Genomic DNA, 72089 nt, shown 5'->3' with positions numbered 1-72089 from the left:
TAAAACATACCTTCAACCCAAGTTGCTTTTCTAAAATTTGGCAAGCCCTTTTATGATCTAGTTCCCAGAAGGCTCTGTGCGCAGTGTTACACATAATGAGAGCTTTTCCTCCAGTTAGGAGAATCTCATCTTCTGTAGGGTGAGAAATAGATGTTCCAAAATGCTTTCCCATAGTAGAGTTGATGTTAACATACTTTGTTAGCTCATGGTTCTTTAAGAAGCCCAAGAGAGGTCGAATACCAACAAACGTTTCCTTCAGAAGGTCTGAGTATCTGTAATACAAAGGTCTGATAAGAATTCAAAATTAATATGTTAACAGTTTAGCAGCCCTTGGGTCTGCGCATGAAATAGGGCACATTGACAGCAAAAAGTCACTACTTTTTTAGAGACTTTTCTATTAGACCTATTAGAGAGGTCTAATTAGACCTATTAGAGAGGTCTAATAGGTACTTTTTTTTAGGTTCGATCAGGTAATAATTGTCTTTATTAAGAGTGAGACAGAAATCTAAGATACTTACATATTAGAGCCTGAGTGTAGAGGCACCACAGACATAATGAGGAAATCTGGTCCTGGAGGAGATGCATACTGAATCCGGTCTGCCATTGGATGTGTAACTACGATCAACTATGAAAAAGAAAAATTTATACGATATTTTTTACTTTTACTACATTTTTATTTTAGTTAATGAGATTCTGTTCATGATCATGAGTCAAGAATATGTAGATAGAAAAACCTTTAGTTTGCTGTGGTTAGCTGGAGTGTCCAGATCATAAAGTGTTCTCTGTATAACTTGTAGAGCAACCTTCTCACCATCAAAGTAGAGAAGAGGAAAAGAAGGTTGGGTTGATGGAATTTGCAGATCTCTTGAGGAATACTCATTTATCGCATATTTGATGACCTTCCGCATATTCTCATTGTCCATTGTGAAATTTTTTGAATTTGTTAGAGGTGACAGTTTGTCAGTTCCATGGTACAAGAATATATTAAATCTATCATGGTACTCAACACCCTCACTGCATAGAACACGCTCCATGTACTCTGCTGCATCATAATGATGCCGTGAAGCAAGAGATAGACAGCTTGTTCTCTTCTTGTTACGCTTACTAAGGAGTTCTCTTCTCTCATATAGTGGAAATTTGAGAATGAATTCAGCAAGTAAGGGAGTTGCAAATCTCGCTGTCAAATAAGTAAAAATAGTGTTGTTGAATATATCTGGTGTAATTACATCCTTCAGCTCCAAGTCTTCTAAATAGTCTCTAAGCACTTCGTACCACTGCTCGACATGTGGTGATATGCAAGCCAGGTGAAATATAGTCTGCTGGTTATTGTTTTTTATCAGCAAAACCTTTTTCATGTCGCAAGGCTGAAGCTCATCTATCAGCTTCTCTAAAGTATACTGTAGCAATCTTTCAGGATGAGGAACATCTTTTAACTGTTCTACCATAGACATCAGCGCTGTATTACCTTTATTGTCAGTCATGTTGATGTAAGTTAGTTTATCCTCTGCTGTGTCAATAAGCAAGCAAGCTATCTCCCCTGTTTGAGCACGGTGTAGTGCTGTTTGACCATATCTGTCGGTGAGTTTAACATATGCAAATTTATCATCTGCTGTGTCAATAAGCAAGCGAGCTATCTCCACTGTTTTGGCACAGTGTAGTGCAGTTTGATGGTCGCTGTCAGTGAGTTTAACATATGCAAATTTATCCTCTGCTGTGTCAATAAGCAAGCAAGCTATCTCCACTGTTTGAGCACGGTGTAGTGCTGTTTGACCATATCTGTCGGTGAGTTTAACATATGCAAATTTATCATCTGCTGTGTCAATAAGCAAGCGAGCTATCTCCACTGTTTGAGCACGGTGTAGTGCTGTTTGATGGTCGCTGTCAATGATTTTAACATATGCAGATTTATCTTCTGCTGTGTCAATAAGCAAGCGAGCTATCTCCACTGTTTTGGCACAGTGTAGTGCAGTTTGATGGTCGCTGTCAGTGAGTTTAACATATGCAAATTTATCCTCTGCTGTGTCAATAAGCAAGCAAGCTATCTCCCCTGTTTGAGCACGGTGTAGTGCTGTTTGACCATATCTGTCGGTGAGTTTAACATATGCAAATTTATCATCTGCTGTGTCAATAAGCAAGCGAGCTATCTCCACTGTTTTGGCACAGTGTAGTGCAGTTTGATGGTCGCTGTCAGTGAGTTTAACATATGCAAATTTATCCTCTGCTGTGTCAATAAGCAAGCAAGCTATCTCCACTGTTTGAGCACGGTGTAGTGCTGTTTGACCAAATCTGTCGGTGAGTTTAACATATGCAAATTTATCATCTGCTGTGTCAATAAGCAAGCGAGCTATCTCCACTGTTTGAGCACGGTGTAGTGCTGTTTGATGGTCGCTGTCAATGATTTTAACATATGCAGATTTATCTTCTGCTGTGTCAATAAGCAAGCGAGCTCTCTCCTCTGTTTGAGCACAATGTAATGGTGTTCGACCAAGTTTGTCAGTGAGGTTAACATATGCAGATTTATCCTTTGCTGTGTCAATAAGCAAGTGAGCTATTTCCACTGTTTGAGCACAGTACAATGGTGTTCGACCAAGTTTGTCAGTGAGGTTAACATATGCAAATTTATTCTCCACTATGTCAATAAGCAAGCGAGCTATTTCCACTGTTTGAGCACAGTGTAATGGTGATCGACCATCGCTGTCAGTGAGGTTAATATATGCAGATTTATTCTCTGCGGTGTCAATAAGCAAGCGAGCTATTTCCACCGTTTGAGCACAATGTAAAGCTGTTTGACGGTTGCTGTTAGTGAGGTTAACATATGCAGATTTATCCTCTGCTGTATCAATAAGCATGCGGGCTATCTCCACTGTTTGAGCACAGTGCAGAGCGGTTTGACCATCGCTGTCAGTGAGGTTAACATATGCAGATTTATCCTCTGCTGTGTCAATAAGCAAGCGAGCCATCTCCACTGTTTGGGCAAAGTGTAATGGTGTTTGACCAAGTTTGTCAGTGAGGTTAACATATGCAAATTTATTCTCCACTATGTCAATAAGCAAGCGAGCTATTTCCACTGTTTGAGCACAGTGTAATGGTGATCGACCATCGCTGTCAGTGAGGTTAATATATGCAGATTTATCCTCTGCGGTGTCAATAAGCAAGTGAGCTATTTCCACTGTTTGAGCACAATGTAAAGCTGTTTGACGGTTGCTGTTAGTGAGGTTAACATATGCAGATTTATCCTCTGCTGTATCAATAAGCATGCAGGCTATCTCCACTGTTTGAGCACAGTGCAGAGCGGTTTGACCATCGCTGTCAGTGAGGTTAACATATGCAGATTTATCCTCTGCTGTGTCAATAAGCAAGCGAGCCATCTCCACTGTTTGGGCAAAGTGTAATGGTGTTTGACCAAGTTTTTCAGTGAGGTTAACATATGCAAATTTATTTTCCACTATGTCAATAAGCAAGCGAGCTATTTCCACAGTTTGAGCACAGTGTAATGGTGATCGACCATCGCTGTCAGTGAGGTTAATATATACAGATTTATCCTCTGCGGTGTCAATAAGCAAGCGAGCTATTTCCACTGTTTGAGCACAATGTAAAGCTGTTTGACGGTTGCTGTTAGTGAGGTTAACATATGCAGATTTATCCTCTGCTGTATCAATAAGCATGCGGGCTATCTCCACTGTTTGAGCACAGTGCAGAGCGGTTTGACCATCGCTGTCAGTGAGGTTAACATATGCAGATTTATACTCTGCTGTGTCAATAAGCAAGCGAGCCATCTCCACTGTTTGGGCAAAGTGTAATGGTGTTTGACCAAGTTTGTCAGTGAGGTTAACATATGCAGATTTATCCTCTGCTATGTCAATAAGCAAGTGAGCTATTTCTACTGTTTCAGCATGGTTTTGCTGTCAGTGAGGTGACAGTCAGTGAGGTTTGCTGTCAGTGAGGTCAGTCAGTGAGGTCATATGCAGATTTATTCTCTGCTAGGTCAATAAGCAATTAGGCTGCCTTTCCTTATTTGGTACAATGAAGTTGTGGTCTATGATGGAAGTCTGTGTTGCAAATGAATTTAGAGTTATCTTCTACTGACTCGATATGCAAGTGAAGAGCCTCAAGTTCGGTGCAATTAAACTCTCGGGTTTCATCGCAGTCATTTCCAGAAGCATAATCTGAGTTGGAGTCTCTAGAATGCTAGGCAAATTTGCCGTCTAGATTGCACGAGACAATGTTTTTGTGCACCTTTTCGAATCTGGTATTGGCTGCAAAATATTCATGGAGTGATCAATATTTGGTCAAAATAGTTTCCGCCATACAAATACAGCTTTTACCATTATTTAAAACATTGAGTGGCTGAATGAGAGTACTTCAAATTGACCAGAAACAGCTTATAACATAGCATATAAACAGTAGCATATTAAAAGCTGTCTTTTAGGAAACAGCTAACATCATGAAGAAGGTATCTTACCTTTCTTAGTTTAAGAAACTTAAATCAGGAGGCAATTGTACAAATACAGACAGGTCTTTGTTTTCCCTCTATAATTGCATGATCACCATAGATATGGTATATATATATAGTACATATAAATGATCAGATTATACAGTAGACATTCACAATAGCTTTCATATAAGAGAGGAAACTAGTAGACGATATTAATATTACGCGTATGTAGTTGTGTGTACATGTGTGTTTAGATACATTGTAAGTGAAAGCTGACTGGCTAAATATGAGAATTAGCATGATTCTTCATCTTGATAGCTGACACCGCAATGTTAGTAGTTTCAGCGATTAAGTAAAGCATAATGGTCCAACAGAATAACACAACCCATTTAACACTATATGAAACAAGCATATACGTGTATATTTATATGCTTGTTAGTGCTAACCAAGAAATCACCAACTTTTTAGTTTTGGAATCTTAAATCACCAAACCATTTAATACATTGTTGTGTCATTACTCACACATTAAAATATGGATAAATTCTGAACTTGTAGCCTACGCCATTATCTGCAGCAAAATTTTCCAGTTCAAAAATAATATGCTCAATCTATAGGATTCGAATTTGCTCAAAACTTTGTACAAAAAGTAGTAAAAACAATTTGTGGAACAGAAGCTACAATGGATAACCAGTTGCTAGAGCACCGAATAGCAACTGAATAGCAACAGCAATAATAGCTAGTGCTATTATTATGTTGTTATTATGTTATTATATTGTTAGTGTTTGTTATTTTGCAACAGGCAGTTGCTAGAGCACCTGTCTGTTGCAAAACAAGAATTGATTGAGAAGAGAAAGAGCATAAGAGAAGTTGTAGGAAATGAGAAAGCAACTATCCAATGTTAGGCATATAGACGGGAGAAAATGAATTGAGAAGATAAGAACGAGCTTACCAATAAATAGTTTCATGAATTTTAATGACACATTTTATTGATCAGCAGTTATTGCAATGGGAAAGTTGAAAAATGTGCAAATGAAAAAACCGAACAGAATAAAGAGCCAGCATGGAGAGCAATGTTAAAGAAGGAAATAGAAGAACTACAATAAGATATCAGCCTAAAAGAAGCAAAGAGCAGAAATTATAATGGCTGAATGAAGAAGAAGATGAAAAGGAAATATGACATGAATAAGAAAGGACGCCAAGTTATTGAAGAACTAAAGTAGAGGCTAACAGAAATATCTCTTAAAGAGAGGATGTGAAAATGTGCTAGTGAAACACTTTAGTTGGAAAGCACCAGGCTCTGAAACTGTGCAGAGAGTTTAGAGCAGAAAACCTGAGCAAACTGCATGAAATGATGGTGAAATATTTGAATAAGAGGCTGGAGACAGTGCGAACACCTGAATGGATGACATTTGGTAGAACGGTGTAAATACAAAACAATAAGAAAAAGGGAAATGCCCCAGAAAACTATAGACCTATTACCTGCCTGCCTTATAGTATTGAGAGAAATCTTATAGAAAGACTCACTGTCACGTCTACTTTTTGTTGTTTGCCTGATTCCACTGTCTGCACTACTCGGAGAGTCTAAGCAGGGGCATAGCCGAGTAGCAGATTTCAATATAATAAGATCAGTAACTTGGCTTTCATGAACGATCTGAAATTATTTGGCAAAACAAAGAATGATCTAGAACCGCTAGTGCGGACAGTAAGGATATACATGGAAGACATCAGGATGTGGCTTGGAGTTGTGAAGTGTGCTACAGTAGTGATGAAAGGAGGGAAACGATAAGAGGATGGTATATGATTGCATGACGGAAAGATGGTGAAATACCTAGGAGGAAATGGATACAAATACTTGGGAATCCTACAAAGAGATGACATCAGTATGAAAGAAATGAAGGTAAAAGTAACAAAGGAATATAGAAGAAACAAAGCTGATACTAGAATTGAAACTAAATGGAGCCACTATAATCAAAGCCATCAACACATGTGCAGTGGCTATGTTCAGATACACTGGAGAGATACCAAGTTAAACACAGGGAGAAATAACAAATATAGATGAGAAGATGAAAAGATGATGACTATGAATGGAGGATTACATCCCAGAGCGAGTGTCAGATTACTGTACTTAGTGAGGAGTGAGGGTGGGAGACTGAAATCAGTAGAGGTGACCATACGAATTGACGAGCATGGATTGTCAGATTACATCAAAGATGTATACAAGGGATACAACAGGCGGTTGAAGGCACTAATAAAGGGCAACAGCAAAAAGTAGTATAGCGATGAGATCAAAAAGCAGAACAAGAAAGATTGGTCTGGAAAGGCTTTGGATGGACAATACCAGAGCTGATAAAGAATTAAGTAAGAGAGAATTGTTTTAAGTGGATGAAAAATAGATTTATAACAAAAGAACTGAGGGACTGATAATTGCATCACAGGACCTATGACCTGCAGCGCAACCTATGAGATGGCAGAAAGTCATTATAGAAAACTAAGAAGGAACACTAAAATGCGGAATGTGTAACGAGAGAAACGGAACTATATTTCACATACTGAGTTTGTGTGAAAAACTCGCTCAGTCTGAATATAAAAAGCATGATAAGGTTGCGCAGGTTGTAAACTGGAACTTATGTTTAAGTATGAACTACTACATGTAATAAACTGGTACGACCATGTAGCAGAAAAACCTGGCTAAAGTGCTATGGGATTATACAAACAGACCATAGAGTACAGACAAAGAGACCAGACATATTGGTGTCAGATAAAGGACTAGATCATGTGTAGGTGGTAACTATTGCGGCGCCTAGTGACGTGATAGTGAAAGAGAAAGCAAATATAGATAAATACCAGGAACCAGCTAAAAAGGTAACGAAACTGTGGAAGATGTCAGTGAATGTGCTTCCTATTGAGATTTGAGCATTTTGGGCGGTGGGAAATCTAAGAGAAGAATTAAGAAACTTGGACAAGAGAAGAAAGGAGACAGACAGATCAGTTTTCTGCTATGCCGGAATCTGTGAGGATATTACAAAAAGTACTGAACATCTGAAGGAAAGGGTACCTTACCCAATACCAGTATACTACCAGACAAAGAACTGAGACTTTTTCTTCATAGAATAATAATAATAGTAATAATAATAGGGAAGTGTCCTTTAGGTACCAGCTAACATCATCAGGAAGATACTATCTTAGTTCAGGAGACTTGGACAGATAACAGCTCAACTACCAGCACAAGTTGAAATTCTCTATGATAAGAATAATAGTAATAATAACGATAAAGATGAAGTTGTGGTTTTAATGATGCCCAGTCGTAGTAATATAGCAAGGAAGCAAGAGACAGATGATGGAGAAAAGATGAGAGAGAGGCTTAAAAGTAAAGATCACAAATATCTGTGCGAGTTGGAATGGGACATAATGAGTGAAAAATAGAGGAACACATCAGAAAGAAAAGCATTAGAAGATGAAAACTGCTGCTAGAATCACAACTAAATGGCTGAAACGCAATAACAAATCATGATGCATTGACGGTTGCAAATCAACAATACTCTTTAACAATATTGTACTTGACTACAAACAAACTTCAAGTACCTACAAATAGTTGATTGGAAAATGAGAAAACTAGTGACTAGTAACAGATAAAGCATGCAAGAGCAAATGTGGGTAGATGTTACATAGAAATAAGAGAAGGTATGAAATAAGCAAAAATATCTATATGAACTGAAAAATATGTATTGTCAGACTGTTTACACTGTCAAGAAAAATCTATAGCATGTTTATGAGAGAGAGAGAAAGAGAGAAAAGCTCTAGTAAGTTCCTGAGAAAGAGGAAGTGAGAGAAACAGAGAGAGAGTGAGGAGGAGAGAGAGAAAGAGAAAGAAAAGGAAAGAAGGAGGGAGAGAGAGAGGGAGAAAGAGGGAGGGAGAGGGAGAGAGAGGGAGAAAGAGAAAGGGAGAGAGAGGGAGAGAGAGAGGGAGAGAGAGAAAGAGAGGGAGAGAAAGAGAGGGGGAGAGAAAGAGAAGGAGAGAGAAAGAGAGGGAGAGAAAGAGAAGGAGAGTGGGAGAGAGAAAAACATAAATGATACGTGATTGTGATACATTTGAAGATTATGTTCTTAGCAAGTTTGACGTTCAATAATAACATTTGATTCAAAGCTTTTGGAAGTGGCTTTAGAAGTGTTAACTATATTTACTAGTACAGTGGACCCCCGACATACAACATTAATTCGTTCCTGCGTTAGCATCGTACAACGAAAATATCGTATAGATGGGTGTAGAAATAGTAATTGCCTAACGCAGATTCCTAATGAAAAACATCAAAATGTTATATACATATTTTACCTAATAAAAATAAGTAACAAAGTAGTAAACTAACCCTAGTAACTATAGTTACAGTAATTTTAGTGTATTTAGGATTTATGATCAGCAATAAAATTTTTGTTGCAATAAAATCATTTTCTTACTCTTTCATTTAACATCGCTATCAATCCTAGGACGCATGGTTAACAAATTAAAGTTTTAGATGTGTTTGTATATGTATAACGAAATAAATTTATAGTAAATATTATATAAAATGATAAAATTCACAATAAGTTTTCACTTTCGTTTACTTTTCATTAATTTTCATTTCACTCCCACAGTATTAAGCATTTACATAACATGAAGAATGTTGAACTGAGAGCACGAGCATCATATCTCCTTCAGGAGTTGTGGGACGGATTTCGGTGAATAGTACATCAGTATCTTTGTGATTCTGACGGATTCAGTTCACCGAATGCCAAATTTGAGTTTCGAGAGACATTTTTGTTGATGTCGTAATTGCCAAAAAATGCCATAATGAGGCGACGAAAAACATCATGTTCAACATTGTAAGGCAAAAAAAAGTAAAACAAGGACACCGTAACCTGGGGTACACTGTACTTATAAGTGTGAGCAAGGCTTTGCCTCACTTCTGTGCATGAAATACAGATATTGCACACGACTGGATGCTGATGACCTCAAAAGACCATGCAAAACAGGTGCAGCCTCCTATTAGACTGGCTGAAATGAAGTTGAGCTATACATGTACATGTATATCTAGAGAGAAAATCATAAAACACTACAAGCTGCTATCTATGAAAGTTATATCACAAAGTCATCAATACATAGTTTTATAAATAACAAGTTCGTACCGAGTTTTCATTTGTTTACTTGTTTATAATATATTAAATAAAACCAGAACATATAAAATATATTTAAATAAAACCAAACATATCCTTGATTATAATCAGTTTTGTAAGGGGGTTAGATGGTTTCTTCAGCGACTCCTGAATCGTACTCAAACACAAAAGTTAGGAGACCCCTGATCTAGCTGAACTCTCCATACTGCTAGTAACTATCTGTTATACTATAAAAAGCTACTGGTAAAGATGTATGAGTTACCTTTAAAGCTTCAGCTGGTAATAATATATCTAGAAATAGGTAGTCAGGGAGTGTCAAACCTCCAATCTTGCTCCTTATCCAATGTGTTAGTGTGCCGTAGCAGCTCATAAACACTGTAGCTGTGTAACACTAGACCTGAATCAAGGATCTGGTGAATACCTTCTTGTGTCTGCTTTAAAAAGATAAAAATATCATATGACCAACAATAAGTTACTCAATACCCCTTTTATTCTACTTTTGAATAGAAAGGCATTCCAATGCGCTCATGATGGATGACAAGATGACGTGACATGATGGGTGACCCAAAAAAGGTGCTACACACAACTTTCGACTATCAACAATCAAGAAGTATTTTTACTTGAAGATCTTGTCAGCTTAAACTTACCCTATATCCCCGCATATAAGCTGATTGTAGAGCGCAAAAAATGCTTTACCAAACTAACGAGTCTGGCTTATACTCACGTATCTCTGATTGAAAGCAAAGGAAATGACATTGCGCTAACCTAATTTTAACAACTCCAACTTCAACCTTTATTAACTCAACTTTATTAATAAAAGTAAAACACAACTATAACTATTACCACTATAATTAACTCTTTCCCTACCGAATACATTTTTTATGGGGACAATTAAATATTCGGTTAAACCAAATATTTGACATCAGCGCATACAAGTTTTCATAACATTTGATAAAATAAATTAGCATATAATTTTACATCATCCGATGCCATAAAAAGGTCATAAAAAGTGCCCAATATGTTCCAGAATGAGCGCAGACACTTTTTGCCCCTTTCGTACTACCAGGTTGACAAGTTAAGCATGTTCCGAGTCAGACGAGTTACCACTATTACTATAGCTTACGATACGTAAGTTGTACCATTATTATTGTTAAAAATAAATACTCGCTGTCGCTACTACTACTACCCAATAAATAATCATCAGATGTCGCTAGATCTACAGTTTGTAAAACCTGTTATCCATCTGATCATCGAGAAAAAAACATACATGTAGCTATAAAAATGTCCTTTTGCAAAGCGAAACTAAGTTCAGCATGAGATGCAAACACCTATTCCTTTGGCTCAACGCAAACGCATGGTTGTTTATTGTTGTCAATAGTATGCGGCTACAGTCATCTACTTGTAAAAGTTGAAAGAGCTTGAAGCCAAAATCAATAATATTGTGATTAACAATTTTTGTCAATAATATTATGATTTTAAAATACTGTTAGTGCAAATCTTGTCATAAAAAGATAAGAAAAGCGACTTACGGATTTAGTTCGCTGATAATCTCACTCCTGACACTATAGAAACGGCTGTCCCTTGAATAGCTGCTAGTTGAAGAATATGACCCTAGAGCCATCAGAGTTCGTTTGTTCCCGCTAATTGGCCTTCTTTTCCTTCAGTGTGCTGATAATAGGTCGCTTATAATCTGTCAACAAATAGCATTGACAAGCCAACTAGCCAGCATAAAGCGATGATCATTGGCGAACCAACTGAAAGACCCCATTTGCAACTTTTCAAGAGCTTCCAAACCAGGTTGATAGAGTAGATAACTCCACAATCCTAGTTGAACTTGAAGGTCTGTATACATAACTTTAATCGATAATGTTTTTTGCAGGATGTTAGTCAGTTTACCAGCTATAAAGGTCAAGGTCAAATACCTATGTCAAGCTGTGAGCGCCTAGACACTTTTGATTGCTAAAAGAGGAGATGGACATGCTAAAAAGCTTTTGTAAAATATCTAGAAAGTTAATTTAGTTTTTAAAACATTACCTACAATTATATGAAAAGTGTCAACGTCATTAAAAACTTGATCTCGACTTAGAGGTGGTAAGTGGAGATTTACTAGTAAATATCAGTACTGCTTATAATAGCTTAACACCAGTCACTAGTGCCTGAAGCAGTAATAATCAATTTAGTTAACACAAGCAAATGCCCACAAACTAGACATAGTTTAAATAGAATAAGATGACAAAGCAAGTTCAACATTGAGGTTGTGTGCAGGTTTGGATTACAGTAGTTATACATTCCATAATTTCTACCAAACCACTCATAACAGTATTCAATATAACGCAATCATAAAAGGCATAAACACATTTGCATCAACAAAACTTTTCAGATTATTGCATCAGTGGTTAATGTTGCACCAGCACCAGCAAGTTCAGTTCATTGCTTGGTAGGTTGCTCCTTAAGAGCAGGTTGTCTCCCTCGTCCAGAGACCGAATAGAAGCACATAAACATGTAATGGTATTTGCCGAAGTCGCGTTAAAGTTTTAGTTGTTTTCCCTCCGCCAAGATGTTGAAGGCTATCAACTAATAGACACAGGGGAGAAAGTTCGCTAATAATCTTTTATTTTGCTAATAACAAAATAACAAAAAGCCTCTATTTGCAAGCATATTATCAAATAAAATGAAAACTGTAAAAGTATCCTGAATACAAGATAGTAGTGAACAATTCATGTTTAGTTTGAGATGAAAAATTAAAAGAAAATTTACATGAGAAGACGACTTCAAATAAGCTATGCGGGATATCTTATACAAAAATAAATTGATTGATACTATATACAAGTGTTCATGTCTGAAGACTAGATTCTCTATCAGTATTGATTATGGCAAGATTGATCGTTAATTAATAATTGTATGACTATAATATGATATAATATGGTCTGTATCATCTATTTGTGTAGGTATCATTAATGTTTACTTATAGGTCTACTGGTCTATGGTCCACTTATGTTTACTCATGGTCTATCTGCAGCGGGTTAATTATGTTTTAATATGAATCGTAGCTTTCATGTATAAATTCTAGCAGGTGTTGATAGTTTTGAGGGTTAGGAAATATTCTATTTCTTAGGTTCGTGTAATTGTTGCATCTGTATAAGTAATGGTCTACTGTTTTATTCTCGTCCAGGCATGTGCATGTTGGTGTAAAGTTTGTATAAGTGATATTGTAAGGTTGTGTGGCCTGTGAAGAGCCTGGTTGAAATTGATATTTGTCTCTTTGGTAATATAAGCGAAATAGGGTTTTTCTCCAGATGATCTGTTTCTAGGCCCTTTAATAAACCAGTGGGGCAGTGTCCTGTTATCAGATGAGTTTTATCGATCATTATTTAGTTGCTTTTGAATAGTGGATCTTCTAAAATGACTTGCTGACATATCTGCTACAGTTGTGTTTCTACCATTTAGGCTTTCAATGTGAAAATATATCTTCTTTTGAAATTGGCTCTTTTTGATAACATAGTTTTTGCGAAATAACTCTGTCCTATTGCCATTCTACAGTATGTGTATATGTCTCTGAAGTTTAGAGACTCAGCAGTAGGTATGTTTGTGATATGGTGGATGGCTTCTATCGAGGGATTAGTCTTTGCTCCTAGTATGTCTTTCAAACAACTGTGGAGAGAGATGTCAGCTTTTTGATCCCATATAAAACTATTGTAAAACACTTTGGACATTATGGTTGATTTTAGTATCTTTTTAGAATAGTATGGCTTTAACCCTGCATTGATGAACAAGTGAAGTAGTCTCCACTTTTTAGCCAATATCGCTTTTGATTCTTTTTTTTGTGTGTTGAATGCTAACCTAGAGTCTAGGGTTAGACCTAAAGCTTTAGTAGAATTGGTAATGTTTGTTTTCTTCGCTAACTTGAAGTTGGTTTGAGTTGCAGTTGAACCAAATTGTATCTGTCTTGGAACAGTTTGCTTTCATGCACCAATGTTCTAGCCAGTGTGTATGCTTCATGCAGTTACTTTCCATCTACATGTATATATATTTTTTTTTTGGTCAAAGTATCTGTGTATGTATGTGTGTCACTCGAGCAATAGCTATTAAAATCTTGGAATTTAGAACCTGTACTGAAGAAGATTTGATCTCGAACCCTACTGTTCACCAATCTGACGCCGCAACTATTAGGCCCCAAAGATTGATTTGATAGCTAGCCGATATAAGTCGCTATATGGGAGCAAATACTCAATGGCTTTGCGTACTACGCAGGATGATTGCGTAAGTGAATATCATTACCCTAGGACACTTATGTATTCGCGGCATCTAACTTTCGCGGCAACAGCCTCTCGCGAAAATTTCATGAGCGAAACTAAACTATCATAACGAACGAGCGAAAACGCGAAAATAAATGGCTTTCTTCATTGATATTCACAATAAAATCGTCATATTAGAAATGCAGGCAATTTTCGTGTGTGGTTGGCTCATTGGGCAAGTTTTGCTAAACTCATTATAGCTAATACACCGACTGAGCAGCTTGGCAAAACAAATTAAGATAATAAATTTTGTTTGGAAAAGCCTAGACAAATGAAGAAGATGATGATATTAGTTTAGTCATTGAATTTGTAACTGATGAGGATGACAGTCTGGTAGGAAAAGTGTTACGTTATTGAATCATTGGCTTTGCCGTTTCCGGTTAGTGCATGCGCACGCAGTTCTGTTTTTATCCTCGAGGATGCGTTACACGTTTTTCTAATGCTCTTGTATTGTATTCCTTATTCACATGTACTATTGTTCGTTATTCATAATATACGTTCTACAGCATTAACTACACACATATTCAACAATGGCGACGAGGATGGGATTCGTAATTATCTCAATGTCCCCTATCGTTTTACTGTATTAGTTACCTGTATTTTTGTACTAGAACTGTTGCCTTTTTCTTGCGCAAGACACACGTTGTTGTGCATCTTTGTCTTAACAGAAATTCTCTCATAAAGCTCAACAAGCATTAATTTTGCAATGGCAGCTCAAAATTCCATTGGACGCATGGAACCATTTGATGAGTCAATTGAGTCATTCACATGTTATTTAGAGCGTTTTGATTTCTACACGGAAGCTAATAGCATTGATGATAGCAAGAAAAAGGCAACTTTTCTGAGCCTCATAGGTCCCAAGTTATATAAACTATTACGTGGTCTCACAGCACCAGATAGACCAACAGCTAAGTCATTCGAAGAATTAACCACGCTGCTAAGTAATCATATCTCACCACCTCCACTCGAAATTGCGGAAACATATCGCTTTCATCAACGAAACCAGCTACCTGGTGAAAGCATCCACGAGTATGTTGCACAACTCAAGTTACTTGCTGAGCATTGCAATTTTGAAGGTGCGTACCGTGAACGGGTACTACGTGATAGACTGGTCTGTGGAATTTACTGCGAAAATGCTCGCCGCAAACTGTTAACTGTAGCAGACTTAAATCTTTCACGTGCCATAGAGATTGCTCGAGGTATGGAGCAGGCTGGGAAAGATGCCGAAGTCATGACACAACGACAGCCAACAGAATCTAAAGTCTGTCACATCTCTAACATGCATTCGCCTACTACCAGTGGCAAACCTTGGCCTTGTCGTTCCTGCGGGAGCACCCTTCATCCAAGAAAGCAATGCCCACACCTTCAAGCTGAATGTTTTAAATGTGGTCGGAAAGGCCATCTTCAATCTGTTTGTGAACAGAAAACTCCAAGTAAAAGACCTCAACTCCAGAAGCCTCATAGACGAGCACAAAACACACACAGTGTAATGTCAGATGCAATTGCAGAGGAGCATGAAGATATAGCTCATATAAACACACTGTCTAAGGAGCACAGCCACCCACCAATCATGCTAGATACACTCATCAATGGTATCCCAGTGAAAATGGAACTTGATACAGGTGCAGGAGTGTCCACAATGCCATATCATATCTACAAAAAGATTAAAGGCTCATCGGAACTCCAACCTACATCTACTACTTTGAAACCATACGGCGCAACGCAGTCAATTAAGCCGAAAGGAGTCATCTACCCAACTGTGCATTTCAGCAAGCAAGAAAGTAAAGCAAGGATGTTTGTGCTAGATAAATCCGAGGGTGAGCAGGTCCCATTGTTTGGAAGGGAATGGTTAAACCACTTTAAATTAAACTGGTCAGAGATCAAGGCTAATCGGGTCGAGGCAACGGCACAACTGATGGACACTCTAGTTGCAAAGTACCCGTCCTTATTCAAGCAAACTTTAGGAGAAATGAAAAAGGTTGAAGCAACGCTCCGTACGCGCCCAAGTGCTATTCCTATTCGGCAAAAGCACCGAGTTGTACCATTCGCATTGCGGGCAAAAGTAGAACAAGAACTTGAATCTCTCCTAAATGAAAACGTTATCTCTCCAGTAGAACATAGTGAATGGGCAACACCTGTAGTTCCCGTCATAAAACCCAATGGTTCCATTAGGCTGTGTGGAGACTTTAAAGTTACCCTAAATCCTCAGCTAGTTGTTGACTCATATCCTATGCCATCTATAGATGACCTTCAAGAAAAAATGAGTGGCGGAAAGTTATTCTCCAAATTAGATTTGTCAAAGGCCTTTGCTCAGATCAAACTAGATGCAGCTTCAAAGCCTTTAGTTACTATCACTACACATAAAGGACTGTTCCAGTACAACCGACTCCCATACGGGGTGGCCTCAGCGCCTGCCATCCACCAGAGAGCAATGGATGACATACTGGGTAGCCTACCAAATGTCTTATGTTATCAAGACGACATATTTATTACTGGTCAGAACTATGAATCACATCTATCTACTTTGCATAGCGTTTTAGACCGTCTACAGAATTATGGGCTAAAGGTCAATAAAGAAAAGTGCTGCCTCCTACAATCATCAATTATTTATTTAGGACATCGCATAGATCAACACGGCCTGCACCCTATGGAAAGCAAGGTTAAGGCTATCAAAGAGGCTCCAACACCTACAAATATTGGTGAGCTTCGATCTTTCATAGGCTTAGTGAACTACTATCAAAAGTTTTTACCAAACTTAGCAACAGTCATGCACCCATTGCATCAACAGTTACGCAAAAATGCTCACTGGAACTGGTCTTCACAATGTCAAGAAGCCTTTGTTCAGTTAAAGCAGCTGTTGTCTACAGACTGCGTGTTGACACCATACGATGTTAACTCTCCTCTGATACTGGCCTGTGATGCCTCAGCATACGGGGTAGGGGCAGTCTTATCGCACAAACTTTCAAATGGTGAAGAAAAGCCCATAGCATTTGCTTCTCGAACATTAAGCCCAAGTGAGCGAAACTATGCCCAAATCGAACGAGAGGCACTATCAATTATCTTTGGGGTAACAAAATTCCACCTCTACTTGTATGGCCGCTCATTTACCTTGCACACTGACCATAAGCCATTGGTTACAATTCTAGGCCCAAAAACCGGTGTTCCTCCTATTGCTGCGATGAGAATGCAAAGATGGGCCGCTATTCTAACAGCGTATACATACGACATAGAATACAAGTCATCACTCACTCATGCGAATGCTGATGCTATGTCACGGCTTCCGCAGCCATGCAGAAGACTTCATTGTGAACAAACAAGACTATTTCACATTGAACAATATGCCCAACTACCCGTGACATTTGAGACAGTATCCATAAAAACTCAGGAGGACAAAACATTGAGCAATGTCTACAACTCAACCATACATGGTTGGCCTCCATACAGTGCCGCAAACATAGATCCATACTTTAGATGTCGACAAGAGCTCTCGACGCTAAAGGGTTGCTTGATGAGAGGCATACGCCTTGTTATACCCTCTAGTTTGCGAGCCACAATACTCACCGAACTCCACCAAAGTCACTTGGGGATGGTCAAAATGAAAACAACAGCACGCAATTATGTATGGTGGCCACAAATTGATGAGGACATTGAAGCCATTGCAAGGTCTTGTCCGCAGTGCAATGCGGTTAAACACAATCCTCCATCAGATCCCCACCATTGGGCCCCTGCTGATAGTCCATGGCAGCGAATACATTTGGATTATGCCGGTCCTCTAGATAATACAATGTTCCTAATTATAGTAGATGCCTATTCCAAATGGCCGGAAGTTTTTCCCATTCGGACGTCTACTTCAGCAATCACCATAGCAACACTACGAAGAGTCTTTGCTACACATGGGTTGCCCTATACAGTGGTCACTGACAATGGACCTCAGTTCACATCAGGGGAGTTCATGCACTTCATGAAGAGCAATGGTATACGACATTTAACAACGGCACCATACCACCCACAAAGTAATGGTCAAGCCGAACGATTTGTACAGACATTCAAACAAGCTTACAAGGCTTCGACAGAAGCAGTAAACATGAAAGTTGATAAGTTTCTCCTCAAATATCGTACATCGATTAGCATGGTAACAGGCAAGACGCCAGCAGAATTACTGATGGGCAGATGCCTGCGAACAAGACTAGATCTTCTGAAGCCATCAATTCAGGCTGCACCACTCACAAACTTCTCGCAGAAGCGTCACTTTCAGGAGGGTGATCTAGTGTGGTACAAGACGTTTCAGAGACCAGCCGTTCAGTGGCTGCAAGGGTCAGTCATGCATCTTCTGGGAAATTCCATGTATGAGATTTTAGATGCTTACACCTCAGGTATTGTAAGGCGTCACGTTGATCAGCTACGCAAAAGAGAAACCTCTCCGTACTTGGCTGACACATCCAATGAAATGAACAGTGAACGCGAGGTGACAAAACCCAATCACTTGCCGATGGGTCAGGAGACAGATGTCAATATTGAAGCGGAGACGTGTCCACACGAGCAGCCCTCTTCAGGCACCGTTGACTCGATTCCATGCACCCCCATGGCACAAGAAATACTACAATCACCACAATCAACACCTACGCAAACCAGACAATCAGCGCGTGCGAAAACTGTCCCATCATATTTGTCAGATTATGAACTGTCCTAAAAAGGGGATTACAATTAGTGATGATATGTTTCTTCCCTAGGGGAAGGAGAGATGTTACGTTATTGAATCATTGGCTTTGCCGTTTCCGGTTAGTGCATGCGCACGCAGTTCTGTTTTTATCCTCGAGGATGCGTTACACGTTTTTCTAATGCTCTTGTATTGTATTCCTTATTCACATGTACTATTGTTCGTTATTCATAATATACGTTCTACAGCATTAACTACACACATATTCAACAAAAAGTCATAAAATTGAATAATAATTATTGTGGTGATGAATTTTATTACCAACCAAAAGCAAGAACAACCCGGTGCCATGGCCACCGCGGCACCGCGTGCTATAAATACTTGAATTCTAATATTGGTACCAATCAGTCACTGCGGCTTTGACGTCATTGATAGTCTAGGAAACAAATGACAGCAAGCGATCAAATTACATTATTGATCTAGCCTACACATTTCTACCTGCGGTTCACAAATACAAACTACCGTACTTTTCGGACAATTAGCAGCTACTTTTTCTGATGATTTGAGCTATGCGGCTTATAGGTAGGCCTACAAGGGTACGGCTAATCACTGTGGCTTATTCTGTGGCTTTTTCTTTCACCGCTAGGGCGCACTAACGGGAATCTCCAATTAGTGCGCTTTTAGCTGTGAAAGAAAATACGAAACAATGCCTCACGGTACTGTCCCGTTAGGCACTAAGTTAAAAAGCGTCGGATAATACGAAACTGTGCCGTTCTGCACTGTTCCGTTTTAAATGGCATTAAAAAGCACAGTCCTTAGTTCTGCGGCCTATAGTAAGGTGCGGCTTATGTATTTTTTTATTATCGTTTTTGGAAAATAAAGCACATGTAGCTTATATAGAGGTGCGGTTTATAGTCCAAACAGTACGGTAGTCCCAAATTGAAAAATATTTCGTACCAGCGAACTGGACCTGAGGAATCTAATGTTTGTTCCACTGCATTTTTTTTCACATCACTGGCCATCACTATATTTTCGCACTCATCAGAGCTGCGAAATTAAGTTCCAGCGAAATTTTACTCTGTATGCTACTCACGAAACTAAATACTAGCGAAATATAAGTGTCCTAGGGTAGTTAGCTTACTAAAATTTTCCATTGGCAATCTGCCAGGCTAATACCAAATGGCAGGCAACTCTTATTACTTCTCATTGTTTATAAGCCGATTTTAATACCCGGGCAACACCGGTAAGCACAGCTAGTATATCTATAAGTATGCATTATATTTTTACTCTATGTTGTAACAAATGTGCCTGCATATAGAGGCAATTTATTTTCATATCATAAACAAAGATCACTAACTGCAAATGGGTCTATCCATAATCACCATTGTTACAATTAGAGCAGAAATTTATTTATAAAATATTGGTATTGCATTTAAGATGACTTTAAATCAGATATTCTTATAGAGCTCAACAAGCTCTTTCGAATGATGTATAATATGTAACACTAAAGTTAATTTTTACTGAGAAATCTTTTAGTTAGTGTGTCACTCGCGTTACATCAGAGAAATATGCATTTTGAAGAGCTAGTTGCTTATCATTGAAACTCTCTGATTTGGTGGGAAGCACAATTATAAAAACTTATTTGTCTTATTTGAAAGAAGCTTGCTGACATATGCACTAAAATTTATACAGATATTAGATGGTAGTGGTGAACTACATGCTTGCAAACATGTCACCGCTGTTACATCCAATTGTCACCATTGTTACGCTTCTTATATTCTATAGACTTAAAAGTATTTAAGTTCACTGCAATGAGATCAATAATGGTATTAAAGCTAATGATTACAATATATATAGACAAGCCTTAACTTGAAATGTTTTTTATTGGTTTCCAAGTGTAAAATATAATAATAATAATGCGTGACAAACATGATTAAGCTTAAATAACGTAAGATGAAAAAATGAATATTGATCATGTAATTGTGAGAATGTACTAACAGAATGTTTTAGATCATTCTACATGTTCTAAATCTTCTGTAAAACAGTACTGACCTCTTTTAGAGAAAGTAGCACAAGACAGTGACTTGGCTATGTGAGGAAATTCTACCCATGCTATATTTTTGTATTAACAACAAAAGTGTTTTTTGTCCTCACTCTTTTAAAAAACTGCACTTCAGCTTCGAGGGCATCTACACTTTTTACCACACCTACATAATGCCTAGAAGTTTTTTCCAGGCAGCAATGTTAGCACAAAATCTTCTTTCAATGTGCTTGCTAGTTGTTTGAAGGGTTCGGAATTGCACTCACTTTCTGGATCACTAATTGCATGGTCATCAGGATCAAAATTAAAAAGTTAAAACTTTTCAATGGCATACTTTTATTTTTCTATTTCTTTGTTTTATTTTATCTTTTTTCATCTCTAATGCCATCTTCTGACAATGATAGTCCAACTGTCATTACTAGTTTATGGACGGTCTGGCGACCTTTGCTTGGGCTGTTTAGAAGTGCTCCATCAATCTTTTTACAGCCTCATCTTCAGATTGTGGGTTGCCAAATTGGGAAGTGGTGGCTACAAAAAATGAATTTAAACTTTAATAACTTTTTTTTACAAAATACTTGAAACATTAGCTTAAAACATCCAGTGTACGCAGATGTACTAAAGTATTAAGTTTTTTGAAGAAAAAAAATGAATGTACATACCTGGTAATTTTGCTTTCAAAGGTTTTTCCCCGATCTCTGTATTGTTGAACTCTAATTCTTGCTTTTTCTCGAGTTTCCTCGTATTGATCTTCTGTAAGTTGAGCTGTTCTTTTTGTTCTACTCTTTTGATTTTGACTAGCTTGGGCAGTCAAATATTGAGTCTATTGTTTTGAACATTGACGTATTTTGTTACGATATTTACGCATCTGCTGACGTTGTCTTACCCATGTTGAAAGCAGAAATGACCAGCAGACTTTCCGCCTAACAATATTCTGTTTCAAGCACTTGTTACAAGTTACTACCATGAGTAGATTTGATTAAATTTTGAACCATTCTCAGTATCGGAGTCGCAAGTCTTAGTAATACATTTGTAAGGTAGCAACCGTTTGCTAGCTTGCTAGGAGAAGCTTGTTAAGTTCTCACAATGGCTTAAATTTACAATACAATGAGTAACCCATACATGAGAACATCAACAACACCACAAATTTCTGTTAAATGTGAAATCCACTCAAATTAATCCTATAATCATATGAGTTGAGGGTCTAACAATGGTGACAGTGTAACAGCGGTGACGCAAATTTCGGAAACATGTGCAACTTTGAGCAAAACTGAAATTAGTTAAAGGTACAGTGTATAAAGTTAGCGTTGAAAACAAATTACTACTAATTTTGAACTAATAATACAAGTGTAGTAGAAACTTATTGATGTTTCTTGTCACCATTGTTACTCCAAATATGGCAACTTATAAAAGAGCCCCACACCAATAGATCAGTGCACACGATACCAATTTATGCATTAACGGGCAGCAAAGCCATTGTGAAATCCATTACAATTAGATATTTGTGTTCAGAGTAATATGTATACCCTGTACAAGCATCTCTATCTTGCCATTATGGCTATAAAGTATTTTGTGCAAATACACTAACTTTAGCAAACTATTAAAACATGATAGAGGAGCACTACCCCCCACAATTATTTTCTATTTTAGGGTTTAGTATGCATACTTCATATGTGAAGCATTATTTTAATGAAATAACTTTGAAATTTGCCAAAAAATCCATTTATTTATGGATAGACCCAAATCACTTTGTAAGGGTTTGAGAGATTTTGCCTACAAGATGATTTGGCTGCAAGAGGTTTATTTGGCTATAAGAAAGTTATACGATTAGTGAGAGGTTACGTCTATAATTCCTGAAGATTACGTCTACAGTTATGGAGATTGTGCATACTGATAGATCAATGAAGAGATATTTGAATACAAAAGGTAAATAATGCAATAGTGGTGTTTTCACTGAACATTGGTTGAAAAATATACTACTGATAAGATGTCATCTATTACTCGAAACGAAAATCGTATGAATATAAAATAAAAAGAACCCTTCATCGATTTAATAAGTATCTCTTTTCTTCTTCACCGGTATTTGTTGGGGATGTTCGTACAGTTACTGGAAACATGCTGTACCTTGAGGCGAGCGATGTAGTCTAGAACTAGGCCTAAGAGACGAGACGTAAGCTGCGTGTACATTATTTTGGTTTTACAAAATTACTGTTGTAGTAGCCGCTCCATTTACTCCAAAGTTGCAGTTGGGAGATCCTTCGTAATTGAACGCGATCAGTGTCGTATAGGGAGAGTTACGCCAACTGGAGTTACGTCATTTTAGAGAGTTCCAAACAAACTCTCTTTGCTATATAAAGTTCTGTTGAAAATTAAGGTATCTAATCAGAGATACGACTTATACACAGTCGAAATCACCATTTTCTTAGCTTTTTTATATACCACAAAGAGCGTCAGAATTTTTTGATTTTTTTTATGTATAACATGAGCATCTTATCTGTGGTTAATTAGATTTACACCAAGCTAAAAGCAAAATTCCGTTTATACGACAGCGTTGAGTTATTTCGAGGGAAACAGTCCCAACCATAGAGTTATATCCCCCTGGGAGGAGTTATCTCCCCCGGGGGAGATAACTCTATGGTCCCAACATCGACAAGTCCGAACCTAGACAAGTCCCAATCTAGACAAAGGTTGGTCCGAACATCGACAAAGGCCGATGCAGTTTTACAATAATTTAATCTTCAACAAATAATAAATGTCTTTTTGCAGTTCTATCCTCACTTCAAAAAATAAAAAAGCTACAAAGCTACTCACTGAAGTTTAGATTTCAAATAAAACATATTGCTAGCATAACAGTCAACCATATTTATGATTGTTACTAGTTTTAGCATTCGTTCTATATTTAGGTTGGGCAAAATATTGTTAGGCCTACATAAGCTGGGGAGTGCTGCATCAAATGGATCACAAGATATTTTTGCGCAAATAAATCTTTTAAAAATAAATCGCTCATTTACTATGAAAATAGTAGATGGTAAAATAGTAAAACTGCTGTCGAGATTGGGCCAACCGTTGTCGATATACAAACTCGTCGAGTTTCAAACCAGTCGAGGTTCGGACTATAATAGTTAATTGTTGGGCTGCGGGATACTCAGGCAAATCAGAGTTAGGCCTACAGGTCTTTCAGTTCCCAAAAGATCCTGACAGAAGGAATGCAAGGATTGTTAAAGGGGCAGGTAAGATTCACGTTGTTTTTAGTATTTGCAATTGTATAGATTTAGATATTACTATTAACTTAATGTTGAACTGATTAGTAGGAAAGCTAAGGATAGTTGTAGACTATTATACACAGCCATGTCAAGCCTATGTGAACGGAGTCATTTTTTATTATTTTATTTAAAGTGTCGATGTGAAAATTACAGGTTGGATTTTGGAAGTAGCATAAAGAATCCAAAACTTCTGCAGCCAACTGCTTCTTCTAAACTTTGTGAGGTTAGTCAAAATATAATTTAAAATTATCTTGTTATACGCATATAGGTATATCGGTTTTTAAACCATATTGGTATTCTTATTGTCATTGTAATTATTGCTGCTAGTTGTTAGAATATATTTTACAATTATCATAAATGCTATTCATAAGTTTAGTTGTTTGTATAGTACCACTATTGTTTTTGTCATGTTTTATTGTTATTACCAAAGTTTTCTTATCTGTTGTATTGCTTTGCATTTGTTTTATTACTGAAGTTGATAAAAATAGCATATAGTATGTTGCATTCATTAAGAGATAACTGGTTAAAAGTATTGGAAAAAGTTCTATAGGCGTCTAAGAATAGGTTGAATAGTAATAGTAGTAGCCCTATTAGTAGGCCTAATAGTAATAGTAGTATTCATATTAGCCTACTGTTTTCCTTGCTTACCTCTCCTCTTTTTGTTTGCTTATAGAGACATTTTGAAGAAAAGTGTTTTACACTAACTAACACGGAAAAACGTCGGACTGACAAGTGATGCCATTCCTACTCTGTTTGCTCACAGGCCACCACCTGTCCCTAAAAGAAAAACTGCTTTAAAAATACTATAATCACAAGCCGCAGCTCTTCTACATTCCCCAGCACATGCCAAAACATGGGTAAGGAAATTTTTTCATTAATTTCTATATTCAATTTCTCGTTTATTGCTTATGATATATCAAACTGTGCAACAGATTTTTGCAAAAGTAATTTTATATTACACTCAGTTTCAGTTATTAATTTAAATGTATCTTTTAACAGGTGACTACAAAGAGGTATGGGAACAAAATTGCTGTGTGATTAACAATTGTATTCTTTATACAAGTAGCTCTCTTACACACTCTAACTTTCCTGGCTTACACTCACTTCTATAACATTTTCCCTATTAGCGGTACAGCAGTTATCTTATCAGTTGTTGTGGCCAGTAGAACTTAGCGGCTCAGGTATAAGTTATATGTATGTTTTAAATATCTGTCTAACATACACGCATTTACTAATGAGTTCGATCCCTCATCACCAATGATGATAAATTGCTTGCTGCACATTTTCAATTCACACAGGCAAACGTTTCTCACATTCTATTCATATTGATTTGCAAGTTTATGCCCTGTCCAGAAAGTAACAGTGCTCCCCATTTGCTGATGCTTAAATCTTAAAAGTGACTTTAATTGTCATTATTTTAATATGGCATATTTGGATTTTTAGAAATTGATTCACCGAGTGTCTTAGAATCAGAACTAGCGACGAGTAAGCCTACAACTTGGATCACATCCGAAATCGAGAGCATAGAACGAATGTTACGGAAGAAGCTTAAGAAAGTATGTTATTAGTGAAAATTATCGAAAGCTATCATTTGATATAGATTATTTTAAAAATATAAGCTGATTTACGCTATTATGCATCGAGGTAAGAGCAGTTCAGTCTCATATTGGTATAGAACAGTTAATGGGAGTAATTTTGAGGAAATTTAAGTTATCTGAAACCCTAACATGTATATGTGTGTATATGCTTGTTGAGAATTGTGATTGATCGCACTTTGATAACACGCAGATCTATAATGTTGTTGTTGATTATTTTAATATCAACTTGCATAGTCAATTACTCAATAGGGTCAGTAGTGGTAGTCAAGAACATTTTCAACAATGTAGCCACTTGTTTAATTTTTGCAGGTCCAACAAGAATATAGGGCTACCTTAGAAAACTCCAAACCCATGAAACGGCTCTCAAAAAGTTGTTTAATAGGGATCAACTTGTTGCTCTTCAGAGACATTCAACTAGAGGATTGCAATGGCAACTCCATACAATAAAGAAAGGGCTGAAGTTGCGGTTTACTTGTGAGTCCACAGGTTACAATCATCTCTTGTATTCAGGAATGCCTCTTCCGTCTGTTAGGACACTGCAAAGACGACTTCAAACTATCTGCTTTGAGCCAGGAGTTCTCACGACTGTTTTTCAGTACATGAAGAAAAAAGTGAGCTTGTGTAATAAAGAGTTATCTAATGTTTATTTTCAATTTTATGTTTATCATTTGTTTTGCTAATCGCTCTTTTTATATTCTGATGTCTTTGCGGATTATACTGCATTTACAAGCTCCTTTGATTTAGACTGCGAGTATGAATGAGAGGGGTCGACAGTGTTGCCTTGTTTTGGATGAGATGGAGATTATTGAAGCCCTTGAGTACGATGCTAGCATCAGCTCCGTAATAGGAGAAGTGACATTACCTGGCCATAGTGGCCTTGCGAGTCATAGTTTAGTGGTTATGCTTGGAGGTTGGTGAGGTTAATTTCTTGTTTAATTCATTTATTACTTTCCTCTTTGTGTCTGCAGCTTTACCACTAATATTACATGTACTTCGAATCCAAGTGTTGGCTGTATCTCTGCAGGAATTACTGAAAGATGGAAACAAATTGTTGCATTCCATCTCACTGGTAAATCTATTTCCGGGGACAGTCTAGCTTCTCTTATTATTGATCTCATAACACATGCAAGCGGTATTGGTCTGAAAGTTGTTGCTGTTACTTCAGACATGGGGTCAAGCAACCAAGCGATGTGGAAAATTGATATTGATATGCCATTGATATTGAATATTGATATGCCACATGAGCAGTGCCCACTTGTCATCCTATATTGCAGAAACTAGTGAGGAAGTTTGTGAATGTTAGACTTCATATTTTATGTAAAAACATACCTCCACCTCACAGTCAGTGCAGTTTGCTAGCAAAAGCATGGCCATGCGAACACTAGCTCAGAATATTCATCATTAAGTGTTGTTGAAATTTGAAGCTTTCTGTATTTTTACCGTACTCATTCTTGTTGACTAGTATAATATGTATATATGTTATAAACATGTGTAAGTCAGCCATTGCACAAAAATACTACGTTTGCGTACCTTATACTATAGTACTAGTACAGCTTAGCTTCTTTGACTTGTTTATTCGAAGTTAATAATTTTTATTGTAACATTACTATGAAAGATTTTCTGTGTAGTATAATATGCCCTTTTAGTGTTGAGTTTTTATTATGGAAAGTTGTTCAATTTTAATGTTGTACTTCATACTTCTTGCACGTTTAGTTAAAATCATTGTCCGTAATAAATTTGCGGTTGTCCATTAATTTGCATAAAACAAGCCTGTTTATAATTTTTATGAACAAAAAAATTGGCAAGTGATGATATTATAAATATAATTATCATTGTGAATACATTAAATTGTTTGTTTGGCCGCCCAATGTTGTGAAATTGCAAGTAAACACAATTTAGCTAAGACATTCTAGTGCAGATAATAGGAGTTATTTACTATGAAGTAGCAGAAAACCTGTAAATATGGAGTTGTCACTTTTACAACTGCTATGTGAGTTAGAGCAAAACCTGAGCTTTCTTGTGGTATACTTGATAGTGCTCTAAGGTTACCCAAAGTAGTTTTATTAACTGATAAACAAAGATAGGTAAGAGCAGTCCACAGTAATTCAATATAAATGTAGGCGTGGCTGATGTTTGTTTGGAACTTTCGACGCATTTGTATAAGCTCTGTTGATGGCGTAACTCTCCCTATACGACACTGAACGCGATGTAATATAAAAATAAAAATGCTATTATTTAATATTTAAACGTGTTTTATGAATTTTCATACAGTGTTAGGGCATTCACAAGACAAATAAGATTATATTGAGTGAGAATTTTTAATAAAAACCAATTCGTTCATTAGTAAACAAGAAACAATTTTTTTTTTCATTAGTCACTCATAATTTGATTAGAACAAACATGTAAGCTTTATCCTGAACGAGAATAGCTTCCATGCACAACTGTTGTTGCTACATTTAAGTTACTTGATTGTTTGCCATGGTTTTTTATTAAGCAAGCCGTACTGCGAGCCAAAAACAGATAGATAAGCAAATACATATATCATGATGAAATGGAGTACTAAGCAGAACAGCTATATTTTATTTGAACAAACGTAGGCGTTGTTTTTATTTGCAGGAAGGTATGATTAGCAAAGGAAGTTTATAGGTAAACACAGTAATAGGGAAAAGATGAAAATATGAGTGTTTGAGATCAATAGTTATTGGTTGACCTGCATTAGGTACAAATAGTGCATATATTCACTTGAGTATTCTTATTCCTTGGTAAGGTTGTGAAATTGGCTATGTTTCAGCATATGAGGTAGAGCTATAATCGAATGTAAATGATGTACCTCATTATTCTTGGATACCTTGTGCTGGGTTCGCTGAACGGTTTACTCTGAGTGGCCAGCTCTCGTGGTGAGCACACAATTAAAATGGGGAACCCTTATAGTGAGCACTTACATTACCGTAATACATTCGTGAAATCAAAGTATTCTGATGATTTCACCATGCTTCATCAGACCCCCAAAGCAGGAAGAGTCTACCCCTGATTTAGACGTTTCTGTTTTACAGTTTTTTCGCCTTACGATGTGAAACATCATAAGGCGAAAAATGTTTCTCCATCTTGTCTCTCCACCTCGTTTTTCTATCTTGTCTCTCTATCCTGTTTTTCCACCTCGTCCCTCCATCTCGTCCCTCCACCTCGTTCCTCCACCTCGTCTCTCCACCTCGTTTCTCCATCTCGTCTCTCCACTTCGTTTCTCCACCTCGTCTCTCCACCTCGTCTCTGCATCTTGTCTCTCCATCTTGTCTCTCCACCTCATTCCTCTATCTTGTCTCGCCATACTGTTTTTCCACTTCGTCTTTCCCTCCTATCTCTCTACCTTGTCTATCCAGCTCGTGTCTTCACCTCGTCTCGCCTCCTCGTTTCTAGCTTACCCACATTTCATGATTTTACTTGCTTCTTTTTTTGGTAGAATCAGATAAAGATCCTGCCGCTGTCATGTCAGTACAGGTGAAGCAGGTGTTAAGAAAGCAGATGAACTCGCTCTGAAAGGTATACCAGCGACCCGTAGAGAAGAAAAATCTAAAGACATCACAGAAAAGGTAATTTTTTAAAATAAAATCCAAAGGGTAGTTACAGTTGAAATTGTCACAATTGGAAAACTCAACAATGCGTGTGTTATACTTTAGAGTGAACCTTTTTGTGCTATTTTACATTGGTGTCATAACTTTCACAAGCTGCATACTTTATAACTCATATACTCAATAATAAACTAGTTTTTTCCTTGCAACTTATTTGTTGCTAGCGTGGGGTTTGCTCTCTCAGTGAGCTCAATTTTTAAGTGTTAAGCAAGGTCTGCTTGTGTGGTGGAGTTCGCTACTCTAAAAAACCGAAATGGTTCATGTAGGAATTTGGTGAGCTATCACATGGTAATGTGATTGGCATATCATAGGCAGAAACATTTTACTCTTAAGGTGAGAATGCTATTTTTAATGCCGACAAATTTTTTTGCTTCTGTCAGTAACTAGTACTAGTAACTAGTACTAACTACTTATACTCAGAGTCTTGGTACTGGTAATGGCAGCCATTACTTTGATGTTTCGCGAGTTGTTGGAACTTACAGTACATGTACCCTAATTCACCGTAGTGTATTGCATATTTCGGAGTTACTTTCTCTTGCACAATTGGTAGGTGAAGGCAAGTAAACTGTATGTAAAGAGTAAAAGGATAGCTGTCTATGTGCCGATGCCAGATGAGGTGGATACCACCTACTTACTCAAGGACATTTTTGACAGCAATAAAACATGCTTCATTCCAAGGTATGATAGCTGCAGCAGAGATATGGAGATGCTGCAGTTGTACTCGATGGCTGACCTCGCTGCCCTTCCCAAAACAAAGTGGAATATCTCGCAGCCAGAGGAAGATGCTGATACACGTGAAAATGCTCTCGAGTCTGGTGGGTAGATTCTAGATTGTTCCAGATTGTCTGGCAAGTAGTATTTATTACATTACGGTCGACCATCATTTGTTTAGACTAATGCAGAATGGGCTATGTCCGGACATTGAAAGCTTATTGCTGTACTGTACATTGCACATTCTATATTATCTCGGACACTAGGCTACAAATTTTACCATGGAGAGGGAAACTCCGAAAATAAATATCCACTCTAAATGGTTAATAGCAGTAATAGTAATAAAGGAGACATACAGTACAACTCTCAGGCATGTGCGTTGTTCTCTTCATCTGTCACGAGAGACACCGAGCCTGTCAATGGTGTTATTCTTTGGACAGACACGATGGATAATTGTTCGAATCGCAGAGGTTGTTTGTACAAGTTGAAAATTTGGGGAAGTTAATCTCGAAGAAGCGCGGGTCAACTGTACTAAGTTCAAGCATGTTGTGATTATTTATTGTGCAGTAGCAAAGTTGATTTTATAGGGAACTGCGATGGTCCTTGAGGCGTGAAATCGCCTTATCTGTAAACAACGGGTTGGGTTTCATCTTTGAAAAAACCACTTGTGGTGACAGGAAATTCATCCAACCTTAAATTTGTTCCTCTGCTAAATAAACAATGCACATTAGTCACAAAAAGGAATTTACCAGAAGAGAGTAATAACAGTCTATTTATAAAACTTCATACATGGAAAGATTTTGGTTCCTCCTTCAGTTGTGCTATAGGATTTTGACATGAAATTGGAGCAACGTTTGCCTTAAACTGAATTTAGCTAATGAAATCTTTGTTAACTGACCAGCTGTTTGGCGTTTGTATTTTTAAAGCCTTATCAGCTTATCGCCTTATCCATCCTACATTTATGGGCTCTGCACACGCTTGTCTATTGTTGGTTCAGGAGTTGTCTTATCATAATAAATGGTTGGATATTGGAATTAACTGGTGTTCCAAATTTCACCTTAGCACAAGGTTCAGTTGGCTTGCAGTGTTTCAATAGGTTTTAGGTACTCTATTATTGTTGATAAAAAGTAGATGTAGGAGTAGACCTTGAAGAAGTCTGGTTAGTGCCTCCTGTTCACTAGTACACACATGTGTCTCTCAGCAACTAAGGCAACATTTGGAAGTTTTTTTCTGCTGTCACGTTGTTAACAAACACACTGATTAGATGAGATTTAAACTTATTTTTCACGTAAGTTAGAGTTAATGAGTGAAGGTCATATCGGTGTCAGATTGGGTAGATGTTAGTGTACACTGTACAGATATAATTTTGTATTAAATGTGTGAGCAATCCTTCGAAGGTCGAGTATGGTGCGGTTTAGCTAACCGCAAGTAGAGATTGTGCGTGTTTTTAAGAGTAACGTTACACAAACAATAGCTCTGTGGTCTTGACTGAACATGTCTGAGTCTGGTGTCAAGGGAACCTTAATGACTGGAGACACGGGCAGTTGGAGATAGCAATTTATGGTTGGACGTCATTCCTGTCACCAGTGACCTTTTTTGGGAATCAAACCCTAATCTGTTGATGGCAGGGTCAGGCGTTCTAGACCTAGATCGCTAGGCCTCGGCCACTCAATAATTAATGCAATTATTATATGTTCAGTGCATTGCATAGCAACACAATCACTACCTCACTTACAGACACCTAAACTCTACCTCAATAAACTTCTATAAACACATTCTGCACTCTTTAGGTGGTTTAGATTTGGTGCTCATGCCAGGACTCGCTTTCACACAATCAGGAAAAAGATTAGGCATGGGCAAAGGCTACTATGACACGTATCTTCTGCGACACAAGAAGCTTTTAGACTGCTACCCCATCACAATACTGCCCATGTCTGACAAAACACTGTATCTCATAAATTGCAAACTTTCGGTAAATGAGCAAAACGTGTTTAGCATCAGACACGGCCTATGGTTGCTCGAGCCTAGTAAAGTTATATACCATTCTATCCAGAAGAGTGCACTCTACTCACTGAACATTCTTAAAATTTGGTCCAAACTCTTCTTTTGCAAAAAAATAGTGATAAATTGTTTTGCCCGACAATCACTAATTGCTGTACTTTATCCCCATTGTCTAACATAACAACGCATCACTCTGATGCAGTGTTTCTCCAGACAATTAGCTATTTATTAGATGATGAACATAACTGACACAACACTTTATATTTACATTTAATGGTTTGATACAGCTTACTACAGACCAAATTCATGTACAACTATTTATTTTCAACAATTGCGATGTAACATGAAATAATTTGTAATGAAAATGATAATGAAACACAAAAAATAACTTGCAATTCTAGTTCTGCAGTTTGTCGTACAATGTGGTACAAAATCTATAGTTTGTCATGCCACGTTGTGCACTTTTTTAAACTGTGTTTTCAACAATCATCTAATGCATGTAGATCACGGTGTGTCAGCAATTAGTCATCCTGTGAGATAAGATCGGGTACATCTGAAGCATTAAGGTTGCACCAAAATCTATGTCTATTCGTTGGCATCAGTGGGCAGAGTTTCGCAACAATGTCAGTTTTCTTCTCAGCAGTAATGCCTCTTGGCCTCTCTCTCATCATTAGTAGTTCGTCAGTTAGACTGTGCTTTTTTTTCAAGAAATCTAACTCTTGAAACTGAGATTGATCGTGCGATTTTTTGAGCCAAACTGATGAGCTGTTCTTTCGAAACTGAATCACTCTGCATTCAGCTAGGCGGGGGCAATCTTTACTTAACTTTGCTTGACTTTGTCCTCCGACAAAGCGACGAAAATCTTCATTGACAGGAACCAGCACTGATGTTTTCGAAACCCTGCTCGCACACTCTATGAAGTCATTAAAGTTGTATACATTTTTCATTGCCTTCATTTCTCTTTCTACACCAGCATGCACTGTGTCTGCTGACATGAAGGTGTGCCCAGCCTCAAGGTACTTGAAGGTGACTGTGTCAGCTTGCATCTTTCCAGAATTCATAAGACTTACCATCACAGTTATTAAATTCCAATTTTTGTTCTGCGCAGCACAATTGTCCATAAAATAAACAATATCATCATAATCTCGATTGACTTCCAGTGCTTTCATGTACATAGATGTTATCTCTTCACATCTTCGTCCAGCCAGACCTTCATGCCAGTCAACACATATGCTTTTTGGCTCTGGACAAATATGCTTTCACTGGTGCAAATGTTTCATTGAAAGCAATGATGCGTTTTGTGAAGCATACCGTTTTAACACCTGGCAATCTTGGCAGCATTATGACCTTTTGTAAGTCAATGCTTCGAACGATTTTGCCTTCCTTTAATTTACTACTCTCATTTTTGTATTCACTCCTGGCCAGTGTGTATTCTGCCTTATGTTTGGCTTTTCTCTCGCACAAGCTACAGTCAGTTCTACAGATATTGGTGCTCTCGTCGGTGTCATGTATCCCAACATCCAATTCCAGGCACAACTCACATTGCTCCTCTCCTAATTTCACACAAGAGATGTTGAGCTTCCGTATATGTCGGCAATATGTTTCGTACGAACATCGGTTGTGTGGATAGCGTTGAATGAAATTTGAATGCATTTCTTTCTCTGTTAGTTCATTAGGCAGATAAAACCTATTTGGTGCGGGTGATCGACGGTAGTGCGATATGCAAGGACTGTATGACCGTATATGTGATTTTATGCGCTCAACATCCGCTATCAGTCAAAGCATGGTGAGGAGTGGTTTTGCCTCGCTTGTCGGGTGTTGGGGCCAACAGGTATGGATCTGATTTTAGGAGCTCTTGTATGACAGAGCTGAATGTAGGATAACCGAAAGTAGCTAAGAAAAAAGCTTTGCAAACTTGGACTTTACTTCCATCGTCGGCTATTAGGTTGTACTTCACAAACCAAAATCTGGAGGTACCTGAACCTTTTGTAGGTTGACTATCTAGCAAGCTCCACAACACTCCTTTTCGGTCATTGTAGCATTTTTTCCAAAATTCCATCCACACTGCAATGCGGTGCCGCTGATTTAGTTTTTAACCACATTTGTCTTTACAAGCACAGGGAGGTCGGAGTGGGTATTTTCGGATGTTTCGTTCATATTTGACTTGCTCAGAACGGATTTTCTTAGTTGAATTTGCATCTTGAGATTTGGCTGCTGTAACACAAGCCAACATATAATTAGCTGAAGTAAAGAAGATTCAACTTAATTGTATGTATGGTAGACTTTATATAATAGAAAGAAAAACCCTCGCAGTGTAATTTGAGTAAACTTACCATCAGCGGAAGAGACACCACTTTGGGCTGTATCACTGAAAGATCGTTTGTGGTTTACAGATATATTTGAATATGCCATGTTCATGGAGCTGTGTAGTTGACTACTCGAGTCACATTTACCAACTGACATGGTACAGGAAAAAATTAAATATTAGTATTGTGTGTTTCTAACAAGCTTCAAATTGACACCTAAAAGTCTCTTCATCACCAGGATTGGTGTCTGGAATCTTGTATCGAACCAGTACGGGTAATCTTATCAGTCCCTAACGTGATAGTTCTAACTGAAAGCAGTTAACACAATCGGTTAACAGTTAACACAACAGTTAACATAGTGAGTGCGTTATGATGCATTGTTTTGTCAGACATAACGTCTTGACGCAACAGTGATGCGTTGTTTCACCAGGGTTGAAACTACCCTAATGAATGATTTTTGAGTCAAAATATTTTGGGACAAGATAGAGAACACTATTTAGATGTGAAATATGTAAAAAAGTGAAAATTTTTGAGGTACAGTGTTTTGCCAGACATGGGCAGAATAGCCTTGTCCTTCGCGGAACAGATACAAGAGCAGGTACCCACAAGTGAACACGATGTCCGCCTTGATTATGTTTTCTCTGATAAACTCCAATAGTCCGACGCCTCCTCCAGAGGTGAGACTCAGGGCAATGCTTGCTTAAAGATGCGATCACATCGAATTTTAGGAGATTTTTATCAAAAAGTATAGATATTTTTCTATCATTTGAGATTTTGTTTGATATTTCACGGGGTCTAACTGCCAGGATGGTTAAAGATTAAAATCGACCATACTTTGATCTCTGTTAAACATTCAGATGAAAACGATGTGTTCAGACTTTTTGCAAAATGACATCAATAGTTGCGCGGCTGCCTGTTCCTCTCGTTATTGACATAGGCTATTGCATTCAAGTTACAATGTTACGCATCTCTCTTAACATATATTTTATTTAGCATATGCTCATGATTGTAGAATAAAACTTCAGATATACTCTCAAATACATTTCTATAGACGTATCAAGTGATTTACAAATAGGTTGGTTAAGATTTGACTCATTATTTTCCTCTGAGTGCTGTGTAATCATGTACCTGATGCTGAGGAGACCGATTATGCCATTTTTGGGCGTGCCTTTGTTTCTGAGCATTCTTACCATGATCAAGTTTTGTCGATTTTAATCTTGAAACATCCTGACAGTTAGAACACCTAAAATCACAAGCAAAATTTTAAATGATGGAAAAATATCTATACTTTCGGATAAAATCTACTAGAATTTGATGAGATCACATTTTTAATGGAACAGAGATGGCTGGATAAAATAACTGATTCCTTTAATAACTTTTAATTTGTATTATTATATTATTTCTTTCAATTATATTTGCTGATAAGAATGTGCTTATATATTATAAACAAACAAATGCTTTTGTACATCACTTTGACCCGTCATATCTGCAATATAGTTTATAAACCGTATCTTACTGGCAGACCATAGCATATCGGTTAACATCTTATAGGCTGAATAGACAAAAAATATCTTAAAATGCATGTTAATCACAGTTATACAGTGTAAATGTTGAGTGAACTGCTTGCGTAGTTATTATAAATTGTGGAGCAAGGTGCGTGTTATACGCTACCCTCGTATTGACACAGCAACTACGATTGTAATAAAAACGATCAGCACCACAGGGACACCGACTATCAGGCACCACTTGAGTATCTTCTGTTTATCTGCCTTATCAGCCATCTTGGTTAGGTCTTTTGTTACACCATCAGATCTACGATCTGGCATCTGTAGACAAGTACATAGAATGGCATCTGTAGACAAGTACATAGAATGGCATCTGTAGACAAGTACATAGAATGGCATCTGTAGACAAGTACATAGAATTGCATCTGTAGACAAGTACATAGAATGGCATTCTGCTCCATAATTTTTATGTACAACATATTGTTCAATCACAACAAAGTTCATCTCAAACTAAAGCTTATGTGCCACCTGTCACACGTGTCACCTGTCACACGCATCATCTGACACACCTGTCAATATGACACATGTCACCAGTGGAGCATTATAAAGTTATAGTAATCATTTAAAGATGAGCCAAACATTCTAGAAACTTTAAACAGAATAGTAGGAACCAGCATTTTGCGATGTCTCTCTCCGATATATGGTGGAGCTTATTGACTCTCTGTTGTAAACTATCCTCTCTGAATAGTCATAAAATATATGCAACTTTTCGAAAAACTAGACACTGCAGATGGTATTCCTTGAGAAGTTTACCTGGATTTTAACGTCCTCGCCCTTCACTGCCACGGATGGCTCAGGTTTCTTCTGCGCTGTAGGGGACTGCATAGTTCTACTACTGGACCATGGCCTGCCCTTGTCAGTTGTATTACTGCTTGATCGTCGTGCTGGAGATCTGTAATTACATGTAGGGTTGAAATAAAGAGAAGACAACTGAGTATTGCCGCTTTATCATGGGATACATACAGTCGATCTTTAAGACACCATACTCCCATGTTGCTTGGTAAGCTACCATTAACTGTAGCTTTTTCTTACCACAACTGTGCAGGCTGTTTTGAACTTCAAAATTATTTTCCCTTGACATTGAGTTTTGTATGTACATAACATACAACATGTACATAACATTGTATACATGTACATATGTACGTTGTTTGGACTTATATACCCTTAAAATTATAGCAAAAGGCTTTTTTCTTGAAATAAATTACCTTTCCATGTCACACACCAGGGTCGTACATCCTAATTTGCTTATCACACTGCTTCCTGTTGCTGCAGTGTGGTAATTTGTACTTAACGCTGCTCTTAGAATAAGGCTTGGCTTGTCTCACCTTGACCGATCAAAGGATGAAGAACGACTCTGTCATCCCTGACTTCCTCTCTGACTTCCCCTCTGGCTACTCCTGCCTGAAGACCGTCGTTTGTCATTTCTCGCTGGTTTTATTCCTACTGGTTTCACTATAGAAAACGGATCAGAAGTCGATCCTTTCTTTTTTCTGCTTGAGCCGCTGTCCGCACTGTCTAATTTTTCATAGTCTATCACTTTTTTAGGAATTGACCTTGATTTTTCATTGTGTTCGAAGCGTGCTGTTCTTCCACTTGCTGTTCGTTGAAAGTCTCCACTCGTAGCGAGCGATTCAGCGTCAGATATGTCAGTGTTTTGACTTTTCAGGATGCTTTGCGGCATAGATTTGCTTCTATCAATCGGACTAGCTATACTGGAGTCATCTTTACTCACAAAGCCACCATTTATTTCAGCAAGTTTTTTCCTTCGTAAGCTTGCTCTGGGTTGAACTCGCGGAGCATCTGTGAATGACGGAATGGAAGCTTCGCTCATCGTTTCGAGTTCATCGCCACTGGAGGGCGTTGGAAGATCGTCACTCGCTAAATTTTTCGGATGTACCTCTCCATACATTTGCCTCACTTGCCGCTGCACGATACGTGGAGGAGCTTGTGGCTGAAATAGTTCTCCTCGATATCGGCTGTCACTTTCACCTGCTATAGATTCTCTGTCTGTGTCACCATAGCTCGTGGTTGAGCCAGTATACCTCGCCCTTCCGCTGTACATTCCCGAGTCACTCTCTGGCATAAAGCGCTGATGATATGGAAGTTTACTGGGGTCTAGTAGGTGTGGCATGGAACTTACGCTTTCTGCCAAAGATGATATCTAAAAAAATGTTATAGTGGAGATTGTATATGATGGATATTCTGTTGGTCACTCTACGTATGCTCACTGGATTAGTTGTATGTTTGCCTTGTTTTGAGGCAAACATTCTCCTTTCATACATAAAGCTTTGTAAGAAAGAGACAAAAATGAGAAATAGCATAATTTCAAGAAATCCCCACATTTTTATAATTATTCTAAGGAGTTATTTTTTCTTTAATGATTTGAAACAATTTCTGACAGTGTTATAGCTAAAGATGCTCCTTCATCGCTGGTCGATGTATGAAAAGCCCTTTTAAATTTTCTCAAGTTCTATACTAATGTTAGACACCATGTTGTTAGTAGGATGCTTTGGTGTTGTTTGGCTAAGCCATAGGCTGTGCTAAGCATTGCTGATTCGCATTGATGCCAAATATATGGAAACACACATTCTTAGCATGAATATTCATTTCAGACACATCTGCAGACTGAATAAATACTAGTATATTTACCACTTCATCGTTTGTGTTAAAATAAAACCCTTCGTATTGGTTTCTAGCATCATGGTTGACTAGTAGCTATACCAGTTGAGGGAGTTTACAGAACATTGAGCTAGTTACTGCTGCTAGTAATTCAAAGATTGTTAAGTTGTTTGTAGTATGTATTATATATAAGACAGGTGAGAGTTCAGGATGTGTATGTGTGTACATTTGACTGACTAAACAATAACTGAACACAAAATAGTAACAGCAAAGCAGGATAATGATAGGATTATTATAGACCATAGCTATACAGGATAATACAGGATAATAGACTAGCTATACAGAATAATACATGACAAGAGACTAGCTATACAGGATAATACAGGATAATAGACTAGCTATACAGGATAATACAGGACAATAGACTAGCTATACAGGATAATACAGAATAGCTATACATGATAATGACTTCATAACAAAAATAAAAGTGGAATTCATTAGAAAATATAAGAACTTTTCCATCGCAGATAGCCTGTGACCTTACGACGGCAATTAAACAAGACCCCAATTAAATAATTTAGCGACCAAAGCGTGAGATAATTTTATCCCATGCATAGGATTTCATGATGCAATATCATTTGTGTCAGCCCCTCCTATATTCCTAGTTTTTACCTCAATAAGTTAGTGTAACATTTGGCGGACACTGTGGGCTCAAAATCTGTCAAGTCACATGACCTGTGATCCCCGCTGATATACGCCCCGGACACAGTCTTAACTAGCTACAGTGAGAGTTAGGGATGTTTTGTTCCTGATGAAGATGTCTGAGTTAAAAATATAGAAGCTGATTTTGCACTAGCTACAGTGCAATTAACTGTCATTGTAGCAACTAGTTACAGTGAGAGTCTTAACTAGCTGCAGTGGGATGTTTTGTTCCTGATGAAGATGTCTGAGTTAAACATATAAAAGCTGATTTCGATAATTATCCGATCCACTGATGCTCAAAAACCTACCCTGGTACAGATATTCTGTTGCACGATTGGATGGTTATTTTAATACAAATATTACGTATGTATACTTTATTTTTATATTTTATCGCATAAAATATAAATAAAGTATAAATTCTTTCATTCGTTAGTATTTATGAAAGAATAAATAATTAAATTTTAATTAATTACATAATGCTAATAAAGAAAAGTATTACAAAAAATTCTTTGCCTTTGATTGGTTGGAATTATTTTTATCACTCTAATTACGGAAATACAAAACATATAATCTATATCCTAAATGAAACAAAAAAGTTGTACGCTGAGCTTGTCAGATATGCTGCCCAGGTATTAATTATTTACCAATTACCCCAGATCACGTTCTATATCAAAGTGGTGAAAAGTTGTAGTTTATCATATTTGTTAGTAGGAAAGATAAGATTCTATTACCACGATCAGTAGTGGATATGTGGAGGTAAAAATGTCTCAAGCTTTAAATTTATTTAAGAAGATATCAGTCAGTCCTGATTCAGGTGCATGTATTTGATTTCTATATTTGTACCGATACCAAGATCAGGACATCTCTACCTCTTAATAATCAGGGCTGGGTAATAACAGGAAAATTCATGAATTGTTCTCCAAATGTCTAAATCAAATTATCAAATATAATATATTATTAGAAATATGGATCAAGCAGACCCTCAAACAAGTTCTGTAGACAGCCCTATGACTAGAGGGTACATAGGTCACTTTTCATGCCTCAATTTGGAAACAAATAATGAAAAAAATGATTCTTGGCATCACATCTTGTAAGTAGCAATGTAAATTGTCTGTGATGCCAAATGCCTGCATAAATTTTCAGTAAGATTGCATTTTCTCTATTATATATCAACGGATCAACACACAAGCATGACAACCATTGGTCCAAATTTAATTAATACTGAAAGACAATAAGAGAGAGCATGACAGATTCTTACTTCAGAAATGGAGTTATCTGCTGTATAACCATTTGGTGTGTTAGAATTGAGGGAAGACAATCCAGGGCTGACTAGCTCTTGATTTGTCCCCTGCGACTGTTCCCTTGGCTGACTTATATTGGACCTGTTCCTCGCCGTGGGTCGTGGTGCACTCCTCGGTACATAATGTCTCTCAACTATCAGGTTAGATGGGCTCTGCTGATGTTCTGTCATGTTTTGCTTGCTCTATCAGCTGCTGTTATATCTTGTTCAGAATTACATTTCTAAAATATAGGGTAACATTTCACTGAAACTTTAGGAATAAAATAGTGCATCTGGAGAGGCTTGAACCTACGGCTTATAGAACAGGCAGCATTGCGCGTATCCCAACCTTGCGCTGACCTTTACCAATGTCACATATACAGCCGTCAAACCCTTTATATTTGGAGCTATACAATATTATATTGTGTAAGTAAATAGAATGTGCTACATCCGCCGAGCTCTTGAGAAGGTCTCTCTGAACCCTTCAGGTCCGACCGAACAAAGGTTAAGAACAGCTGCCGTAAAGGGGACACTGTTGGAATGATGAGAAAAAACTTGCTAAGCAAATCATATACATGTCGTTAGCCAAGGAAGTGGTTGACTATATTATCAGCTGGATGTTCATAGTAATCCTATCACCTACATGTAACATGAGCTAATTCTTTGTGAAAGAAACTGGCAAGAGTGGTCAATTACGGCTTGTTCAAACACAAGGAAGTATGGCTGTATGCCATTGTTCGCTCATCGTCTGACTTGTATAAAGCTTCTCTGTGATAGCTGAGTACAGCTGGAAATCAGAGAGGAAACAGGATGTCACGTTATTTTGATGGAGAAAATCATAACTATGTAGGTTTTGAATAGCAGCTGGATTTGATAACAACTTTGATAAGCTGTTATACATGACTTTACGGTTCTATCTCCAGCACACCTTACAGGAACTCATGGCTAATGATTGTTCCTAAGTTTTAACTGGCTGTTCTATTTCAGGAGTATTGTGTACTTCAAGTGCTCAACCTGTCTATTTGCTATGCGTATACATGTATGCTAATGAGGTATTCAGACTGACAGCTCTGTCATGGAGAGCCACAAGAATGTCTTTGGTGTATAAACTAATATATCTTAGCATTTTCTGTCCAAGTTAACTCTTTTACTCCTACAGCAAAATAACATCAGGAAATGCTTGCCACTGCCAGTTTCTACAAATATGGTGTGATTGCTGGAGCGAAAGCACCTAGACGCGCACCACATTCTTTTGAACAACCGTAAATATCCTTTGGATGCTTAAGTTTGTAGAAAACAACGAAAACAAAAATCAAATAGTGTGACTAGTATTTATTTTACTTTTCTATCAAAAGGTGATGTTTTAGAGGTAACCGCTGAGACACACCTGTTGTAGTACACTGAGTCGCTGAGACACACCTGTTGTAGTACACTGAGTCGCTGAGACACACCTATTGTAGTACACTGAGTCGCTGAAACACACCTGTTGTAGTACACTGAGTCGCTGAGACACACCTGTTGTAGTACACTGAGTCGCTGAGACACACCTATTGTAGTACACTGAGTCGCTGAGACACACCTGTTGTAGTACACTGAGTCGCTGAGACACACCTGTTGTAGTACACTGAGTCGCTGAGACACACCTATTGTAGTACACTGAGTCGATGGTGTCTTTCTGAACTAAAAAACAAATAGTTTCAGTGCCAAGCTCTCATTTCTGAGAAGCTTTTTAACCCAGTCTATGTTTCATTCTTCTTTACAAGTGCTTCAGTTTGAGTGTTGTCAGATACTAATGTCCTGTCAACAGCCATTTATCATTTCTCAGCTAGCTTGCCTTCAGTATTTTGGCAACTTCTCAAGAATTAGTAGTGCCATACTATTGATGAAACTTTGGAATTAAACTAAAGACATATCCCGAGCAATCGTAATTTTAGCTAAACTGGAAGTGATGGGATCTAAACATTGTGACGTGATGTTTAGCACATACTCTATATGCAATTGAGAATAAAATTGACAATCGAAAACTTTATAAACTCAGGTCCGTTCCCATTGGTACCCAGGCTGAGAACAAGACCTCTCACACAAAAGATTAGGAAGGGCTAGGAAAGAAGTATGATGAGAAAGCTATTACAAAACTGCTGATCATTAATTTTGTTGTGATAAAAATTCTAAACATATTTCTATTTTTAAACATGAGTAGAAAAAGTATACTAATAACCATCAAACCAACAGAAGTTGTTAGTATGTCTAACCAACCATCCCCATCCAGATAGTACAAATGGAATGCATGGAATGCGAATCAAGAAAAGATTTCTGTAGGTCTAACCTTATGACCTAAATAAATAGAAAATTTTGACTTTCGAACCATTCGAAACATTCGATCCACCAGTGTCAGAATATATACGGTAGGTATAGGAGAAGCGCAGATATAGAGGAGGGTTTTAGTCATACGCAACCTTTAGAGTCGTATCTGTCTGTCTGTCCAAAGCCATGCCAAGAGGTTAGGAGAAGAATGCGTCGGTTGCGTGGGAATCAAACTCCCATATTCGACTTGGCAACCAGGCACACCTCACCTGCCCCACTTTACTACATTGTGGAATTATTGTGGAGATATTTATTACACATGATGATCTCTCACAGCCCAAGAGACTGTCAGGGTACTCGTCTTTACTATGATAAGAGCCATGTTTGTCCGTCTGTCTGTTGGTCAGAGATTAGGAAAAAAATTGCTTTTATCGGGATTAAAACTCAAAGCTTTTAGCTTGGTAAACCAACACTAAACCATTTGCACCAATCAACTGCCTTACTGCATGTCTGAATAGTTGCTCACTTATTTATTACACCTGCTGATGTTCTGTTTTGTTCCGATGATCTCACTATCATCGGACTGCCAGAGTATTAGTAATAATAATATTACAACAAGAACAACCCCTTTTACACAGCTAATATCTGCCATATTATGGTGCCTCGGCACTGACTACCTGCCGAACTTTCCGACTGCTGCCAGTAATTTCCTTGACATAATACCGTAACTACATCTAGGAGCCAGTCTTTACCAGTTATCATCAGTTTCCTTTTTTTTAAGGAAGCAAATTTGTCCATAAAAAACTAGAATAGAAACTACTTTTAAAAATATGGGAAAAAGGAGGTTTTGCCATAAAGCATAAAGGATTAATTGTAAACTTGGTGTAGATAGGTGTATGTTGTCTATTGACAAGAGTGTAGGTTGTGGCAATAACTATACTAAAAACTAAGAACCTAACAGCTCAATTGTGTCGACTCAAAAAAACAGCAAAACTCAATCACCGTGTTTCCATGTTTCGAATGAGTTCGGAGTTGTTTCCACTCCGAATCATAAAAATGGTAAAATCCAAAGCATTCGACACTTCGCTCTGCTGAATTTGTGTGAAAGCATATGCTGTGAGGTTACTTTGACATCATAGACACGCTCACACAACTCCGATTCATTGAAATGGTAAGGTGCAAATCCGTCGACAGCAAGCAATTTCGAACCCATTCGAAGCATGAAAGAACAGTTAATGCTACAAAAACTAGAGTCCAGCTTCTTGTTTTGCCCTTTTATCATAGTATGACCGACCATGACCTCGAACGAAACTCAGTTTATCAGCATGCATACCAACAGCAAGGGGTGAGCTAATCAACAGGAACTAGGAACATGTCTTCCAGTTACAACTTGAAGGAATCTGCTTGGCAAAGAAATGAAAGTTATTGGTACTACTACACTGGTAGTTCCATGCACCATGAAAGATTGCCAGGTGTAATAGTTAACCACACATTTATTCCAAAATGTAGTAAGGCAATTAATTGGGACAGATGTCTGCAAGCCGAAAAGTTGTGAGTTCGAACCCAGTTGAAAACATTCTTTTTTCTAACCTCCAAGCGTAACTTCGGACAGATGAAGTTTAGTACACGGCTCTTATTATAGTAAAGATTGCTGACAAGCTTGTAGAAGAGATAACTGAATCAAAAGCAGGACATCAAGTACCCAGTGGGCTAGTTACAAATAAGGCGCATATCTATAGAAACATTCTAATGTCGAGTGACCAGCGACAAACTGCGCACAACTGATGCATGCAATCGCCATTGTCATCGGAGAACCCAAAAGCGTATGTGAAAAGGACGCAAAGCCCTTGCCCGTTTGTTCTTTATCAGTCTTGTTAACAAATGCTATTAGTATGTATGCTTGCGTAACTTATCGATGGCTCAGTGTTTACAGATAAGGGCCAGTAATAATGCCATGTCCCGAAGCGACTAGCTTGCTTACCTCAATGAAAGACTGTCAACTGGAGCGCAATACCTTTTCACACCAAATCATTTGCATTCAATTGTTGTAGATAGAACTTTGGGCAAAAACAAAAAGCTCTCCCCAAACAGAATCATAGCTGTCATTATTCTTGGTGCTGCTGTGGTTATGCTGCCTCTATAATAGACTGGTTTTCTACTGCTTGTACAATACACAGGCTCTTACTGCTTATATGATAGACTGGTTTTCTACTGCCTGTTAGATACACTAGTTGCCTACTACTCGTTCAATAAACAAGTTTGAGCTACTCAGGCTATGAGGCCAATCTTGTTAAACTGATAAGCGATGAAGTAAAACCTCGAACAGTAGTTAAGGTTGTGTCTCCGGTGGAGATTTCTACAGAAATGGTTTCAAACAAATAAGGTCTCCCTTTGATAGCGAGCTTCATCCCTTCTACACCACCTCTCCTTGTTCACAATTAGTTTTTGCACATCTCATAGGAATAGCTGCAGCTAACAGGTGAAACTGCATGATTGTTGACAAAATATATAACTTTCCTGATGCTGTCTTCTCCGAATAATCTCGAAGGATTCTTGTGAATCTATGCGAGAACCTTCACACCTTCAAACTGATGTCTCCAGGGGGAATTCTTACTAAGTTTCCATAATTTCCATAGTTTCTTACTTAGTTCACAATTACTAAGTTTCCATATAGAGATAGCACAACGATATAGCCCCGTATGGCGCTGCAATGACATCATGGAAACAGCCGTATCACTCTCATTCTGTTGTGATTCAATGTCGCTGTTTGGAAGTGAAACATTCGTGCGCAACCATCTTTGTGTCATATAAATTGTCCTAGCGACCAACGGCATCGTACTCATGTGCATAGGTCTTGTTTTCCTGTCGCTTCATATGTTGAAATGCTCTAATCTAGTCACAAAACCATCGCTCTACTGTAGCGGCCATAGAAACATGGCCTGTTTGTCGGTCCAACGCAACGTCTCAGCACCGGTGTACCCAGGTGTCACTACACTATCTCTGTATGGGAACCTAGTACATATGTGTGTGTGTGCGCGCTCGCGCGTATGAGTCGCATCCGAAATATTGATTCAAAAAGTCTTTGGTCAGAAAGTCTCCATAATTTCCCCTTTTCACAGATCTGTCAAGACTGGTAGCTGAGGACACGCATCAGCCTGCTTAGCTGATACAACTCCCTACCTTATCAGCCTCGTGTATATTTTATATTATCACCTTTGGAACATATGACATTACTGACTAGGTATCTACAGGTCGGCACAAGTACTTCCTCTCTGGCAGTGCTCAATAAAAACAGCTTTCAGTGTGTCGACGCAACGCTACAACTATAATATTTTACTAAGTATGATTTTGCCAGGAAGCAGAGTTATTTTTCACAAGATCATACACACCACCTCCCAGCAAACTAAAAACAGAGAAATTCTGCGCAATATCTTTTTCTTCAGCTCACTGCTTTTTTGTTGTAAATCATATTTAGAAGCTTCTAGATCAAGTTAACGATCAGTATACTGAACAGCCTAGTGTTCCTTCATCTTGGTGTTGTACTAGTCTGTTCAAGAGAGTTTTTACTCTACAATAGTTGGCTTATATACTTACAAAATCTTCAAATACTCCTTGGAACTTTCTTCATCAAATATTTTCCCGAAACATTAAGGCTAAGGCATCATTGTATGTATAGCAACCTGACTTTCATAGCAACTTTCAAAGCTTGAGTTTTAGATGCTCGCTGTCGCTAGTATTTGGGCTGCGTGAATGATTGATTCAGGTATGGGTTGTATAGTCACTCAACCTACTTACTAGGTAAAAGAGTGGAGTAAATGACGCATGCACCCAATCAATAGCAGCTCACCTACTCACAGAAACATACAAACTAACCCTGTTTCTCTTTATTGCTTGGGAATGCCTGCAGTCATGTGATTTGTTTTAAATGTCCAAAATGTATAAGTTGGTCACTGAAAATCCTAACTCGTCAAAGAAAAAAGCTACACTACACAAAGTTGGCAAAAAGATGCCGCGGTAAATAGCTTTGATTAACACTGAATTCATTTGAGACCACCATGAATAACTCCAAGGCTCTGCTGACATTCAGCAATGACACGTGTTGCAGGTGTGCCTCTGAGTAATACTGGTAACCTGGATGTTTTAGTTTAGTAGATTTTTATAGAAGTCAAAACGAATTAAGAACAATATGTAGTTTCTAATCACAGTAAATTATATTTATATAAATACTATAATTGGGCTAAATAGTGGTGTCATGTTTTTAGACTTTTGTTGTTTAGACTTCAGTGTTTTTTTGGATTGTTGATACTGTTTGACTTTTAAAGAGGGCTTTTCCAGTTAGGATGCTGTCCCAAGAAGCGTTATCTTTCTTATTTTTGCTGTCTTGATATCAGTCAGCGTAATCCACCAAAATATGACAACTGTTATTATTGGTAGATGTCTAATATAGTGCTGTAACTATTCTCTAGCACATTTCATCCTCCAATGGCCCGCACTGTTGAATACCTTCTTTACATTTGGAGTTGGCTACTCATTAGCTTTAGGATTTTAATCTAATGGATTTTGGTTTAGCTACTATCATGAATTTAATATCGGTAAAGAAACCATTTTAACCTTCTTAGTTCTTAGTAATACCAACCTTCTTAGTTCTCCTTTCATCTTTCGGGTATATTTGCAAACCCGCCTTGTCAAGGAAAGTCTTTGTTGCTAAAACTTTTTCTCAGTATGTAGGAATGGCTAACATTCCATCACTGGCACAAGAGCTTATGAAAAGGATTTTTAGTCATGTAAACATAAATTTATTGTCAGGAGAGCACCCACTCCCAGTTCCATTGTTATCATGACGCTGATACTTAGTCTAACCTTGCATTCATGAGCCAAGTATTACAATAAATGACATAATAGAGTCACAGATGCTGTAAGCCAATAGCTTTTATGCTTATACTAATCCAACCACATAAGAGAGGAAACAACTCCATCAATAATAACCTCAATGAAGTATGATTGTTAGAAAAGAAGATGAAGCAAGTAGCAATGATAAGGCAACCTTAGGAGTCTACAATGTAATTATGATTGCTTTTAAAAATTTGTATTTCTTTGCAAAATATAAAATTTATACCAAGAAGTTTGGTATTACATGAGTTTTCACACAGCGATAGAGTAGCGATGTTCCCCCATGTGGCACTGCAATGCCAACGTGGAAACAGCCATGTTGCTCTCATTTAGTTGTGATTCAGTGTTGCTGTTTGGAAACTAAACACCCGCGAGATGCGCTATCTTTGCGCCATGGAAACGGCCTCAGCGACCAACGGCGTTGAACTTGTGCATGTGCATAGGTCTTGCTTTTTGGTTGCTTCATATGCTGACATGTGACATCACTCTACTACAGGGCTGTATGAAAACACGAGTGATTTGTCGGCCCAGCATAGCCCTTCGACAACGGTGTACCCAAGTTTCGCCACATTATCTATCGCTGTGTCTGTGTAAAAACTTAGTATATATGTCATTGCCAGCCGTTCAGTCACAGCGCTGCAGAGCTGCATGGCACACGGTATCACGCACATGTGTATAGGTTTCTTGTGATTGGTAGAAGACAACTACCAACTGACATTTATCATGCCTGCTGGAGTGCAATACAGTATTTGTTCAACTTAGTTTGTCAAGGACTGCATAAGATCTGCTTTAACTGCTACAAGGTGCAGCATGTATAACAATAACTGAACTGGAGATGTCATTAATATTATAATTTGTCATGTTTCCCTCATAGCCTCATTTCCTATTAAAGCCGGGATAAGCGGGAGAGTCAATGCATAGTGCAAAAATAACTATGGGGGCAGACAACTTTAATGCAATCTAGAGAATTGTTCTTATGAACCGATTTAAATGTCGAATTGACGCATTTACACATAAGCAGTATGTAGGTCAATGATACAAGGGAAGATTGATTCTTATAGTTACGGGGTCGACTATCGACTGAACTAACTATAATACTTAATGCAAACTACAGGATCATGTATTCCTGTAGTTCTACAACCTATGGATCATGTATTCCAGCTCACCACACTTCCACCAATCACATCACTAAATCTATGAACATATTACTTTATCCCAAACTTGCTCGTTTCAAAATACTCCGTAAACTATGCTCGAAATAATTATATTTATCCTTTCATACATATGACATGGTTTTCTCTTCCGTGACTCCAACTACATCCACCATCATAACGTCTATCCGTTGAGCAAAAAATTATTATGGAGCTCAGAACTTTAGTGTAATCTAGAGTAATGTTCTCATGAACCTACTCAAATGCATTTGACACACTTGCACACAAGCTGTATGTAGGTCAACAACACAAGGAAAGACTGTTTAGAAACTATTTCGTGACACTAACATCCACCATCATATGTCACAATTAATGAACTTGATGTTATTGATGTTATTACAACTTTTAATTCACTCTCTCGGCTCCTCCACAATACTAATAGATTATCAACTCTTAAGGCACTTTTGTTCAACTCCCTCAATAATTCCTGAACTCTGTTTTTTAATTTTTGTTTATGGCATGTAGTGAAAAACATAGTTTTGTTGATGTTTACTAATGCTAATAAAAAGTTATACATAGTGTACATACAATGGACTGAGTACATGTTGCATAAATGCAGCATTATGGTATCTGCAGCATGCAATCTCTTGAAGCCCTTAGTTACCTTTTTCTACAATGGCTCTCAAGCCAGTAAAGTTTAATACTGGCTGAATTTTTGTCTTGATGTTATCAAGCACCTTTAAATATTACTAAAAACTGCATATAGAAAAACTTTCATTTTTAGCTTTACTAAAAATGTGGAAACAGCCCCATTTTGGTGCTAAACAGAATATTGTAGAGTCAGCAATTAAAATACTTAATCTCATACATATGATGAATGTATGTGTTGGTCTATACCTCTATGAAGGCCTTCTTGTCTGGGCAAAGTCTATATATTGCACAAGCACACACTCACACACTCATGCACATACCCCAAACACGCAACACATGCCATGCTACGAACGCGCATACACATGCACCACCACATCACACCCCACATGTCAAGCATCAACAGACGGACAAACAAATAAATTTTCCGTTGTATAGATAAGAAAAAACAGCAAGTAAGATCATGGCATTTCAGCTTGTCTGGTGTTTTTATTTCTGGGAACAACAATGATAAATAGTTGTGAAAATACTAATTTTCACTTCTAATTCAATTGACACGGGGTAGTTTTAAAATTTAGGAAATTGGAAGTTAGCTTTCCTTATTTAACAGAAAGGAATAATAACTCGTATGTATTATGTATATATATACGCGTTATGTATTATGCAATTCATCGAAGTTCAGAAAAAACTTGTGAATGGATACCAAAATAGAAATAAAACTGACTGAGCGCACCAATAACGACATGTTTAGTTGCTGCCTAAGTTCTCAAGTTCTACTAAAGTTTACCACAGAGACTGGTTTTTGGTTAAACGTTTCAATCTTATTTTTGCTACATAAATCTTTGCGCAAAATTCGTTATGATTACCAATGGAGCGACCGACATAACATCACAGCCAAGCCGCATAGACGGAAGATAACAACTCCCTTTCACTGCAGCTAATGCATCAGGTGCAGTGCGTCTTGTGACAAGCTGTTGTTTTGCTCGCCCCGCTCAACGGGGGACAACTCTGCAAAAACAACAGTTTGTCAATGTTAGCAATATAACAAGAATATTGCTGCGCAGTACCAAGCTGCTACGATGACACACCAACCTCCCCTTTGCCACCAGCCTTCACCACCACGGCGATACACGCCCACAGCAGAATGCTGTCACCGATTTCACGGCAGTCTCTATTGCCAACCCGTAGGCAAATCAAATCAGCAGCCTCACTGCTACCCAATGGACTTTCCAGTCCAATCTCCACAGTGCTAATTGCTTGTCAGTAGAAGCACAGCAATACAGATGATTAACTCACTTGCTCTCCACTGAGCCTTCTGCCAGGCATCTGTTTAATGCCTGCTTATATAGCGAGACCTGTTAGTCCCTCTGCTTTCATGTGAAAAGCTAGCTTTTCAAAACCCTGGCTCTCCATGAACGCTAGTCCCTTGTTACCGGCTAATCACTAGGAAGCCTCAGATATTTACATAATATCCCACATCTCCCTCAGCTTCTTTCAAAGCTCACAAGAAAGATGCATTGGTCTCGAGTGACTAGCACTCATAGTCATCCAAATACGCAGGACGCCATCGCAAAGGCTGCGACCGTCTAGGCCAGGGGTCTCAAACATGCGGCCCGCGGGCCGCATGCGGCCCGCAAAGGCATTTCATGCGGCCCGCGACACATTTCTATTGTCGGTGTTTGGACTTTTGCAAAAGCGCCATCTTAACCAGGAGAAAATCTTACCTACTTATTTATTCGTAGTCTTTCCATTGATTTCCGTGTAGCGCTCAAAGCATACATCCGGTTTATTATTGCTCACTGTTGATTGCATTGTATAAATTTGATTTTACTATATTTTTTTAAAACAAGTGCCCATGTTTTCTGTTTCAAAAAAAAGAAAACTCGCAGATGAAAAGAGAGTTTTTCAAGTCAGATGGGAGGCTTTATATTTTGTGACTGAAGTCAGCGATAAAATTCATTGTCTCGTTTGTCAGCAAACGATAGCGGTTCCGAAGGAGTTCAATGTGCGTCGACACTACGAAACAATGCACCGTGTGAAATATGACGCGTACACCGGCAAAGTCAGGCAGGATAAAGTTATTCAACTTAAATCAGCATTATGCAAACAAAGAAGTTACTTCACCAAAATTAACCAGTCCAACAAGGATTCTGTGAGAGTAAGTTTTGCATTAAGTGAGATGATAGCGGAGTCATCACGACCCTTTACAGAGGGTTCTTTTATAAAAGAATGTCTTTTAACTGCAAGTGACATTTTATGTCCGAATCAAAAGAAACTGTTTGAAGGCATAAGCTTGTCAGCCAATACAGTAGCCAACAGGATTACTGATTTAGCAGCAAATGTGGAGATGCAATTAACTGAGACAGCTATGGACTTTGAAGCATTTTCAATTGCTCTCGAAGAGAGCGCAGATGCTTCGGATACCGCACAATGTGCTGTGTTTATCAGAGGTGTGGACCGCAATTTGAATGTGACAGAAGAAAACCTGGAACTATTACCATTGAAGGGTACTACAACTGGACGTGATTTATTTCAAGCCCTGGAAAAATGCATTGAGAAGTATAACTTGCCATGGGATAAACTTGTATCTTTGGCCACAGATGGTGCACCGTCAATGTGCTCTCAAAATGTAGGTGTTGTTGGATTGGTGAAAAACAAATTAAACAGCCTTGAAACTGCAAGAATCAATTTCACTAGTATATGGATAAATAAAATAAGTATAAATATAAATAAATAGTATATAGTAAATGGATTTTAGAAAGTTTGTAAAGCACTACGTTCTTATTATGTTGTCTTGTTTATTAACTTTTTATAATTTTAAACAATTTCTGGCTGTGCGGCCCTCGAGGTACTTTAAAAGTCATCACTTGGCCCTCGGAGCAATTTAAGTTTGAGACCCCTGGTCTAGGCGGTTCAGGCTGCTCAGGCAGTCTGTTTGCCTCGACTGCTGGCCTGTCTGCATTAGCCTCGAGTTTGACTTCCTCAACTGGCAGCTGCGCTCCGTCGCCTTCCTGATTTTTCACCGCCTCCTCATCGGCCTCACTTAAAGGCCCAACAAGCAATACAGGGTCAATAGCCAGCTCAACCAGAGGCATATTGACGGCATCCGCCTCCGGAAAGTGGTTGCCACCTAGACCCAATGATCTAGGTCAAATGTCACTGACAATGGCTGATATGGCCAGTACCTATGTCGTTGCCATAGCGTTGTCGCCTGACATCCCTTACATGCCTAAGCATGCCATCCACACACACTGTGTGCTTCGAGACAACACTGGTAACCTGACTTAGCGTCCACTGTTTTGTGCCATATAGGGGTATGGTTTCACCCACACCTCAACACCCACACTAAAACAGCTCTAGACATCTTCTTCAGATGCCTTACTGTTGATATCAAAGGGCACTCGCCATTGGTATCGAAATAGCACATTCGAAGGAACAGAGGTCTCCTCTGTCTCCTTCTGAGGCGTTACATTATACCAAAAAGCCGCCTCCTCCGGGGTGATTTTACCCCTTTTGGCAATCTTCTTGATTGTCCGATGATTTTTCTCAACTACTCCATTACCGCCAGGGGTGTAGGCGGCTCGAAAACAAAGAGAAATTCACCACCTGTCAGCAAACTGATGAACAGCTGCTGACCTGAACGCCGCTGGGTTGTCCAGCAACAACTCATAACACGGCCCGTGCTCAACCATGATGCTACACAGCTGAGTCACTATCTGGGCTGCAGACTCAGTTTGCAGCCTACGCTAGATGGCAAACCGCGACAGGCCACAGTCCACCATTGAGAGAAAAGGACTGTCACCATAATGAGTCACATCTATAGCAACTCAACACCAGTTCTCCTCTACGGCCAAATCTCTAATGACCACAATACTCTCGCCCTGCAGTGCAGGGTTAATGCGCTAGCATGCCTCACACCCAGCCAAGTTAGTCTTTACCTGTTCCTGTGACAGTTCTTTACGAATCTGTCCTGCAAATGTAAAGCGTCCTGTCAACCCCCAAATGGTGCGGCAAATGTGCTGCCCAAATGGTGTCTTCAGGACTTTCGCCGCTGGCAATCGCAGCTGACACCTCAGCTGCTTCACAGTCAGCCTCTCGGTACTCTAGCCAATGCCTTGGTACTCTGGTCATCTGATCAGCTTTATTCTCTATGGAAGGAACAAAGTGAACAGACACTGCAAGTCCATACTCGGCAATAGTGTCACGGATCACCCCCGAACGATGCTTCACAAGCATCGCCGCAACACCCTTTGTTCGGACGCGGTTTCGTTCATCAATGGTGTTGGTTGACCAGTTAACAACTGTAAGCAAATCAATGGCCAACGTGAAAGCTTTGAACTCCCACACAATTGCCAAATTGATCCTCGACCAACTGCCTCCAACTCAGCGACATTGATGTGCTGATGATCAGACTCTTTTCGGAGCCACGAAGCATCCTCCACAATGTTGCCATCGACCTCCAAGGCCACGCCCATGCCAAGCGAGCTTGCATCAGTCCACACTGTAACGGAACCACGAGGGTTCACCCTCCAAACTCCTTTGACTGGGTCCTCACGGCGGGCTCTTGCCAAGAGCTCACCAGCCAGACTGCCGACTGTCTTCTCGTCAGGAGAATCTCAAGCTCCACTGCAGCCCAGCCGTTTTAAAAAACTGCACTGTTGGCGCAGCCACCCTGCCACAGGGTTGTGGCCAACCAGTCGGCCACATATCGAAAACAGCTCTCTCTTCATGAGTGCTGATGGCTCAAAATAGTACTCAGAAAGAGCTGTTCCCTCGACATCTGTAGATGCCCGCTAGAATCCTTCTGCAAAGTAACACCCAGCAACCAGCCTCCATCCAAGGCCTCAGGCTCCTTGTCTCGAGCCCATACCTAGCCAAGTGGTCTCTCAACTCTTGAGCACTCAGTATGGACTCCTGAACCACTATGTCATCAATATAGTGATCAGTACCACAATGAACAGGTTCATCCAATGGCAGAACTTTTTTAAAGATCGAGGTCATGATCCTTGGTGCACATGGCAGGCCAAAACCCAGTCGAGTTAAGGCATAGCGCACGCCTTTGTACCTCACAACCTGGTACTTTCACAGGTCCTTGGAAATGCAGACCTTCAGCTCATTTCCTAATCTTATCAGCACACACCGCCACCACGTCATCACCAGTATGACACTCGACAAATGCATTCAGCTCACGATAATCCATGACTGGGCGCACTTTGTCTTTTGTCGGCTGAACCACTGCCAGCATTGGAATGATGCCTTCTACAGGCCTGTGCCACCGCTTCAGCCAGCCTTTTAAGATCCAGCTCTCTAGTTCGGTGCAATAGCGCTCTCGCAACTGAAGTGCCTGAGTACATTTATACTCAGAGATCTTGGTCTGGAGCCCCGTTAGGCAGCTCCCCAGACCACCGCCAACTAATAGTCCAGTGACCTTAGACAAACTCGGCGATAAAATCTGGGTACTCAACCCGCAGATGGCCCGTACAGCCTTGCTGGCTGCCCTAATAGCGGGCACTCTTCGAGAAACCTTGCAGCATCCTTCTCGATAAGGTTTCCCCCACAGGACACTGTATTTTGAATCTACACCTTTCCCAACAGTGACACTACCCATATGATCGATGATATCACCGCCAAGAAGGCAGTCGACCCCGAGATTTCTTAACTCATTCATTACTGGCGCAGTAACATGAAAACAGTGTCCATGCAAACCAATAATTATTTGACATCAGCCTCTCATGTGAGAAACTTTGCCATCAGCCGTTAATAAAGGCTGGCCTGACCTAATAGGAAGCCCCACCACCACCTGCAGACTCACAAATGTCAGCTCGCTTCGTGTGTCTTCAAGACACATGAAACGATGACCGTTGAGAATGGCCTGAACAACTGGCATGTGACTACTACATAAAGCCCTACCAGTTGCCCCGGACAGTACCAAGCTGTCCGACTGCATGCATGTACCAATTCGTGCTACTCCGTTTTCATGGAAGAGGATGCGCGGCCACTGTCTGCGACCTTCTCGTAAAAACTCTGTCCACCACTGGCAGACCCGGCAGCTAAGCCATCACGAGCTCGCTGTCTAGGACAGCTAGCCACGTGGTGCTCATTGCCGCCACACTTGAAGTAACCTCTTTTGACAGAAGCCTCTGTTGATTTCTTTCCTGCGGCACTCTTACGCCCAAGTCTGTTTTGTTGACAGGCTTTTACACGGTGATTTCCACTACACCGAAAACAGCTGGAACTGCTTCCCTGCTGTTTAGAAACAGCAGCAAGACCTCTTGTTGCGTCCCTACTAACACAAGCTTCCGCAGCTCTCAGCGAAACCAAGCGATCTCGCACACAGGCCAACACTGATCCAAAATCAGCCTTGTATGCATGTTCGTGCGCAATGGTCCACTCATAGACGGAAGATGGGAGCCCCTCGTGAAACTTGACTCGAAAGCCAAGGTCATCCGAGGACATTCCCGGTCTCTTCCTGAATCGCTCCAAACGATCCAAATATACGCCAACTGTATCGCTAGCGCAGAACTGGCAGTTGAAAAGTTGTCACCATGCTTCCTGTCGAAGCATGGCATACTCGGCTACCAGTGTAGCCTTCATGACCTCCCAGCTGGAGACCTCTCCCACCATCATACGGCTATATAGCCGGGCAGCCTTGCAGCATATATGGGAGGAGTTCCACTGGTGCAACTCAGTTCAGGGCACAGAATCGCTCATAAACAGTGATCCACGCAGACACCTCCGCTGGCCCATCGCCGGTGAACGGGGGCAACTGCCGGCTCAGCTAATCCAAAATCGGCCCATTAACCTGATTGAGAATACTGGCCAAAACACCAGCATCTAAGCGCAATGAAGCAGTTGCCTGTGCACCTAATTCTGAAGAACCAGCACCAGCAGGTGCTGGCTTCGGGCCCTCCTGGCCCTCAGGGGCAGGACCAGTGTCCTTACTCCCTGAGGCCATACCCTTAGGTACAGCCACAAACTAAGTCAGCAACTCGGCTTCCACAGCCCTAACAAAGGCCGAAATAGCTTGTTATCAATATAACAGGGATAATGCTGCGCAGCACCAAGCTGCTACGATGACACACCAACCTCCCCTTTGCCACCAGCCTTCACCACCATAACGATACACGCCCACAGCAGAATGCTGTCACCGATCTCACAGCAGTCCCTACTGCCAACTTGTAGGCAATCCAAATCAGCAGCCTCACTGCTACCCAATGGACTTTCCAGTCCAATCTCCACAGTGCTAATTGCTTGTCAGTAGAAGCACAGCAATACAGATGATCAACTCACTTGCTCTCCACTGAGCCTTCTGCCAGGCATCTGTTTAATGCCTGCTTATATAGCGAGACCTGTTAGTCCCTCTGCTTTCATGTGAAAAGCTAGCTTTTCAAAACCCTGGCTCTCCATGAACGCTAGTCCCTTGTTACCGGCTAATCACTAGGAAGCCTTAGTTATTTACATAAGTAACAACATCCCACAGTCAAGACAGGCTAATGCAGCAGTAAAAGTACAGTCATATACATTCTAAAGTGAAAAGACTAGCAGATGATAGATAGGAGAATGGAGAGAATAATGGAAATAACTATTTCTTTTGTGAACCGCTTTTCCTTTATAAAAGCAGTTCTGCAGAACATGTTGTCAACAATCGAACATTTCCTTTATTAATCTGTTTTGGTCAAAGATTTTAGACAAAAACAGTGTAGAGTGTATATGATATGCTATCACTCTTGACAATGTTCCACTGATGACATCATTTCCTGTGTTCACTGTGATTAACAATAGTGAAGATATTCATTACATCAGTTAACATAAGCATAACGATGTTGCGTCACACATGACAATTAAAAACTGGCCTTACGAGGTGAATGCCCAGCGTTCCACAGGTAACAAAAATAGTTTATAAAAACAGTTGCGGCTAATGATTAGTGTAAAGGCATGGAAACTTTGACAGTGAGCAAATTATGCTCAACATTAATTAATTGTCAACATACATTAACAACGTTGACCTATAGCATTAATAATCTTGTCACTTATAGTATTAATACTCCTGTCACCTATAGTATTAATACTCCTGTCACTTATAGTATTAATACTCCTGTCACCTATAGTATTAATACTCCTGTCACTTATAACATTAATACTCCTGTCACTTATGGTATTAATACTCCTGTCACTTTGGCATTAATACTCCTGTTACTTATAGCATTAGTACTCCTGTCACCTATAGTATTAATACTCCTGTCACTTATAGTATTAATACTCCTGTCACTTATAACATTAATACTCTTGTCACTTATAGTATTAATACTCCTGTCACCCATAACATTGAAGTGATAATTTACTAACCTGATATCTATAACAATACTACTAATTTAATCCACCTCAGCTGTGGTATGCATTGCTTAATATTGATATATCTTAATATTGCTCTTGTGTGACATGACAGCTTGAGCCATTGTCAGGTAACAGCTCCTAGGTAGCCTCCTTTCTCAAACTAATCTAGATGAATGTACTTGCACCGAGTTTGCTGTTTTGTCTTTAATTATAAACTAAATTACAGAACTACTTTGTCTACAGTCAATGGCTGCTCAATACGGAGAACTAAGTACATGATTTATATCAGCTGGCAGCCTAACCAATGTTTCTTTAACATCTACACCAACCTTTCTCTCATCTAATGACTGTTCAATACGGAGCACTAAGTACATGAGTTATATCGGCTGGCAGCCTAACCAATGTTTCTTTAACATCTACACCAACCTTTCTCTCATCTAATGACTGCTCAATACGGAGCACTAAGTACATGAGTTATATCAGCTGGCAGCCTTACCAATATTTCTTTAACATCTACACCTACCTTTCTCTCATCTAATGACTGCTCAATACGGAGCACTAAGTACATGAGTTATAGCAGCTGGCAGCCTAACCAATGTTTCTTTTACCTCTACAGCCACCTTTTTCCCGTCTATGTAACGGCTGCTGAATTAATTTACTAGCATGTAAGGCAGTCTGTCTCTCCCTCTCGCCCCCTCTCTCTCCTATCTCTCCCTCTCTCTTTTCCCCTCTTTCTTTCTCCCCCTCTCTCTCCCCCCTCTCTCCACCCTTTCTCTCCCTCCTCTCTCTGTCTCCCTCTCTCTCTCTCTTTCCCTCTCTCTATCCCTCTCCCTCTCTCTCTTTCCTCCTCTCTCTTCCCCTCCCTCTCCCCCCTCTCCTCCCTTCTCTCTCTCTCTCTCTCTCTCTCTTTTCTATACTTTGGAGATACTATTTTAAAATGCTGTCTCCAAAGCGCTGCTTAGTGGGCATCTCTTAAGTGTTGATAATTGAGAAAGTTCATGGTTATAGGTTATATATATATAAAAAATATATATATAGCACATTATATATATATATATATATATATATATATATATATATATATATATATATATATATACAGTTAGTGCAGATAGATAGTGCAGTTGGTAAGGTATCGGGACCGTGATCATTAGGTCCTCGGTTCAAACCCCAACAACTGCACTTTGCTGGTGATCCTTAGACAAGACCCTTGCTTGTATAACGTCTACAACCTCTATGATGAGTGCAATAACCGAAGCCATGCCGGCTCGGACGTCGCCCGGTCAACAAGGTCCGCGCTGCCTGTAGCTGAACTAGGACAAGGCAGTGAAAAATGGGCTACTGGTTCAAAACGAATGAAATGGACTCGGACTGATAACACGGACCTCATGCAGTGCTACTTTATGAGTGAACCTCAAAAGTGGGGCTACATGGGATGGATGCGTCAACTGTGGATAAACATGTGCCCTGAATTGCCACTAACCGCTAAGCAACTTGTAGCTCAGAGGAGTAAAATAATCAAGCGGCACCTCATATCGAAACTTGAGATAGATGAAATTAGGGAACAGTTCACCCAAGTAACCTCCACCAACGAGGAGTGCACATCAACACACACTGTCACACATACACGATCATGTGTTGACTCACGCGTTGAAGAAAACATGCACTTGGACTTTGACCCAAGGGTGAAAGAGCTTGCGGAAAATATCATCAACAAGATGCCAGCTGCTAATGATTATGGAAGCAGGGTACCACTACGAAGAGTTAGCAAGGCCATACCTAAGAAGCTGTTAGAAAACATTAACTTGGCACTGGAGTTGATCTCAACTGGATCAATCAGTGAGACTAATGCCCTAATCTACAGTACAGCAACTGTCATCTTGGAGGATATGGGTATTAAGCCACTGCCAACAAGGCTTCAAGCCATTCCATCCTGGCAGCTGAGGCTACAAAATAAGATCAAAGACTTGCGCAAGAAAGTTAGTAGGCTCAGTGAGAGATCTAACTACAGTTTGGAGCGTCCAAAAAGGGAAGCCACAATAGAAGCTCTAGAATCTGCCAAACAGCAGCTAGTAGCACTCTCGGCTCGACTGAAGCGGTACACCAAAGAACGAGATAACAAGAGAATGAACAAACTGTTCATCAGTAATCCATCTAGAGTGTATTCCCAGTTCAAAGGTAAACTGCAGAGGCCAATGTCTGAGCCTCTCCGATCTAGCACTTCAAAGTTCTGGAAGGACATCTGGGAGAAAGAGACTACTCATAACACCACTGCATATTGGCTGAAGAGGCTTAAAGAGAGCCATCAACACACTGTGGCTCAGCAAGGACTCACCATCAGTGAAAAGGACATCAAGTACAGAGTGCAGCGTATGAAGAACTGGGCAGCACCTGGCCATGACATGATTCAAGCCTTCTGGTTAAAGAATTGACATCACTTCACACTAGAATGGCTAAGCAGATGGAATGCCTAATAGAACAAGGTGACCATCGAGAATGGCTGACCAAAGGACGAACTGTACTTCTGATAAAAGATCCAAAGCAGGGGCCGATTCCCAAGAACTATCGACCAATAACGTGCTTGCCCACCACCTGGAAACTGCTCTCAGGAATAGTTGCAGACAAACTGGAAGAGCACATGAGTCACTATATGACCAGTGCTCAGAAAGGAATTGGGCGCAACACCCGAGGAGCCAAACATCAGTTACTGGTGGATCGGACGATCTGTCAAGACAGCAGGAGAAGGCAAACCATTCTTGCCATGGCTTGGATTGACTACAAAGAGGCCTATGACTCAATTCCTCATAGTTGGATACTTGAGTGCCTCAGTATGTACAATGTTCACCCTGCTCTTGTGGCATTCATCAAGGTGTCAATGACCAAATGGAAGACGGAACTGGAGGCTAATGGCAAAAAAGCTGGCGAGTGTAAAAATCAAGCGAGGCATCTATCAAGGTGACTCCTTATCACCGCTGCTCTTCTGCATATGCCTAAACCCTCTAAGCAATATGCTGGAAGAGACTCAATATGGGTACCAGTTTAAGAGTGGCACCAAGATAAACCACCTCTTCTACATGGATGAAATCAAGCTGTACGCTAACAAAGAAAGGGACATTGATTCGCTAATACACCTCACTCAGGTATAGAGCAAGGACATCGGAATGACCTTCGGTATTGAGAAATGTGGAAGGCTAATTCTTAAGAAAGGCCATTCTATGCTTACAGATGGCCTAAGAATGTCAAATGGTACCATCAAAGATATAGAAGAAGGGTACAAGTACTTGGGGGTTGTGCAAAGCAACATCAACCACGAAGCCGAGGTACGTCACAAAGCCATTATCGAATACAAGAAACGCCTTCGGCAGGTCTTACGGAGCCAGCTCAATGCCAAGAACCAAGTCATGGCAATAAATACCTACGGACTGCCAGTAATAAGATATCCAGCAGGCATAATAAAGTGGACTGAGAAAGCCATCAAAGAGACAGATATAGCAACTCGTAAACTGCTGACCATGCATGGAGCACTCCACCCAAAATCTGATACTACTAGATTGTATCTCGATAGGAAAGATGGTGGTAGGGGACTCAAAAGTGTGCAGCAGACAGTGAAAGAGGAGGGGCAAAGCATCAAAGCATATGCAGCTTCCATGGACACTTCAGATAAATTGCTAGCTGAATTTCAATCGGCTGCTCTTACAACGGACCTACGCCCTGATGATGAGAAAATTGACTGGCACACAAAACCTCTTCATGGTGCTTACCATCGACAAATATCTAAGGTTGGCGATCTTCACCAGACATATATGTAGCTGAACAAAGGAAACCTAACGGCCAATACAGAGTCGCTAATCATGGCAGCCCAGGAGCAAGTGCTCCCAACAAGGCAACTCCAAACAAAAATCTATCACACTAGAGACGATTCTAGATGCAGACTGTGCAAAGACGCACCTGAGACCATCCAACACATCATCAGTGGATGCAAGCAGCTAGCAGGAAGCGCATACACTGAGCGGCATAGTCATGTCGCAGGTGTTGTGTATAGAAGTCTATGTGGTGAGTATGGCCTTAATAAACCACAACACTGGTGGGAAGCTCCTGGTAATGTCAATGAAAATGACCGCGCTAAGATCCTCTGGGACTTCTACACCCGAACTGACAAGCATGTCCTAGCAAACCAACCAGATATAGTGGTGGTAGACAAGAAGAACAAGAGGGCTTCTATAATAGATATAGCAGTACCCAATGACTACATTATAGCCAGCAAAGAAAAAAAAAGGTAGAGAAATATCTCCCTCTTGGAGAAGAAATTGAAAAATGCTAGAATGTAAGAACAACTGTAATCCCAGTAGTCATTGGGGCACTGGGCGCAATAACACCAGCGCATAAAATGTGGCTTGCCCAAATACCAACAACAATCAACTCAGGTGAGTTGCAGAAAAGTGCGCTATTGGGAACAGCTAAGATCTTGAGGCGAGTGCTCAAACTCCCAGGTCTCTGGTAGGAGACCCGAGTTAGAGCAGAATTTACCACCCATACGGTGTATTCGGGATGAGGAAACAATTTATATATACATATATATATATATATAAAATTTATTCATGTAAAACCTTAGATAAAAAACAACTTCGTTACTATTAGTTTCATGTCTGTTACGCAGACAATCATCAGACAATCATCATCTGATGATTGTCTGCGTAACAGACATGAAACTAATAGTAATGAAGTTGTTTTTTATCTAAGGTTTTACATTTATAAATTTTATATTTAAGCTCTGATCACTCATTGAGCACTATTTGGCAGTTTTAACACACTACTTTGGAATACATATATATATATATATATATATATATATATATATATATATATATATATATATATATATATATATATAGCTATATATTAACTATATATATATATATATATATATATATATATATATATATATATATATATATATATATATATATATATATATATGTCCCTTTCCCCCTCTCTTTTTCACTCTCTCTCCCTCTTTCCCTCTCTCCCCCTCTCTCCCTTTCTCTCTCCCCCTCTCTCTCCCACTCTCACTTTTTCCCCCCTCTCTCTCTTTTTTTCCATACTTTTTAGATATTCTTTTAAAATGCTGTCTCCAAATCACTGCTTAGTGGGCATTTCCTTAGTGTTGATAATTGAGAAACTTCATGGTTATAGGTTATAGCCCATTGACAATAACAGCAAAAGATTTCACAAAACCCGTGCTAATTTATCGATATAAAAGAGCTAGAAAATTACAAACAATAAGAATATGGTAGTGATATACCACTGACAAAATAGCACTAAAATATATAATAGTAATAAAGATAGTAAATACTAACAGTAACACAAGATATCATAAGTTAGTAACCATTACAGACATTAGTCACAACATTATAGTTGTATGCAAGATGTTCACAAGCAGTAAAAGCTAATTAACATATATTTAAATTGTATTTATTGATCAGCAGGTAACACTTGTAGTGCTACAGGTTTAGAGTCTTTGTCAAGTGCATAGCAGAAGTTGAGATACTGAGTAAACTCTGATTTCTCTCTGACTACACCAGATAAGTCTACGAGAAGAGAAGTCAACTCCACTGTAACTATTGGTTGAGTCTGAACAGCTGGACTTTGTCTAGATGAAAGCTCATTTTCTACTAGAATGTCTCGAGTTGCATTCACCATTTGAGCTTTGAGCACAGATGCAGTAGTTGTACTAGTTGCCTGCATGTTGGTCTCTCGAGTGTAGAGGTTAGATAGGAGCTCTCCTAGACATGGCCACATCTTATGGGTTTCTTCTGTGGTTGAGTTATAACGAAAAGACCTAAATGGTACCAAAAGAAGCCATACACATAGATTTTAGGCTTTTCTATAACAATACATACGTTTTGGACAGATATATACTGCAGCTGACACAAAACAATCTTTACAAACAGAAGCCCAAGTTTTAACTTTTTAACTATAGTTTGACAGCTTGAACCCAAGTACTTCAAAATATCAAACTGTCTTGTGGTGCAAGACATTCATACTCTAAGGTATGTGTGCAGTTGAGCAGTTCTTGCTTTTTTATAAGAAAGCCAGATTTTTCAAAATGCTCAACACATCATCATAGCATGAGTTCTAAAGTGCGACACACATCAGCAGATAAGGCTTGTCGGTGGAATGGCAACTACCCATAGACTTGGTATTTTAGTGTATCAGTCAAAACCACTAAGTTGGCGAAACACCACCAATAGTTTAAATGTGCTTTTCTGCCCTTTTGTACAAAGTACTGAGCAAATGCGGATCCTATAAATTGAGCATATGATTTTTGGAACAGAACTTTCTGCTGCAGACATTCTGTTGGAAGACTTTTTGACGTGATGAATTCTGGCACAAGACTCAATGGCGTAGGTTAAAAGTTCAGAATTTATCCATCTTTTATTGTGAGTAATGACTCAACAATGTATTAAAAGATTTGAGGATTTGAAAGTTCAAAACTAAAAAGTTGGTGAGTTCTTGGTTAGCACTAACAAATATATACATATACTTGTATATGCTTGTTTCATATAGGGTTATATGAACTGTCTTATACTGTTGAACAATTATGCTTTACTTAACCACTGAAACTGCTCATATTACGGCGTCAGCTATCAACCCTATCATGGAAAATCATGTTAATTTTTATCTAAGGGCCGTCAGCTTTTACTTACAATGTAACAAAACACATGTATGTACATACAACTACATACACATGATAGTAATATTTTGTAAAAGCTTTCTCCTTTATACGAGAGTTATTGTGAGCGTATACTGTACTATCTGATCAAGTTATATGTACTTTATTTTATATATACAGACGGTCCCCAACATACGAACGAGTTACGTTCCGAACGATCATTCGTAAGGTGAATTTGTTCGTAAGTTGCTTCAGCGCTATATTTTGTATTATAATTTATGTTTAAGGCCTATAAGTATATTGAAGGTTTATATAAGTATGTTTAAGGCTTGTATAAGGAAACTGTATTGGTTTGTACTGAAAAAACATTTAATAAAATGGAGAGAATATGTACAGTACTGTATTATGTAGTTTATATCATGAGAGGGTCTTCGTCGTCGCTGGAATGGGCTTCAAAAGTTACTTCCTCCTCCGTAACTTTAATGTAGGAAGAAGATGAGGGTTGATGAGTATCTTCCTTGAAGGATTTACTACAAACTGGCTGAAAGAAACGATCTAACGACTATTGCACAGTTTTCTTTTTTTTCATTATAAATGATGCGGTAGCACTGTATGGCATCATTCAATTGATTTGCAACCTTTGTGCAATGTTCAATATTTGGGTCTTGAAGCTCGGAGGGTGCGAAAGCTTTTTCTATGAGCAAAAACCCCTCGGCCAAAAGTTTTGTCTCGAATTTCTTCATGGGGACAGGCGTTTCTTCTTCCTCCTCGACACGTTGCTCAGCCTCCAAATCCATGAGGTCTTGGTTACTCACTTCCTCCCCATGGGACCCAAGCAATTCCTCAAAGTTCTCCTTCCGCAGGTCTAGCTTGAGTTTGTCACTTAGGCCAACAAGCGTGCTGAAAATTTTTTTATCGATGCCCTCCTGATCAACGCCACGTAAGTCGTTGACGAACTGAGGGCATAGAAGCCTCCACACGGCATTGAGGTTGACCTCGATAACTTCACGCCATGATGCATCAATGTTTTTTACACAGTTAAATATGTTATGCGACTTCCAGTAGTTCTGTAAGGTCACATCGGGGTCAGAATCCACTGCTTTCAAGGCCATCCTGTACGTCTGTCGGGTGTAATATTTCTTGAAATTGGTGATAACACCCTGGTCCATCGGCTGCAGAAGTGAAGTTGTGTTTGGCGGCAGGTACACAACTTTGATATCTGGATGAAAATCATCGAAGAGCGGGGGGTGGCCAGGAGCATTGTCTAGCACCAGCAAAATCTTGAATGGAATTCTATTATCCCGGCAATACAACTTCACTTCTGGGATGAAATGGTGGAATAACCAGCCCTCAAATACAGCGAGTGTCACCCATGCCTTTGTGTTTGACATCCATATAACGGGGAGAGAGCTTTTCGTCAAGTTCTTCAGGGCTCGAGGGTTAGCTGCCTGGTAAACTAGCAGCAGCTTCGGCTTGTAGCTCCTTTCAGCATTTGCCCCAAGCATTAAGGTTAGGCGGTCTTTAGTCGTTTTATATCTGGGCATCGTCTTCTCCTCACGGCTAATGTGTCTTCTCTGGCATTTTCTTCCAAAAAAGACCCGTTTCGTTGACATTGAAGATCTGCTTAGCTGAATGGCCACCCTCCTCAATGATCTCCTTCAATATTTGGGGGAATCGCTCGGCAGCCTCGTTGTCCGCAGATGCTGCCTCTCTGGACACGGATACATTGTGGAGATTAGCTCTCTTCTTGAAACGGGAAAACCACCCGTGGCTGCCAGAAAAGGTTTCTTTGGCAGCGCTCTCTCCAGCCTTAGCCTTGACATCCTCAAAGATGGATTTGGCCTTCTCCTGAATGAGCAGAAGGCTCAGAGGAACACGCCGCCACTGCTGATCCTCGAGCCAAACGGTGAGAAGTTTTTCCATCTATTCTATGATTTTCCCTCTTTTTTTGCTAATGATCGTTGATTGCATGGGCAATGCACCTTTCACGTGTTCCATTATACGATCTTTCTGTTTGTAAATAGTACCGACGGTCGAAGGATTCATGTTGTATGCCCGTGCAACGCTAACCATTTTCTCACCCGCATCAAGCTTCTTTATTATTGACACTTTCGTTGCGAATGGAATGGCTTGCCTCTTCTTTGTACTACAACTTTCACTAAAAGCCTTATTTAAGATAAAAATAAGAAAGTCTTTGCGCACTGGAGATTCGTTCATCCACTTATGCATTGCAACAAACTGGGCAGAGGAAGGTGGACGCTGGATGGTGCTTCCAAGTAGTGCTTCTTTCCGCCGCTAATACCAACGCCAAGTGTCTTTATCAGCGGCGGACACATGCCCAGACATGTTCATATGTACCGTTGTTTGTAACTCGAATGTTCGTAAGTAGAGGAGCGTCTGTACAGTACCGATAGTGGTGCAATTAGAGCAAAAATAAAGTCAAGTCAATGCTAAAGTCTCTACTGATACAATATAGTCGTTCGTGAACTTTGGAAGTAAAACTCTAGTAAACCTCAATGGCAACTTTAAGGGCTTACCAGCTGTCAGGCAGAGTAGAGTAACAGAGGTAGCAGTTGACTGGTACATCTACTGAAGGAAAAGGGTGGACAGCTCGTACTTTCTTTAAGTCATCTTCAAACACACCTCTTCTAATAGGATTGAACTTAGAATGGTTAGCAATATCTTTAAGAGTTGTTGTCTCCCAACCCTTATTTGTCCTGTTGCATCTAGACCCACTGCTACCAATTAATCCTCGACAGAATGACAGAAAGATCAACTAAAATAGTACACATCAAATCAGACTTAAGTTAAAATGATTAAACCTAGGCTTTAAGGTGACACCTTTATTGAAAGTAAGAACCTAAGGCTTTAGGATATTACTGCTAATATAAACAAGAGCCAAGGTGTCCACCTCTAGTCCCTTTCTTAATTGCACAGGTCAGAGGTTAGAGATTGTTTCACCTGAATTGAAACATACTTGCGGGTGTTGAGGATGAGGTGCGATAGCAATTAGTTATTAATGTTGACACTTCTGGGTGATCAGCATTAGATAGAACTATATACAATAGTAACTAGTCATTAATGTTGACACTTCTGGGTGATCAGCGTCGGATAGAATTATATACAATAGTAACTAGTAATTGATGTTGACATTTCTGGGTGGTCAGCGTCAGATAGAACTATATACAATAGTAACTAGGAATTAATGTTGACACTTCTAGGTGATCAGCATCAGATAGAATTATATACGATAGTAACTAGTAATTAATGTTGACATTTCTGGGTGGTCAGCGTCAGATAGAACTATATACAATAATAACTAGTAATTAATGTTGACACTTCTAGGTGATCAGCATCAGATAGAATTATATACAATAGTAACTAGTAATTAAGGTTGACACTTCTGGGTGGTCAGCGTCAGATAGAATTATATACAATAGTAATTAGTCATTAATGTTGACACTTCTGGGTGGTCAGCGTCAGATAGAATTATATACAATAGTAACTAGCAATTAATGTTGACACTTTTGGGTGGTCAGCATAAGATAGAATTAGATACAATAGTAATTAGGCAATAATGTTGACACTTTTGGGTGGTCAGCATCAGATAGAACTAGTGTATATACAATAGTAACTAGTAATTAATGTTGACACTTCTGGGTGGTCAGCGTCAGATAGAATTAGATACAATCGTAACTAGTAATTAATGTTGACATTTCTGGGTGGTCAGCATCAGATAGAATTATATACAATAGTAACTAGCAATTAATGTTGACACTTTTGGGTGGTCAGCATAAGATAGAATTAGATACAATAGTAATTAGGTAATAATGTTGACACTTTTGGGTGATCAGCATCAGATAGAATTATATACAATAGTAACTAGTAATTAATGTTGACACTTCTGGGTGGTCAGCATAAGATAGAATTATATACAATAGTAACTAGCAATTAATGTTGACAATTTTGGGTGGTCAGCATAAGATAGAATTAGATACATTAGTAACTAGGTAATAATGTTGACACTTTTGGGTGGTCAGCATCAGATAGAACTAGTGTATATACAATAGTAACTAGTAATTAATGTTGACCCTTCTGGGGGGTCAGCGTCAGATAGAATTATATACAATAGTAACTAGTTATTAATGTTGACCCTTCTGGGTGGTCAGCGTCAGATAGAATTATATACAATAGTAACTAGGAATTAAAGCTGACACTTCTAGGTGATCAGCATCAGATAGAATTATATACAATCGTAACTAGTAATTAATGTTGACATTTCTGGGTGATCAGCATCAGATAGAATTATATACAATCGTAACTAGTAATTAATGTTGACATTTCTGGGTGGTCAGCGTCAAATAGAATTATATATAATAGTAACTAGTAATTAATGTTGACACTTTTGATTGGTCAGCATCAGATAGAACTATATACAATAGTAACTAGCAATTAATGTTGACAATTTTGGGTGGTCAGCATAAGATAGAATTAGATACATTAGTAACTAGGTAATAATGTTGACACTTTTGGGTGGTCAGCATCAGATAGAACTAGTGTATATACAATAGTAACTAGTAATTAATGTTGACCCTTCTGGGGGGTCAGCGTCAGATAGAATTATATACAATAGTAACTAGTTATTAATGTTGACCCTTCTGGGTGGTCAGCGTCAGATAGAATTATATACAATAGTAACTAGGAATTAAAGCTGACACTTCTAGGTGATCAGCATCAGATAGAATTATATACAATAGTAACTAGCAATTAATGTTGACACTTTTGGGTGGTCAGCATAAGATAGAATTAGATACAATAGTAATTAGGTAATAATGTTGACACTTTTGGGTGATCAGCATCAGATAGAATTATATACAATAGTAACTAGTAATTAATGTTGACACTTCTGGGTGGTCAGCATAAGATAGAATTATATACAATAGTAACTAGCAATTAATGTTGACAATTTTGGGTGGTCAGCATAAGATAGAATTAGATACATTAGTAACTAGGTAATAATGTTGACACTTTTGGGTGGTCAGCATCAGATAGAACTAGTGTATATACAATAGTAACTAGTAATTAATGTTGACCCTTCTGGGGGGTCAGCGTCAGATAGAATTATATACAATAGTAACTAGTTATTAATGTTGACCCTTCTGGGTGGTCAGCGTCAGATAGAATTATATACAATAGTAACTAGGAATTAAAGCTGACACTTCTAGGTGATCAGCATCAGATAGAATTATATACAATCGTAACTAGTAATTAATGTTGACATTTCTGGGTGATCAGCATCAGATAGAATTATATACAATCGTAACTAGTAATTAATGTTGACATTTCTGGGTGGTCAGCGTCAAATAGAATTATATATAATAGTAACTAGTAATTAATGTTGACACTTTTGATTGGTCAGCATCAGATAGAACTATATACAATAGTAACTAGCAATTAATGTTGACAATTTTGGGTGGTCAGCATAAGATAGAATTAGATACATTAGTAACTAGGTAATAATGTTGACACTTTTGGGTGGTCAGCATCAGATAGAACTAGTGTATATACAATAGTAACTAGTAATTAATGTTGACCCTTCTGGGGGGTCAGCGTCAGATAGAATTATATACAATAGTAACTAGTTATTAATGTTGACCCTTCTGGGTGGTCAGCGTCAGATAGAATTATATACAATAGTAACTAGGAATTAAAGCTGACACTTCTAGGTGATCAGCATCAGATAGAATTATATACAATAGTAACTAGTAATTAATGTTGACACTTCTGGGTGGTCAGCATCAGATAGAATTATATACAATCGTAACTAGTAATTAATGTTGACATTTCTGGGTGGTCAGCGTCAGATAGAATTATATACAATAGTAACTAGGAATTAAAGCTGACACTTCTAGGTGATCAGCATCAGATAGAATTATATACGATAGTAACTAGTAATTAATGTTGACACTTCTGGGTGGCCAGCGTCAGATAGAATTATATACAATAGTAACTAGGAATTAAAGCTGACACTTCTAGGTGATCAGCATCAGATAGAATTATATACAATCGTAACTAGTAATTAATGTTGACATTTCTGGTGGTCAGCGTCAGATAGAATTATATACAATAGTAACTAGGAATTAAAGCTGACACTTCTAGGTGATCAGCATCAGATAGAATTATATACGATAGTAACTAGGAATTAAAGCTGACACTTCTAGGTGATCAGCATCAGATAGAATTATATACGATAGTAACTAGTAATTAATGTTGACACTTCTAGGTGATCAGCATCAGATAGAATTATATACGATAGTAACTAGTAATTAATGTTGACACTTCTGGGTGGCCAGCGTCAGATAGAATTATATACAATAGTAACTAGGAATTAAAGCTGACACTTCTAGGTGATCAGCATCAGATAGAATTATATACAATCGTAACTAGTAATTAATGTTGACATTTCTGGGTGATCAGCGTCAGATAGAATTATATACAATAGTAACTAGGAATTAAAGCTGACACTTCTAGGTGATCAGCATCAGATAGAATTATATACGATAGTAACTAGTAATTAATGTTGACACTTCTGGGTGGCCAGCGTCAGATAGAATTATATACAATAGTAACTAGGAATTAAAGCTGACACTTCTAGGTGATCAGCATCAGATAGAATTATATACAATAGTAACTAGTAATTAATGTTGACACTTCTGGGTGGTCAGCGTCAAATAGAATTATATATAATAGTAACTAGTAATTAATGTTGACACTTTTGATTGGTCAGCATCAGATAGAACTATATACAATAGTACCTAGTAATTAATGTCGACACTTCTGGGTGGTCAGCGTCAGTTAGAATTATATACAATAGTAACTAGTAATTAATGTTGACACTTCTGGGTGGTCAGCGTCAGATAGAATTATATACAATAGTAACTAGTAATTAATGTTGACACTTTTGGGTGGTCAGCATCAGATAGAATTAGATACAATAGTAACTAGGAATTAAAGCTGACACTTCTAGGTGATCAGCATCAGATAGAATTATATACGATAGTAACTAGGAATTAAAGCTGACACTTCTGGGTGGTCAGCGTCAGTTAGAATTATATACAATAGTAACTAGTAATTAATGTTGACACTTCTGGGTGGTCAGCATCAGATAGAATTAGATACAATAGTAACTAGTAATTAATGTTGACACTTTTGGGTGGTCAGCATCAGATAGAATTAGATACAATAGTAACTAGGAATTAAAGCTGACACTTCTAGGTGATCAGCATCAGATAGAATTATATACGATAGTAACTAGGAATTAAAGCTGACACTTCTGGGTGGTCAGCGTCAGTTAGAATTATATACAATAGTAACTAGTAATTAATGTTGACACTTCTGGGTGGTCAGCGTCAGATAGAATTATATACAATAGTAACTAGTAATTAATGTTGACACTTCTGGGTGGTCAGCATCAGATAGAATTATATACAATAGTAACTAGTAATTAATGTTGACACTTTTGGGTGGTCAGCGTCAGATAGAATTATATACAATAGTAACTAGGAATTAAAGCTGACACTTCTGGGTGGTCAGCGTCAGTTAGAATTATATACAATAGTAACTAGTAATTAATGTTGACACTTCTGGGTGGCCAGCATCTGATAGAATTAGATACAATGCTAACTAGGTAATAATGTTGACACTTCTGGGTGGTCAGCATCAGATAGAATTATATACAATAGTAACTAGTAATTAATGTTGACACTTCTGGGTGGTCAGCATCAGATAGAATTATATACAATAGTAACTAGTAATTAATGTTGACACTTCTGGGTGGTCAGCGTCA

The 72089-nt window shown here is 38.8% G+C and overlaps 3 protein-coding genes across 3 annotated transcripts; 1 reads left to right on the top strand and 2 right to left on the bottom strand.

Moving 5' to 3' along the window:
- The first annotated feature begins 28969 nt into the window (after positions 1 to 28969).
- Positions 28970 to 35588, top strand: LOC137388202 (5-formyltetrahydrofolate cyclo-ligase-like). The gene is made up of 4 exons (XM_068074706.1): positions 28970 to 29021; positions 29611 to 29875; positions 31562 to 31718; positions 34613 to 35588. Exons 2-4 carry the CDS (start codon positions 29665 to 29667, stop codon positions 34734 to 34736), a joined length of 492 nt encoding a protein of 163 aa, XP_067930807.1. The 5' UTR covers positions 28970 to 29021; positions 29611 to 29664; the 3' UTR covers positions 34737 to 35588.
- Positions 35589 to 35688: 100 nt separating this feature from the next.
- Positions 35689 to 46279, bottom strand: LOC137388850 (serine-rich adhesin for platelets-like). The gene is made up of 5 exons (XM_068075313.1): positions 46142 to 46279; positions 40223 to 40485; positions 36969 to 37804; positions 36397 to 36535; positions 35689 to 35904 (listed from the first exon to the last, which is right to left on the bottom strand). The coding sequence occupies exons 2-3, from the start codon at positions 40433 to 40435 to the stop codon at positions 37001 to 37003; spliced, it is 1017 nt and encodes a 338-aa protein (XP_067931414.1). The 5' UTR covers positions 40436 to 40485; positions 46142 to 46279; the 3' UTR covers positions 35689 to 35904; positions 36397 to 36535; positions 36969 to 37000.
- An 18494-nt stretch (positions 46280 to 64773) lies between these two features.
- LOC137388201 (tigger transposable element-derived protein 1-like) lies at positions 64774 to 65787 on the bottom strand. The gene has a single exon (XM_068074705.1). The coding sequence runs from the start codon at positions 65785 to 65787 to the stop codon at positions 64774 to 64776; it is 1014 nt and encodes a 337-aa protein (XP_067930806.1).
- Between the last annotated feature and the right edge of the window lie 6302 nt (positions 65788 to 72089).

Source organism: Watersipora subatra, chromosome 2, assembly GCF_963576615.1.
Source record: "Watersipora subatra chromosome 2, tzWatSuba1.1, whole genome shotgun sequence".
Classification (NCBI taxonomy): domain Eukaryota; kingdom Metazoa; phylum Bryozoa; class Gymnolaemata; order Cheilostomatida; family Watersiporidae; genus Watersipora; species Watersipora subatra.
This window is presented reverse-complemented; position numbering and strand designations above follow the sequence as displayed.

Excerpts from the sequence above, each read along its gene's own strand:
- LOC137388850 (XM_068075313.1), bottom strand. The coding sequence starts at position 40,435 with ATGACAGAACATCAGCAGAGCCCATCTAACCTGATAGTTGAGAGACAT. Across the intron at positions 37,805-40,222 it reads CAGATAACTCCATTTCTGAA|ATATCATCTTTGGCAGAAAG; the intron begins GTAAGAATCTGT and ends ACATTTTTTTAG.
- LOC137388202 (XM_068074706.1), top strand. The coding sequence starts at position 29,665 with ATGCCAGATGAGGTGGATACCACCTACTTACTCAAGGACATTTTTGAC. Across the intron at positions 29,876-31,561 it reads TGAAAATGCTCTCGAGTCTG|GTGGTTTAGATTTGGTGCTC; the intron begins GTGGGTAGATTC and ends TGCACTCTTTAG. Across the intron at positions 31,719-34,612 it reads CCCATGTCTGACAAAACACT|GTACAGTGTTTTGCCAGACA; the intron begins GTATCTCATAAA and ends AAAATTTTTGAG.
- LOC137388201 (XM_068074705.1), bottom strand. The coding sequence starts at position 65,787 with ATGCCCAGATATAAAACGACTAAAGACCGCCTAACCTTAATGCTTGGG.